The sequence below is a fragment of the Podarcis tiliguerta genome (assembly GCF_965153285.1).
Source record: "Podarcis tiliguerta genome assembly, chromosome: 2".
NCBI classification, from domain to species: Eukaryota; Metazoa; Chordata; class Lepidosauria; order Squamata; family Lacertidae; genus Podarcis; species Podarcis tiliguerta.
This window is the reverse complement of record NC_139535.1, coordinates 33,804,815-33,876,903: the sequence shown is the minus strand read 5'-3', so window position 1 is coordinate 33,876,903 and position 72,089 is coordinate 33,804,815. Positions and strand designations below refer to the sequence as shown.

Sequence of the window (72,089 nt, the reverse complement as noted above, 5' to 3'; positions counted from 1 at the left end):
TTCCTTTTGCATGCTTGGCCATCTGTTCCAGGAAGGCATCATCTATGTCCTCCGTTTGGCTTGGGGATCTATAGTAAACTCCCACAATGAGGTCACTATTATTCTTCTCTCCCTTAATTTTGACCCAAATGCTCTCACTTTGGCTTTGAGGTTCTAAATCTTGGATCTCTTCACAGGTATACACATCCCTGACATATAACGCCACTCCTCCTCCTTTCTTGTCTGGTCTGTTTCTCTGAAATAGATTGTATCCCTCCATTTTTACATTCCAATCGTGGGACTTATCCCACCATGTTTCAGTGATGCCTATTATGTCATATTTAGTTTGCTGTACCAAGAGCTCAAGCTCATCTTGTTTATTTCCCATGCTTTGTGCATTAGTGTACAGACATTGAAGTCCATTAGTCATTCCCCCGTGTCTCTTATTTAAGGATTTTTTCCTCCCACCACTAGGTCTGCTTGCTGTTTGCTCCATTTGGTCTATGACATTTGGATGATCATCTTCATCAATTAATAGACTCCTACCTTCAGGAGCACTGTCTCCCTCCCCCACATTAGTCAGTTTAAAGCCCTCCTGATGAGGTTTCTTAGTTTTTTGGCAAAAACATTCCTCCCAACCGTTGTGAGGTGCAGCCCATCGCTTGCCAGAAGTCCATCCTCAAGAAACTGCAGTCCGTGATCTAAGAATCCAAACCGTTCCTGTTTACACCATTTGCGAAGCCAGCTGTTTACTTCCACTATTTTCCTCTCTCTCCCTGGGCCACGTCGTTCAACTGGGAGGACAGATGAGATGACGATTTGTGCATTTAATTGCTTCAATTTCCTGCCCAGAGCCTCGTAGTCTCTTTTGATCTTCTGGAGGCTATTGCTTGCAGTGTCATTGGTTCCCACATGAACCAAGAGGAAGGGGTATTTGTCAGTGGGTTTTATGATTCCTTGCAGTCGTTCAGTTACATCTTGGATCTTAGCCCCGGGGAGACAGCACACTTCCCGAGACATCTTGTCAGGCCCACAGATCACTGCTTCTGTTCCCCTCAGTAGGGAATCCCCTATCACCACTACACGCCTTCTCTTAGGTTTGGTCAGGGTTCTTCCGTGAGCGGTCCGTTCCAAGGTCGCCTGCACATTCCCTGAGGACTGACTTTGCTGCTCATCTTCATATACGTGATCGACTGTAATGAGGGAGAGATCCTCAAATGGAGTCTGCTCTTCGTCTTCCATGCTAGGGGAGAGGACCTCAAAGCGATTGTGTATTTCTAGACAATCAGAGCGAACCCTGGGCCTCCTACTTCTTTGAGTCACGTTTCTCCACATATCGGGCTCCTGTGTTGGTGAACTAGCCTCCTTCTCAGGGGAGTCCCCTGTCTCCTCCTTGGTGGAGACGGTGTGCTCTGTTGCTTCCAAGAAGAGCTCCAGCTCTCTAATTCTTTGGAGCGTAGCTACACGTTCCTCCAGTTGCTGGACTTTGTCTTTTAGGAGGGCAATCAACATGCAATTGCTGCACGTAAAGCTTTCTTTGACGCAAGCTTCAAATTCACATCTTTCCTTCTTTAATTTATCACGATGTTTGCCTCCCGCTGTTCTTTGCCAAACAAAGCCCCAAGCTGCTAACAACAACATGCCAAAATAATATACACTAATACAAAAACCAAACAAAGTAAACAATATGAAAATTACCTATCAGTAAACACGTTACAATAGCCTATCAGTAACACATTAAAAGGGGTGTGAACTAACACTTTGAATCACCTATTGAACATAATAAGCATTTGATCAGCAAATTGCTACAGTACAAAGATTTCAATGCAGGAGAAAGAGATGACAAAATTCAAGACATAACTTTTGGCAAATATATACACACCTCCTTCTCCACTCTTGCAGTCACTGGGACATCCTACTAGGTCAGATGATTCCACGCTAGAGGTAAAGGCAAAGGTAAAGGACCCCTGACAGCTAAGTCCAGTCGCGAACGACTCTGGGGTTGCAGTGCTTATCTTGCTTTACAGGCCGAGGGAGCCGGCGCTTGTCCGCAGACAGCTTCCGGGTCATGTGGCCAGCATGACTAAGCCGCTTCTGGAGAAACCAGAGCAGTGCATGGAAACACCATTTACCTTCCCACTGTAGCGGTACCTATTTACCTCCTTCACTTTGACGTGCTTTCAAACTGCTAGGTTGGCAGGAGCTGGGACCGAGCAACGGGAGCTCACCCTGTCGCGGGGATTCAAACCGCTGACCTTCTGATTGGCAAGCCCTAGGCTCAGTGGTTTAGACCACAGTGCCACCCGCGTCCCTGCAACCCTAGAGGTAAAGGTACCCCTGCCCGTACGGGCCAGTCTTGACAGACTCTAGGGTTGTGCGCTCATCTCACTCTAGAGGCCGGGAGCCAGCGCTGTCCGCAGACACTTCCAGGTCACATGGCCAGTGTGACGAAGCTGCTCCGGCGAACTGGCACCAGAGCAGCACACGGAAACGCTGTTTACCTTCCCGCTATAAAGCGGTACCTATTTATCTACTTGCACTTAAAGGTGCTTTCGAACTACTAGGTGGGCAGGAGCTGGGACCGAACTATGGGAGCTCACCCCACCGCGGGGATTCGAACCGCCGACCATGCGATCAGCAAGTCCTAGGCGCTGAGGTTTTACCCACAGTGCCACCCACCTCCCTAAAACCCTAGAGGTAGCAGGAACCAAAAGAGCAGGGTCATCCTATCACAAGATTCTCTAGCCAGGCTTGTGCCCATTAGTACTGATGGTTTATAAAACTACCACTAGCAATGAGTCATGATGGCCATACATGATGGCCAGGTATGTCTCTGAATCTCAGGTGTTGGGGATGGTAAGGAGGAGATGGCTTGTTTCCAGTTTGTGGATTTCCAGAGGCACCTAATTGGCCACTGTGAGAACAGAATACTTTTTGGTCTGACCTGGCAAGGTTCTGGCAAGGTTCTTCTGGTGTTCTTATGTTGCTCTTTTTAGTACAGAAACAGCACAGGATACCAAGAACCATCATGCCTCTAAAAACAAATTGAAAAACCCCTCAAGTCAAACCTGCCCTTTTAGCTGGGAAGAGTCCACTCCTCTTAAGAGAGAATAATTAAGCCAAACCCTTGCACCTTAATAAAACCTACATATTTGTAGTGGCCGATTCCTGCATCCTCCACAGAGCATATGCTAGATTGTGTTTTAATTTAAACCATATCCATGGAGCTTGAGGCTTTGGTATCTGCCCACACAGGAAACATTTTGCAAAAGGCCCTTCAGATGATGGACAAGTATGAGTAATAACAGAGTAAGCCTTCACTCCTGCCCATTTCCAAACACTGTTTAGTTATGTGTTTAGTAAGGTCAAATGGTACACAACTGGATCAAGACAGGGCTGTTTTGTGTCGTAATGAGCACATTATTTAGAAGCAGTTATTTAGCTTTGGGAAGCCTTAGGAATAGCCTTAGGAAATGTGTTGAGAAACTTCTCTGTTACGGTGCTTATATGCATCTGAGCAGCAGGCTTTAAATCATTTCTTGCCACTAGGGATAGATAACGCTGTCAATTTTGGTTTCTCTCATTTTCTCATCATTCCAATCTCGAGTTCAGTTTGTCTTATTTCTGCATCACTTTGCAATTATTATTTTTTGTGGGTGGAAATCAGCATAAAATGGTATAAACGTTTTGGTGCACATTTTTCTGTGTGCACTCGAGTTGAAGATCTGCATCACAAAATTCAGAGCGTGTGGATTTCAAAGGCTAGCCGTTTTTCCATTTGTGTATTGGGTCGGGAAGTGTGAATTACCGGTAGGTAGGCTTGTGTCAAAATGTGACGAGAACAAATATTGCTCCCACCCTTACTGTGCTCTTCTAGGTAGACCATTCACTGGATCTTGGTGTTTCTGTTGGCTGATGCAGAAGGAAAACTAGATGGAATGTAAGATATCTGCAGACTACAGTAGCAGAAATAGATAATCCTGAAAGAGCTCTGACATTAACGGCCAGAAATTCCACCAGCTCATTCAACTTATCTTTTCTTAGCCTTTGAATGTGTGAGAGTCTCACCTCCCATCAAAAGCCCATCAGAACTGTGTATTTTAGTAAAAAAGAAAGAAAGAAAAGAAAAGGTAAAGGTAGGTAAATAAACCCTGTATGGTTAATTCCAGTCAAACATGACTCTGGGGTTGTGGGGCTCATCTCGCTTTCAGGCTGAGGGAGCTGGCGTTTGTCCACAGGCAGCTTTCCGGGTCATATGGCCAGCATAACTAAACCGCTTCTGGCGCAACAGAACACCGTGACGGAAGCCAGAGAGCATGGAAATGCAGTTTACCTTCCCATGTATTTTAGTACATGGATCTGACTCCAAATATCCATGTGAATTGGCTGCAAATGAAAACTAGAGCGAGCAGCCATTTCCAATGCAGTATCTTCTTTCCCATGTTTCTTTGATCAGAGGTTTGTTTAAAACTGTGGCTATATATTACAGGTCTCTCTCTGTTTCGGAAGGATAGTAGAATTAAGCAGTTAAAATGGTCCATTGCTTTTCTATAGATGGAGGCAATCGTTTTGCTGGAGCTGAAGGTAATACCCTTCGAAGGCAAGTCTTCCATTTGGATGGATGGGAAGCATTTAAGCTTTAATGGAGCTCCTGCAATTTTACTTTGCTGTCTGTCCAGATGAGAAAGATATCATAAAATAGGCAATGCAAAAGTCCTGCTTTCTTGCAGAAGGTGTGAGATTGCTGTGCTTCAACATGACGATGATAGGTATGTTCCTTGGCTGTGAGGACCTATTCCCCGTGATCACAGCTCCATCCAGCAGAAAAATGGCTTCAATTTCTCCCTGTAAAGAATGTATTGAGCAATTTTGCCAACCCATATCCTTCTTTGTCAGACATTTCATTTGTTACGCCAGTCCTGCAGAAAGTAGGAAAGTGGGGTCTCTGGCCAGCGTTAACGCTACCGCAGCATTGACCCTTTCTATTTTAAATAGGGAAAGATTTTTCTTCCAGGGAGATTGGTAATGCTTCTGTAAGCTATTCAATCAGAAAATCCAACTCCCACCAAAATACACTGGAAGCCAAAACTGATCTGCCAAACAAGGTTAGATCAATGGTGAATGGGAAAATCAGCCATTAGCCAACTTTGAAGCCCAAGAAATCTTGCAAAGAAAGTGAAGAATAATTTTCTTTTACCAAAGCAAATGAAAGCTTTCAGAAATGTACACTTACTGCTTTAGGGGCCTCTGTGTTTGGATGTAATTTGGGAAGGTTTTTTCTGTTGTTGGCAGATTAAATATTGTGGTCAGTGAATCTGAAAAAAAAAGGAGGGGATAAATGCTGAGCTCATTTGCATCCCTGCTTTTCACTTTGCTGAGAATGTTTTTCAATTTAATTATTAGATAGCCCACAGTAAGCTAGTTATCAATTAATTGCTTGGAAAAATGGCAGCCTGCGTACATGTTACTTCTCACATCTCTAATTGGCTACACAGTTGCCTTCTTATTCAATGCTAATTCAAGTTTTCAAAACAACCACACATTTGTGAGCTTTGAAAACCCTTTGACAAAGCACGGGGGGGGGGGCTAAGCAGGTGTTTACATTGCAAAGTAGTTGTTCCTTATTTCAGCTTAAGGTAATTTCAGAGTTGGAAATGTCTGATTCTTCTCTAATGGGGTGGGGGAATGTTTGTGTTTTGAACTATAGGGGGAAAGCTATAAACCTCCACAAACAAAATCCGGTTAGACCTACGCTATAGTAAGTTTGAAATATTTTCTGATACCACAGTGAATGATGTCTAAATAATTTCATTGGTGTCTGCCATATCAGCCAGTGTGGTGTAGTGGTTAAGAGCGGTAGTCTCCTAATCTGGTGAACCGGGTTCGATTCCCCGCTCCTCCACATGCAGCTGCTGGGTGACCTTGGGCCAGTCACACTTCTCTGAAGTCTCTCAGCCCCACTCACCTCACAGAGTGTTTGTTGTGGGGGAGGAAGGGAAAGGAGAATGTGAGCCGCTTTGAGACTCCTTAAAGGGAGTGAAAGGCGGGATATCAAATCCAAAAAGTGGTTGATCAGGCTTTGCATTAAAAAAATAATGAAAAGACAGAAAAATGCAAAGTGGGTGGAGGAGGGAGAACCCCAAACTGAGAAACTGCCAAATCCCAAGTCCTGTTTGGTTCGTGCCAGTGAGGCGGGGTGCATTATGCTCTCACACTTCTTTTTCATTTTTTAATTCTTCCTAATGGTCCTAATGGAAGGGAAATCAGCACGTCATCTCCAGGGTTTCTGTACTCTTGAAGTCCAGAGACATGTCAGGGAATGGGTAAGCTTCAGATCTAGTGGATTAAAGCTGCCATTGATATCCGCCCCCCAAGGAATGGTTCCATTTCACCCCTGGACCACTGACAGAAGAGAAGCTACAGCTGTGGCTACCTCTGTGGCTGCAGTGAGGAGACTTCCAGCTCTTCCTGCAGAGAAGGAGATCTGCAAGATACTTCATTCCAGACACAGGCCAAAGAAAAGAACATTGGCAGTTTCCACTCCCATCAGTTTCCATCAGACTTCTCTGACATCCCTGTTGCCTATGCATGATGGATGCCTATGCATGCCTATGCATCCCTATGCATGATGGAGCTTCTGAGATCTGGGGCGATGGCCTCCAACTTGGCTTTATGATTAGACAAATTCATGGAGGCATAAAGCTATGAATGGCTCCTGCCCATGATGGCTATACTCTGCCTCCACAGATGGAGCCAGTAATGTTTCTGAATACCAGTTGCTGGAGAGCACAAGAAGGTAGAGTGCACTTGTGCTTATGCCCTCTTTGCAGGTTTCTCACAGCCATCTGGTTGGCCACTGCGAGGACACAATGCTCAATTAGATGGGGCATTGGCCTGATCCAGCAGGCTCTTCTTCTGTTCTTCGGTGTGCTTGCTCCCTACTTCAGGCACCTGTCAAATTCCCAAGAGAGCATATACAGTAGCTTCATTCTCCTCTTAGCAGCAGGATGTGACAAGGGCAGCAGGTTTGGTTTTCTTTCGGGGGAGAAATCACTGGAGACTTCTGCTCTTTTTGTAATATCTGATCTATTTGCAAATATACAAGTTGAGCGTTGGTGGAGACAAACTGCTTTAGCACTCAAACAAGCAGCAAACCCACCACTTCTCATTAAAATCCCCAGAGGCATCTGAACTGAAAATGCCTTCCAGCCTTCAGGTCTCCCCATTGTCCTGTGTCTATCCTTCATTATTCACCTTTTTGTGTCAAACTGCTGTTTCTTTTCTGCCATTCGCACACTGACGCCTACTTTCTATCACTGCCACCCCCTCAATGGAGAGAGTAATCTTCTCAAGCTAATGGTTTTTATATTCCAAGCATCCTGGAGATGATCTCTGTACAATCTCCCATCAAAGACAGAACACTGAGCTATTGCCAGGCTTGATAAAAGGCATTACCAGGCTGGCACTGATATTGTTCTGAAAATGCTAAACACAAACAACCCCTTGAGCACATAAAACCCCCCAACACAGTTTGAATTTTTAACCAACCACTCTGTGGCCACACTCTCACACGCATTCTCTTGCATGAAGAAAATGTATAGGAGCCCACAGGACAAGCCCTCAGGTATCTTTATTTATCAGTAATTTAATCTCCTGTGAACAAGAGACTGAACCTCATACCCCATCATTTTGTGTCCAGTTGAACCACTTTTCCTGTGTTGCCTTATCCATTGTCTTGCACAGAAGTATTCCTTTAAAAAGTGCTCGGGGGCGGGATGTGCTTATTTAAAGCTGCAGCTGAGTCTAGCATGTTCATATGTCCTACTTTACAAAGCACAGTCCTCTATTCAAAGTGTCATCTTGTCCAAGTCCTGTTGAAAGAGAAAGGACCATGAGAAGAAGCCTGGAAGTTGCCCATCAAAGGTCAGCACCCTGGACAGCAGGCAGATCACGCACACAGGTCTTCTCCACTATGGTATTTCTATTGAATGGGTAGTGATTATTTCCAAATTTTCATATTTGTATAAAAAATAGCACATGTAAATTATGTGCCAATCTTCACCCCTGCCTTCTCCCTTTTTTCCTTTTTCTTTTTGGTGATGTGTTGTTGTTAGTTGGTGGTGACCACCCTAGCAGAGACCAATTTCATAGCTTCCCATTTTCATTTCAGAATGTTCACATTCAGGAGCAAAAAATGGTCACTGAACAGTTATGCATTGCTTTGTTTTAATCCTAATTCGCAAGCCCTGCCAGCTTCCCTTTATATACCCTGTGCAAACATGCCTGTGTGACTAGTGACAGCCCTGCTTCTAGCACAACCACATGGGTTGAGGAAGGCATTCCACAGGACAGAGGAAGGGAAGTCTGGGAATGGTCATAGAGCACCTGCTTTGCATGCAGAAGGTCCCAGGTTCAATGCCAGCATCTCCTGGTAGGGCAGTGAGTGTCTGTAGCCTGAAACTCTAGAGAATGTTCAGCTGAGCCAGGGAGGTTTCTTAATTTTGCTAGTTTGAGGACTGTACAGCTGCCTAGAGCCTGGAGGGTTGGTGAAGGGACAGGGGACGAAATCAACCTTTTGAGATTCTGCACCACTTCCAAAGAACAGTAGTTTGTGGGAAGAAGAAGAAGAAGAAGAAGAAGAAGAAGAAGAAGAAGAAGAAGAAGAAGAAGAACAACATTTATAGGTAACTTTTACAAAATAATAATAATGAAACTGAAACTCCATAGACATTTCCACCTCACTTCAATTTAAAACTCTTTAACTTGCAATTGAGTGCCTGCAGGGAGAGGACAAAGAGAGCCATTCTGCTGGTGACTTGATGGGAGGGAGCAGCTGCCACAGAATCTGCTGTGTTGAGCAGGGAGGCACCTTGGAACTCGCTTTCTATAAACACGGCTGATCCACCTTCAGGGGCCTAAAAGCATCATCATCCTTTCATCCCAGTATGCAATAATTTGGCCGTGTGGGCTGTAGGTATCGGAGCTGTGATTTCTGATCCGGGGGATATGAGTCACTGCTGGAGCTTCTTAGAGGGGAAAGGATTATATGGAGCTCGTATAAACAGAATGATATCCAGGCAGTAAGCTTTCCCCCCGCCCGTCCAATCCGTCTAATTTAAAAGTAACAAGACTGTCGCTGACAAAGCTCAACATTCGTTGAAAATGTATATGCCTTAGTCACTTCCCTAACACGCACATTATCAACTGATCAAACTGAGCATGGGGCAATTCATGCAAAAACTATCAAAGTTTACAGAGGCTACAATCATATAAGCAAGCACAAAGAGCAGTAAGCACTTCCGTGGGTGTTATTCAGGAGGTCATGCCTTGTATTGTTTACTATCCATACTTGCTTGCTTTTTACATGGCAGGGGTGCCTTACTAAGAAGGAGGAGGATGTTCTGTGAAATGATCTGGAGATACATGAAGAACCATGGGGTTAGAAGCAATTTGAAGGCCCAGGAGCATCCATTGTGCCATTGGGTGCTAGTCTAGACTCTTTATTTCTATGGAATATGGCATTGAATGGCCGGCATGACTTCAATACAAAATATACCCCTCATCTGTGACCCTGGTAAAGGTAAAGGGACCCCAGACCATTAGGTCCAGTCATGACCGACTCTGGGGTTGCAGCACTCATCTCGCTACATTGGCCGAGGGAGCCAGCGTACAGCTTCTGGGTCATGTGGACAGCATGACCAAGCCACCTCTGGAGAACCAGAGCAGCGCACGGAAACGCCATTTACCTTCCCGCTGGAGTGGTACCTATTTATCTACTTGCACTTTGACGTGCTTTTGAACTGCTAGGTTGGCAGGAGCAGGGACCGAGCAACGGGAGCTCACCCCGTCGTGGGGTTTCAAACCACCAACCTTTCGATTGGCAAGTCCTAGGCTCTGTGGTTTAACCCACAGCGCCACCCGCGTCCCGTGACCCTGGTACAAGCTCCTATATCTCACGTGACTGGAAAGAACAGCTAACATCCTGGCTCTAATAGCTGCTGAAAAGTTCAAGAACACTAATCCTTGTATTTGCCAGAAAAATATAGTTATCAGCCTCCTGGAAGCAGGAACCAGACTCCAAACCGACCGTGAAGAGAGAGCTAGGACTGCTCTCTCCCTTACTACCCATGTGTGTGTATTAACATGCATGTCAAGTAAAGTCAAAATAGTCCCCGCTTGGAGTCAGAGATTGAACAAGCCAGAGGAAATGGCTGAAATCTGAAGAATGACACCTCCAGAGGTTAAGTGAACCACTAACCATTTTTAAAAAGATATATCAAAAGTCTTTTCCAAAAGCAAAATAGGTACAAATGAGGGACCATGTTCAGGTGCAGAGATCTCAGGTTCAATCCCTGGCAATTCATTAAAAGGATATCAAGTAGTAGATGATGCAGAATGCATTTGCCTGAGACCCTGGAAAGTCACTGCCAGTTCTGGATAACATATGGCAGATTCCTAGGGACAATGGCTTTTTTTCCCCTGCTGGGGAAAATACCAAAACACAGGGACTGTCCCAGATCAAGAGTCTGCATATGTCAGCTTGGTTGTGCAATTGTTTGGTGACATGTTTCCTGGCATTTGCAAGATTTGCTTTTGCTATGGCCAATGACTAATGCAGTTTGTAAGTTCAACTGAATGCCGACATTGCTAAATGTGTGCTTTTGATTTACTAATTTTCTCCCCAGGAGGTGTGTGGCCTGACAGGACGAGAGTCGAAGCAAGCGGCAAATACTGCAGGATCAAATGTGCTCAAAACTGCAACTGCCAGGCTGCTCTACATCTGTATCAATTATTGAAGAGCAACTCTTGCCCTGCTCATTAAATAGCCAATGCTACAAAGGATGTAGTCTATACTGATTGAAATAGCATGCTGTGCATCTGCTAATGTTTCAAATAATGAGTGGGTAAAATAATCAACAAACACTGAGTCAGTTAACAGCCCTATAATATAGTTACATGCTACCACAATCTCCGCCAAGCAGCTGCCCGAGATTCCAGAGATTCCAGGTGGGAAATCAAAGCACAACGGAATCTGCAGTATCTTAGAAATATGGTTTATTCACGCATTTTTCACCTGAGTTTTATGAAGACACAGTTTAGAGCATTTACATCCCAAGAGGGGTTTGTCCTTCCCAACAGTGCAGTACAGTGGTACCTCGGGTTACAGACGCTTCAGGTTACAGACTCTGCTAACCCAGAAATAGTACCTCAGATTAAGAACTTTGCTTCAGGATGAGAACAGAAATCGTGCGGCGGTGGGGCGGCAGTAGTGGGAGGCCCCATTAGCTAAACTGGTGCTTCAGGTTAAGAACAGTTTCAGGTTAAGAATGGACCTCCAGAACGAATTAAGTCCTTAACCTGAGGTACCACTGTAATAGATTCAGATGCATCCTAACGACCACCCCTCTATATGCCTGCTCTAGCCATCCAGCATGGCTGTTGCACCTTAGGGCCCCACATGGAGTTCTGCCCACTTCCTCCTTCATCCCAGAAACCCCTGCTCCCCAAACCTCTGTTGTAAAAAGATGCCCTCTCTTCCTGTGGTGACAACTATGAAAACATATGTGTACAGATTTAGACCCTGTCATCCTCAGGTGTGGCTGGGAGAGGTGCATGCTTGACATCATTGGGAGACGCTGCCGGCGAGTGTAAGCAATGCTCTGCTTCATGGACGAATGGTCTGACTCATTATAAGGTTGTCTTCTAGGCTCCTACCTCATCAGCATCTTTTTATTTATATGCCACCTTTCCACTCAAAGTGGTGAAATAGGAAGACATCTCAAATCCGACCAGTTTCATAATAACATAACAAAGCAACAACAGCAAATACATACAGTAACAGCAGCGAATACAACAATGCACACAAAAATACAGCAATGCAGTACTATAAATGCAATAGGGTTGCATGATGAACTACAGAGCAACTCCTGGCAGCAGCAGCAGCAACTACTACTACTACTACTACTACTACTACTACTACTACTTCAGCAACAACAGAGCTCACTTTGGTCCCGGCAACACACCCCTCTCATACCTCCTCTCATTTGTCCACTCTCTTGGCCACAAGTGCAGATTTCAATTGCTTCCTCATCCTCAGCTGGCTGGCCTGCTTCAGCCACAGGTAAAACACATGGAAAATAATTGGTTCCACTGCTGGAGAGCTACATGGTTTATTCTGCTTGGAGCAGGAGAGCCAAGACTAACATCCTCACATATTAGGGGTAGTCACTCCCATATGAGTTGGTCTTGCCACAGCCACAGCTAGATGTCACACATACACACACTGGTCCTTAGTATAGTTCTTTTCTCTCTCTTTTTCCAGCCAAGCAGGCTTTGCCTCCTTCCCCACATTTTAGCCTTCGGAGCCATCTGTCACACCTGGCTCAGGCATGTGGATGGGAGAGCCCAAGGCTACCGAAATTCCGAAGTGCCAGATGGCTGTCTGTGAAGACAATCAAACTGCCAGGTTGAAAGCAAATAAAGAATCTAATGTGTTGCTCCCTGGGAAGAGAGAGGCAGTTAATTCAACAGGAGAAGGATATGTGCCCACAGAAGCTTAGAATGGGGTGGGGGAATGGCAGCCATTTAGCGAAAAGGAACCAAAAGAAGCCTACCTTTACACAACAGTTTCTTCATTACAGAAACACTCGGAGGAGGACAAGACAGTGCTTGTGAGAATCTTTTCTCCAGGATGTTCTTGGTGTTGACTCTCCAATGGTTTTGGGTGCTCCTGGACAGGAATGAAGAACTCTGGTGCAGAGGAGCTGCACACTAGTTTCTGCTCAATAAGCTTCTCTTTGGAGATATTTTGGAGATGCCTGTCATGGTTGCCACTCAGTTGAGGTAACCATATTATTTTCATGTGTGGCTTCTGGGGCCATTTCCAGAAAACAAGAGGGAAGGCCATTTCCTGCAGCACCCTTGTTAGCCATCTTTAGATGTTTTTATCATGCATTCTGATCAGATGCAAATTTACTTGGAAGTAACCCCACTGATTTCAGTGGAACTTGTCGGCATCCGGGGGTCGAAAGGCTAGCCGGCTAGCCCCCAGCTGGATCATCTTCTTCCAGCTGTGCTGCTGTGAAGATCCATCGACCACTGGCTCCGACATAAATCAGTGACCCAAGCCTCCCAGACTTGAGCACACTATACTTAGCAGTGTAAACTGCACAACAGAACAGGCTGAGGCTTGTGAATACATACTATGGACTACGAATTTATTAAACATAAATCAAGACAAAGAAACTTGTTGTCTCCTCAGAGAGAGAGTCCCTAGTAGGGTGTTTGAGCATTGCTAGCTCAGACTAATAAACAATGTTTAGGCTTGACCTAGCTGGGTTTTGTCTTGGCTTTGCACCTCTTACTCCCTTGCCTGATCCAGAGGGCATAGGTTTTCTATTTCTTAATATAGTTAGTTCAGATTCTAGCCCATGCCAACTTACGCAGCAATAAAATTTCTGAAGGCGCCAAAAGAATCTGTTATTTATGCAACAAAAGACTAACTTGGCTACCCTTCTGGAATTAATCTCAGAAAAGCAATGCAGTAACTCAACCTTCAGAAACATTCCGCAGATGAGGGATGAGGAGAGCAGCTTTTGTATTCTCCTTTCATGGAAGTATAATCTCTAAAACAGATTCCCACAAATAACCCAATTGCAAATTGGGAATTACCATTTATGACTTTGAAAACCAGCCTTGTGGTAGGCCATGCATATTATAATTATTAGACGCATATAATTATGCTTATAAAGAACGCATAATTTACTCTTTTGCAGCCAAGAGATCCGGGATGAAGAAGCTGGGATATGCAGCATCTTTTCCTTTGATCAAAAATAGCAGGAGCAAAAACTGCCTTGCAGCTTATATAAAAGGTGTTTTTTTTTCTTAAGAGAAACAAAGGCAAGCAAGAAAACACCTACTTTTGTGGCCAGTGGCAATAAAACCCAGCAAGAAAACTGGTGACAAAGATAGAATTTAATGCAGCTTTGCATGCTGAATACAATGCTTGTGTTGCATTGAATGGTGATCTTATGTTCCATGACCTTCTTTGCCTATACACAGCATAGTCGGCAGCAGGGGGTAGCCAATATGGTTTCTCCAGTGCTATTTTCCTAGAAAAAGAGGTGCCAGAACTCACCATGAAGCCTCCCTTGTTCTCTTATAATGGCAATGGCACCCACCTAAGAGGTGCCAGAACTGAGTTCCTGTGAGTTGCAGCTGAAGAAAAGCCCTGGGTTTCTCTGCAGATATTGTTGGACTCCAGTTCCCACCAGCCCCAGCCAGCATGGCCAATGGTCAGGGAATATGGGAGTTGTAGTTCAACATCACCCAGAAGGCCTCATGTGGGCTGCTTCTTGCCTATGAGATTAGTGAAGCCTCTGGAGCTTTGGGAATCACCCATCCTCAAGATTCCACAGAGGTTAGGGGCATAACTGGATATCCAGAATCTAACATCGGTATTAGAGAAGTGGTGTCCAGACATTATGCCTGAAAAGGTTATGTAAACACAAGTTGGGGGCACATATGCTGACCTGTCCAAAACATCTTCTTGTGCATGGTGCCCCCATGTGTTCCATGGCCACCAACATTCCTCAGATGAAAACAGGGACATTCTAATCTACATTAGTATCACTGCTTGAGCATTTCCTAATGGTCAAGTATAAAAATTATTAGAGGAAAAACACAAAACTACAATATTTTAAGCACAGAAGTCTTTGAATTTATACACAGTGGTACCTCTGGTTAAGAACTTAATTCGTTCTGGAGGTACATTCTTAACCTGAAACTGTTCTTAACCTGAGGTACCACTTTAGCTAATGGGGCCTCCCACTGCACGATTTCTGTTCTCATCCTGAAGCAAAGTTCTTAACCTGAGGTACTATTTCTAGGTTAGCGGAGTTTGTAACTAGAAGCGTCTGTACCCTGAAGCATCTGTAACCCGAGGTACCACTGTATTGCATTTACTGAAGCCTGAGGGGGAAAGAACAACAACAAACAACAACAAAAACTTTTATTTGTATCCCGCTCTCCCAGGCTCAGGGCAGCTAACATCAAATATAAACATGGATATAAAATCAAACAATAATTAAATCACCTCTTAAAAACAAGTCAGGATAAAATTGAAATCTGAATTAGATGGCTTTCCGCAGGATTTGGGTTGGGAACAGTAAACGCTCATCAGGCCCAACTGTTTGTGCTGATCTTATATGGGCCTGTGAGAATGCTGGGAGGCCTCTTTCATACTACAGTAGCGCCCCGCAAGATGAATGCCTCGCAAGATGGAAAACCCGCTAGACGAAAGGTGCTTCACAAAACGAATTTGCTATGGGCTTGCTTCGCAAGACGAAAATGTCTTGCGAGTTCCTGTGGGGTTTTTTTCCCTCCCCCCCTTTTTCCCCAGCCCCTAAGCCGCTTAACAGCTGATGCTAAGCCGCTTAACAGCTGATCTAAGCTGCTTAACAGCTGATCCACTAAGCCGCTAATAGCCTTTTAGCAGCTAATCCGCTAATCCCTTAATAGCCGCTAATCCCTTAATAGCCGCTAATCCCTTAATAGCCGCTAATAGCCGCTAAATGGCTAATAGCGCTAATAGCGCTAATCCGCTAATGGGCTTGCTTCATAAGAGGAAAAAAAACACATGACAAAGAGACTCACGGAACGGATTCTTTTCGTCTTGCGAGGCACCACTGTAGTTCTTATACAAAAAGGGAAGGGGAGTCAGACTGAGCCCCAACCAAAGGCCTGGCAGAGCAACTCTGTCTTATAGGCCCTGCGGAAAGATGTTAAATCCCGCAGGGCCCTGATCTCTTGTGGCAGAGCGTTCCACCAGGCCGGGGCCCTGGTTGAGGCAAGTCTAGTCTCCCTGAGGCCCAGGATCTCCAGGATGTTATAATTTGCAGACCGTAAGGAAACCCACATCAATAAATACAACTCAATATATGTGCATACCACTCAACTGTCCCAATTTTTCCCGGAACTCCCTGGGTTTACAGAAGCCACCCTGGCTTCTGAAAGTAATCCTGGATGTCCCATTTTGGCCAACACTGCCACCGCCGTGCCATGGCCCTCACCTGCGGCCCAGGTCAAGCCCACTGGCTTTTCTGAAAGTGCACTGACAATGCACTTCTGGTGCGCCGTGTTCTGACTCTATTGCCTCTACCACTGTCTCTACTGTGTCACATCCTTCAACTGTGGTCTCTGCCCTGCTGCAGGCACCGCATGCAGGTGGCAGGAGTGGCACAGCCCAGGACGCAGGCCTCAGGTGGTGGCGCAGCCCATACTTAGGATGTTGGCTTTTCCAACAGCAAACCGACAATGCACTTCCTGTGGGCGGCAGTGGTGGCGCAGCCCAGGCCGAAGCCACCAGTTTTCCCAGGAGCCTGATGGTGCACTTCCAGCACATCATGGCCTCCGCCTCTGCCACTCTTAAATAAATTGTGTGTGTGTGATAGAAGGCAAGACGCGAGCATGTACAAAATGCAAGCATGAGCACCACTACGTCCACCCTGCCAAGTGAAAGGAGCCATGATGGACAGGAACTGAACAATGAACTCCAACTTCTACCCTACAGTTCTTAGTCAGTAGGACTCAGCTATACACCTGCGAATAAAACGTTTTAAGTACAATATACCATATGGCCCTAGATGGTGAGCCTTATGAAAAATTCAACGTACTTTTAAAAATGCTTTTAAAGAAAGCATTTTCAGAACGGTTTTTATATGTGTGTAGATTCTACCAGTCCTGCAATAATACACATGCATCAAAACATTTCACACACATACACACAAACACTCATTGTTCACAGGTGTTTAGAATAAGTGGCCCAAACATAAGGTGACTGGAAGAGGGCTTACTCATAGCTAGAACCTTTCATTGGGATCTGGATGAAAAATCGAGTTTTGTCAAACCATTTCATCAAACATCATTATAATGTATTGTTTAGAATCAATGCACATTTAATAGCTGTTTTTATAGCGATGGTTTGCATCAAAAAGTTGTATCTGCACAGCAGAGTCTGAGTGTATTCCCACTTCCAATACACACAGAGACACACACACATAGCAAAACATTTGGCAAAACGCTGTAAATAAAATCTAATTCAATTTAGGAACACAAAAAGCAAATGGTTGTTGTGCACAGGCTAATAGTTATGCATGGACTAATAATAGCTACAGGAGCAACAGACAAGAAGAGAATACAAACAAAAATCCATACATATCCCTGCAGATTTGGAGTGGAAATGACTCTGCATTTGTTACGTGCAGTTCCACACAGGAGCAAAATGAGCATATATCACGGGGAAAGCAATTTTGATTCAGTGGCTCTTCTTGTAGCTCTTCCTCTGAAGCTTCAGTTAAATGACAGGGCTGTTAGGAGATGTAGCAAAGTAAATATACTCCCAATCATGTCCCAACTAGCAAATATATTGATTTGATTTAAATCAACACCGCCGAGAATAAAGCTTTGCTTGAATGTGATTCCATCTGACACTCACCAATATTCCAGGTGTAGGAAGCAATTTAGTTAGCAGCTCCCTCTAGCAGTCTCATTGCATAAACTGCAGGGAGATGGAAGGCGGGAAATCACTTGCAGCTATAAGCAGGCCACAAACAAGCTGTGACAAGTGCCTGCCACAGAACCTCCTTCCTCTACCAGGACCAACATGAAATCGGTGCAAATAGCAAATACACCTCCTACAAACTGCATTCTTCAAGCTTCTTTCTCTCACATCTGCTGAAGTATTTTTGAAGGTAGCTTTCTCTTCATTCCTTTGTGAATGAAAAGAAGGAGCAGAGAGGGTTTAAGAAAGAGAGTGGGAAAGAAGACAGAGAAAGAGAAGGGTGAAGTATCTCATTGTCTAGAAAGGATATTTCCTGGTTCACACTATGAAGGCATTTTCAACTGTCCCCTCGGATTGAAATGAGAGCTGCCCGTAGAGCTCAGTGATTAATCTGTTTAATTATTGCCTTCCTGCTTAAGTCTGTGGAAAGGTATGGCAACTCCAAGGCCATTGATTCAGGGTTTGTTAGGCTCTTCATTTGGGGGGGGGGGAATCCTGGAGACCGCATATTCAGAATGTCATGCGATGCCTGCAAGAACTTAGGTCCATCAGGAGCCACAAATAGGCTCTGTCCCACCAGGTAAGCCTCTCCTTGGGGCCATTGCTTTGTTAAGTAGAAAGCTACATGTGTGGCTGCATGCTCTTGCATTTGGCTTTTGGAAGCGGCTCGGTTTAAAAGGCTATCAGTGGCTCCTAGCCATGATGGCTATGTTCTACCTTCACTCACAGATAGTATGTCCCAGCTGCTGGGAATCACAAGCGGGTACCGGGTTGTTGCACTCAGGTCCTGTTTTGGGACTTTTCATGGGCAATTGGTTGGTCACTGTGAGAACAGGATGTTGGACTAGATGGGTGCAGCAGGCTCTTCTTATGTTCTTTTTGTGGGAGAAGGGAGATATGGACATGGAGGAGCAGGTGGAAGAGGAGGAGGGGAAGAAGGTGGGAGAGAAGTCAGGGACTGGACATAGGAGGAATGGTGGAGACCGCCTCCCCAGCCAGACAAGAAGGAGACAGTTCAGAATTACAACAGGGTTTTGAGGGAAGTAACAGCTCAGAGGCAGATGAGGGGGAAAGCTGGGAAATAATGGGAGAGGAGGAAGAAGAAGAAGAAGCACCAGGGGAGAAACAGCTGACAGACTCAGTGTCTTTAGAAAGCTCTCCCAAAACATGGCAGGCATTGAAAATAGGAGAGCAAAGAGCTCAAAGGCAAGAGACACTTTTCAGCACCTGAAGCAGTGACTCATGAGGAAGTGGGAGGAGACAGAGCAGGTGGGGTTTCACTGGGAGTGACACCATTACTCCAAGAGGCTGCATTTCTCAGACTCTCTCTGTGAATATTGAATAAATAGCATTGGTAAGAAATTTCCTTGACTTATCTGTTCCTGGCAACCTACCATGGGGGGGGGGGGGAGAGTGTGGATCCTCTGACGCCTGACAGCAGGAGAGAAAGAACTGATAAAGTGTCTTAAAAAGTTCAAAGAGATAAGTATTATCCCAGCAAACCTTACAACAGCCTTGAATATAGCAAATATGTACCATTGACCCTGACTTCCTGACAACCAGAATTTGAAAGTGTAAGTTGGGATGCAAGAAAATGGAACCAGCCAAAACATCATGTGGAAAACTGAAGGTTTTCAAATGAGTTAGGTTTCCCTGAGCAATGCTGCATGTGTTCCACAGGATGGATTTCCCCACACTGCCCCCAAATTAATTGTGGAGAACAGGATGCGTTTTTGTTTTCTTTCTGTTTTGGTAAGACAAGAATAGAAGAGCCCCACTGGAGCAGACTGAGGGAGCATCTAGTCCAGCATCCTGTTTTAACAGTGGGCAGCCAGATTCCTATGATGCCAGTGTGGTGTAGTGGTTAAGAGCGGTGGTCTCATAATCTGGCAAACCGAGTTCGCATCCCCGCTCCTCCACATGCAGCAGCTGGGTGACCTTGGGCTAGTCACACTTCTCTGAAGTCTCTCAGCCTCACGCACCTCACAGAGTGTTTGTTGTGGGGGAGGAAGGGAAAGGAGGTTGTTAGCCACTTTGAGACTCCTTAAGGGGAGTGAAAGGCGGGATATCAAGTCCAAACTGTTCTTCTTCTTCTATGGGAAGCCCACAAGCTACCTCTGGGGTCCATCTGGATCCAAAGCTTAGCTAGAAATCTTATATAAAAAAATTAAAACCCTATTGTAGGTGGGGAAGTGAGGCTGTAGGGAGAAGACCATCTGCACATTGTTGTTTTAAACTGGCTTTTTCCAATATTTGCAATATAGCATAAATTATGAGCCATCGTCTGAAACTAATGTATTTTAAATGTGAGTTTCTGTTTCAGATTTTTCCCCAAGGAAGAATTCCAGCCTCTTAGTTTATGGTTCCAATTCCTCATTAGCCTGTTACACTGAATTACAGGTACATTCCAGCCAGAATCCAAGTAGATCAACAGGACTACTGCACAGTGACACCAGTGAAGAATCTGGGCCCAATTTTCTGCCCTTCCCCCTTTTTAGGCTGGAAAATAAAACACAAATAGGACCGCCCTGTGACTGGGTGTTCATTCAGTTCTCATGTGCATACAGCCATGCATTGAGGAGAGTACAGGCACTGTGGAATTAAATAAAACCCATCACAGACTTAGCAATGTAGGAACTAGGCTAAAGTGTGCATTATCAAGTGCAGAGATGCATCATGTGATACATCCACGTGTGAACCAAGCAAAAGTCTCATTTCAAAGATGAAAATTTGGGAACATTGGAACCTAGGAAGCTGCCTTATATCGTTGATCCATGGCTGACACCAACTATAGGAGATGAACAGCTGCAAGAAAAAGAAAATGTTCTATCTGGAAATGCCAGGGATTCAACCTTGGAATGGAAAGCAGGTGCTTTTCCACTGAGCTCTGCAAAATGTTCAACCTTCAAAAAGCCCAAGTCAAATTGTGAACCTCCTGACTTTCCAATTTTGGGGTGGGGTGTGGGGGACTTCATTCAGCTCCAGTTGATTCCCTCTTAAGTGATAAACAATCTAGGCAGGTATGTGGACATACAGCACACTTGATGCCCCGAAAATAGGGGGGGGGGTGAGAATGAGTAGCTCATTTCTGTGGCGTGAGGGGAGGGGGATCTTCCAAAGTATGAGCTTTTCTCTGAATCTATCCAAATTAAATCTTTATACCTCCATCCGTTTCCATGGAGACATGCCAATTTCTGCTAGCATGACAACAGAAAAGTTCAAATAAAAATGCATAGACCATTTGTCAGTTTCTAGTATATACTTTGGAATATGTTCTGTTCCCAGTGTGGCTACGGTATAATTGTCCTCATTAACACGGTGTATTTTAGTAATGGGAATATAATTGCTAATGTTTATAAGACATATAATCTCATTACCTCCAACCTTATTGGTATTCCTTAGCATTAGCCTCTATGCTATGTATTCATTGTACCTCTCCTTGAAATACATAAACATTTCTCTGTTCCTCGGCATGCAGACATTAAGACATGTTGCTAGCTTTCTGGCAGATATCATGGCTCATCAGGGAGACAAGGCTGCCGGCCTTGTTTTTAATACATTTAATTTACCGTTTTTGAAACAGAGCCAATATGCAGAAGGATGACGCCACAGTGTAATTATCTTGTAGTGCTCCCGACACTCCAGTTAAGAAGGAGAGAAATGACAAGGTCATAGATTGCCTAGAAAACACATTTGTCCACTAGAGGGAAGAAATGAAATCCAAAGCGGTCTCACACTTATACCAAACCAGTGGCATTCCAGGGTCTCAGGTGGAAATCTTTCACAACACATTCACTTGCTCCTCTTTTAATTGAAGTTGCCAGGGATTCACCCTGAGATCTTCCATGTATACATTGTGTTTCCACTTAGCTTTTCAGATGAAAAACTGAGGAGGAACTGAAACAAATTCAGGAAGTACTCAGGAACCGTTGAACATAAAAAACATATAAAGCAGGGCCTGCTGGATTAGGCCAGTTGTCATGGACTGGGCAGAGGAGGAATGGTGGAGACCACCTTCCCATCCTGACACTTCAAGGAAGGGGGAAGAGGAAGACAGTATAGAGTTACAACAAGGGTTTGAGGGAGGTAGCAGCTCAGACACAGATGAGGGGAAAAGCTGGGCAATCATGGGATAGCCAGAACAACACCCAGCTGATATGTTGTCATTAGAAAGCATTCCAGACCCTCCATCTCCCAGAAGCCAGTGAGCCTTAAAAGTAGGAGATCAAAGAGCTTAAAGACAGGGGGCACATAGCAGCAACCGTAGAAGTGATGAATGGAGAAGTGGGGGAGACAGGGAGTGGAGATTCACTCAGGACAACGCCATTATCCAAGAGGCTGGGTTCTATAACCTCTCTCTGTAAAGATTGAAATTAAAAAGGAGGGTAAGAAGCTTTCCTGGTCTTTATATTTTCCTGGGAGCCAGTGACAGCATCCTGTCACCAGTGGACCATCTAGTCCAGGATCCTGTTTCTCACAGTGGCCATCCACTGTGGGAAGCCCACAAGCAGAACCAGAGCACAACAACACTCTCGCAATACTGCCTCCAGCTGTGGTGGAACATATCCATCAGACTTAATAGATAATAGTAGCTTCTCCTCCATGAATTTGTCTACTCATCTTTTCAAGCCATCCAAGTTGGTGGCCATCAGTGCCTCTTGCCATGTGGAAGTGAATTCCATAGTTTAACCATACACTGTGAAGAAATACTTTCTTTTGTGTGCCCCAAATCTCCCAACATTCCACTTCATTGGATGTCCCAGAGTTCTATGTGTCAGGGGGGTACATTTCTCTCTTCACTGCAATCACCACTTCACACCCGTTGACGTTTTTATGGTCTTTATTTACAAGTATTTACAAAAGGCACCACAAGCTAATCACCATCAGTCTGAGTCTGATTCAGATACCGCCAATGGCTTTCGCCCCCACCTACAGCACCTAAAGTGTGGGAACTTTATGACTCTCCTTTGACCCTGCCTCTTTTCCTCACGTGAGCAGATGTAAATCTCCCTCTGACTCTGAGCTTAACCCAAGTTTCCCGGTTCATCAGCCACTTCTTCCTGGTTTCTTGCGTTTACAGACTCTAACACTTCACTGCTGGGCCCTGCTCCCCCCTCCTCTCCAGACACACATTCCTCTGCTGCTTCTGATCCTGGCCCAATGCTCTTTCCCATATCAGGGAACTCTGAGCATTCTGACTCTGCCCTGACACTATGAGAGAAATTTCTTCCTATCCACTTTATCTATATAAAGGTAAAGGTAAAGGGAACCCTGACCATTAGGTCCAGTCGTGACCGACTCTGGGGTTGTGGCACTCATCTCGCTTTACTGGCCAAGGGAGCCGGTGTACAGCTTCCGGGTCATGTGGCCAGCATGACTAAGCCACTTCTGGCGAACCAGAGCAGCGCACGGAAACGACGTTTACCTTCCCGCCAGAGTGGTGCCTATTTATCTACTTGCACTTTGAGGTGCTTTTGAACTGCTAGGTTGGCAGGAGCAGGGACTGAGCAACGGGAGCTCACCCTGTTGCAAGGATTCAAACCGCTGACCTTCTGATCAGCAAGTCCTAGGCTATGTGTTTTAACCCACAGCACCACCTGCATCCCAACTTTATCTATATATCATGCGTAATTTTAGACAATTTTGTCATATCACCTCTTACTCACTACTAAACTATAATGCCTCAGGTGTTCTGACCTTTCCTCATTGCTCCATCCCCTTATCAACAGGTTTCTTCATTAGTCAGCATATTGAAAATAAGCAACTGAACCTGAAACTTTGCTAAGCTTTTATCTGCTATTTGAGACAAACAACACCCCCATGTGGTAGAAGGGTTGGGTCCCTTCTAGAAAGTGCTGTAAACAAAAGTGATGCTTCTTTCACATGTGACTCAGAGCAGCACAACAAATGTCAGTGACTCTGTAGACCTCTTTGCAATGAGCAAAGGGTGACTTCTTATGATTAGTTAGTTCCCAAAGATGGAGACACGCCAAGGGGTGGGTGGAATTTAAGTGACTTTGCAGCATCAGAAGGATGGAGCAGGAATAATTGTCTGCTTAATGGGAAATTTAGCCCTTTGGGCTTCTAATATAAGCCCAAATATGTCACTGCAGCTTAAACATATGGAGATGGCAAATCAAACAAAGGGAAATGGGTGTGATTCATACTTATAAAGAACTTCCTGCAATTTTATTGCCCAGTTGGTACATAAATTCATATAATCGAGTGTTGGGTTATAGTTCCAAGAAATAATGCTCTCTTGAGGGGAGATTTTAATGGAGAAAAGATTTCAAAAACTCATGTTGAGGAGATATGGATAGTCTATTTCCATTTGAAAATGACTTTTTGGGTTCCTTTGAACAGGTGTCAGGCTTCAGGGAATCGGCTTCCTTCCCCATGGCCGTGAATGAGCAGATCAAATGAAACAGAATTCTTACCAGTCAGTTTTTTAAATAAACACAGCGAAGGATAAAAGAAAGCATCTAACCAGAATGGCGGTACCCCCAATTAAGGTCACCCCCCTGCCCCTCCAACCATCCCTATTAATCTGTGTCACACCTACGTCTTGTTATGTGAGCTTGGAGCTGCTGTGTTTTCTGTTCTGACACTTTCTGAGCTCCCCGGGGTGGATGGGGAAGGGGGGGTGGATACTATCCAGAGGCTGTGAATCTATTCTACTCTCTAGAGTACTCTCTAGAATCTACAATCTCTCATCCAGTGTTTCTTCTACTAGCTGTTCCCCATTCAGTATTTCCCAGCTTCTGCCTTCTGAACTATGCCCCTCTGCAAACCACTGTTCCAAATCTATACTGTCCTCCTGCTTCTGGGAAGATTCAGGACCAGGAGGGGAGGGGTGGCTCCCACCATTCTTCCTCAGTGCAGCCCTCCTCAGCACGGTCCCTGACAACAGGCCTCCAATGACAGGGGAACTCTTCTTCCATGGTGCAATGCCATACTAATGAGCAGTGTGGTGAACTATTTCACCCATGTGGGAAGGACAGTCAGATGGGTCTTTCCCACACAACTGGCATTCCAAAGGAAGGTTGGATGTCAACCAAGTGGGGAAATTGCAGGTGTGATGTTCACAGATTAATTCACTCCGCATGGAGATTTATCATGCACCCTTGAAAAGGTGCAAAAGATGCTTGCAATGCAACAAAAGCAGGCCGGGGAGAGGGAGGAGAGGAAACATACCTGCCATGAAGAAGTAACTGCAGCAATATTCCCTTGCCCACATCCAGTTTGTGATACATAATTGACTGTTAGCCACAGAAGGTGGAGAACATGAACATACTCATTCACAACCCTCTGTAAACAATGTTGTGCAGTCAGATGACGTCACATTTATAACATGATTTATAACATGCACTTAAGGAAAAAGTCATAGAAAATGGTGCTGAAGGAACAGTATATTGGGGCTGTAAACAGCTGCAAAGATGTGAAATAGAGCTAAGAGTGTTCAGGGGTCTTTTTTGAACTGTTGCCTCTAAAAGGTTTACATGTGAAAATTCAGTGTAGCACTAGTTGGAGTTGCAATGTCGTTCATAGGAACATAGGAAGCTACCAAGTTTGACCACTAGTCTCATCTACCCCAGTTATGTAGTTATGTAAGTAACTATATAAAATATTATATATAAATTTTATATAAATTATATTATATATAAATATATAATATTGTAACTATATAAAATGACACTGACTGTAAATGGCTTTCTGGAGTTTTAGGCAGGAGTTCTTCCCTGCCTTACCTAGGATGCATTTTTAAGTAGTAGAATTTGATTTTTTATCAGGCTAAGTAGACTGTTGGTACTAGTAGTACTAGTAATATAGAAAATGAATATTTGGGATGAAATGCTGGTCAAGAGAGTCAGTCAAGTCTGTTGCAGATATTGTGAAGGCTCCCTGTCCTCATTTGGAACATTAATATAATTCACGTAGGTCATTAGAATGAAAGTTTATTTAGCTTTCACAACCTTCCTTTAAGAGTATGTTTTAGTGTGGGTGTCCGTGCAATGCTGCCATAGTTCACATCAAACTGCAAAGCAATTTGCTAAAATATACGATCAAGCATACCTCACTTTATTTTCACACAAACAGGTGCATTTAAAAATATATTTTATTTGTTTGAAATTATGGGAGGTGCAGTGAATTGCCCCTCTAGAAAAGACAGTTAAAGAAGCTAAATAGGGAAAGGGAAAGCTTTCACCAAGTTTTGGAATGTGCCAAACAGACACCAAGTCTCCACACAAAATGGCCACCTCCTGAAGTTGTTCTTCTTTTTAAAAAAATAAACAAATAAACAACAAAGTGGCCCACAAACCTTGAAGATGCTTTCATGTTTTGATGTTTTTGCTACAACAGATGTAGCAGAAGGCAGAAACTTTTTTTGTCAGACAAAGCAAGAAAAATTCTGATACATTAGCTATTGAATACTATATATATTTCAAAAAGAGAGAGAAAAATCTTTTTGGGTTATGACCACTTTGTGACTACTCCAGTGATGTACAGAGAAACTGTGCATCATTTGCATCTTAGGCTTTTTGCAAAATGATGTCCATTTCCAAGCAGAATAAAATGAACATCAAAATTCTGCCGCTCAAATGACCCTGTGATAGTGTCATTCGTACAGTATTTGTATGTTGTTGATACATAATTCATAATGTATATAGAAAGTTGAGGATTTTATGCAGATGATACACAGCAAACCGCTACTTTGGTGATGAAGGAAGTGTCAAAAATGTGATGGCATTTAGATTATAGTTTTAGACATTACAGTGCAATGCCATTTGCTTCATGAAATATACAAGCAATGCCTATTTGTGATTGCTGCCAAAATAGCCATTTTCCTCCTAAGAGCTCAGTGTGGCCTGCCTGTTTATATAACCAAATAATCTTCAACCATAGATGCTTAAATGTCAGTTTTAGATTTTTATATGCAATTCTTACCCCAGAATAATCATTGTTTTAAGCTTCTTTTCAACAATATTCAAAAATGAACTTGTCAACAGCTAACAAACTTCCCTTTCATTTTGTGAATTGCAATGATCTGGGGAATAGCACCTTTAGGGAAATTATGCCACCCATTCTCAGGGATGCTGGGGCAGGTTTGTATTCACTGAAAAAACATCCTTTCTTCCATACTACTGCATAAACTAAAACATTGTGGTGGTATTCTCCTTGTTCCAGGTTCCATATCTGCTTTTACCTGCCTAGCTCTGCCTAGCTCTGTTCTTGGGTATGCCTCTTGGTCACACTAAACTGTGACAGAATGTTGGGACCTGGCTTTTAAATACTTAGGTAAGTGTTTTAAACCTCAGATAAAATAAGCGAAAACAACCAGGCTCACGGATCCTTATGGTATTTTATGGATAACCTTTACAACATACTGGCCCCAATATACCATGATTAATTGTGAACTGCAACTCAATCCGGTTCAGATATGAGTCTCAATTCGTTTCAGTGAAATTTACCACCAGGTAAGCAAGAACCTGATTGCTTTTTGGATGTAACTATCATTGAGCACATTAAGATTTAGAATAAGACATGCATAGGATTGTTCTTTAAGACTCACTGAAATCAGTGGAGCAAGTTTGTTGTGATGGACTTAACTCTCATTGCTTTCAGCTAGTTACAGGATCAAACTAGATATTAAACCCCATTGAGGGCAATTTACTCCCAACAGCCACTTTCCCTTCCTTTAGATAAAGCATTCTAAGTCCTAAGGTCCCACCAGGCAGTCTCTGAAGGGAAGAGTCAATCTGAGGTCCTGAGGATCCGTGAGACCTGAAAAGGGGGATTTCTGACATCACCATCACTTTCCATCTCTATGCTGTTATTTGGGGGGGTGCACCCCAAAGAACCATAACACTTCAATAGAAAGATGTTACCTACTCCCCGATAAATATACCATTACAATAAAGGGTCTAGCAGTATTTTGTTTCAAAACATAGTATCAAAACCAAACGAGCAATTCATTTTGATAATACTAACATTCTAATGTTTACATTCATTATAAAATAGGCAATATGAATCATTAAAACACATCTCAGTCACTTTTATTTATCGGTGGAAGTGCTATCATGAAGAGCTTCCATGGGTTGTGTTGAAAGACTCTGCCGACAGAAGGAGTTTCCTCCAGTGCAAGGTGTCTTCCACTGATAAAAGGACTTCTTCCATAATATGAAGGGCAGGGAAAACCTTTGGCTCCATCCCTTGATGTCCTCCTAGGTAGCCAGACCAAGACATTTCTACTAATATCAAAATGGTTCTTTGGGACTAGGATTCAGCACATCCTTAACACTGGCTGTCTTTTCCAAACCTGCCCTTCTTCCCTCCCTGGAGTAAATCTCCCACACATTCCCCTCGCTTGCTTTAACCAGTATTTTTTTTTTTTTGGGGGGGGGGGGACACAGGAGTACACATACCCCTAAACATTTTGTGAATCTAAGTTTGGCCACATTGTGTGCCAGTTTTTCAATATGAGTAGGAAAATGAGAGTATCCCTAAACATTTTTTAGACAAAAACACTGGCTTTAACCATGGATAATAATAATAATAATAATAATAATAATAATAATAATAATAATAATAATAATTTATTTATACCTCATCCATCTGGCTGGGCTTCCCCAGCCACTCTGGGCGGCTTCCAACAAAATATTAATATACAGTAATGCATCAAACATTAAAAGCTTCCCTTTAACCTTACTTGTGATACTAACTATGGTCAATGTTAACCAGGGTTCCATCTTAATTATTATTTGAATCCAGGGTTTGAAGTGGGATTTATACAATCAAGCTAAGAGATAAAACGATAAAACAACAGCATCCAAGTATATTTAACAAGAACTACAATGGCAGCAATAGAAATCCTTCCATTTTCTCTGCCCATTGAAATGGCATGTGCACTGCATTCTTTGAGGCTTCACAGACAGGAGCGCAGTGGTAGTAAATGTTCAGCCTTTCTGTCTGCGTGGTGTGTGGCTGTGAGAGTTTGAGAACAGAATCTGGAGCTTCTCTTCATCTCTTCTGAATTGTCTTTCTTTCATGTTTATGAGCTGACCTCATAAAGAGTGAGGAATGGAAAGGATTATACAGCATGACAATGAACAGCAAGGCAAGTCCACTGCAAATAAAAGCACAGTGAATATTTTGTACATGATACAAATAGACCCTGACACTTTTGGAATATTTTAAGTTCCATCTATCATTCAGACTGTTGGCTTGTCTACTCGCTCTTGTAAATAAGAAAGCCAGTGATCTAGCCACATCTTTGCCTTGCGGTTTCCTTCTGATTCTGGAATGGCATATTAGGATGAGTGCAGATGGGGTGGGAGGGGAAACAATAAATTCATTCTTTTGTATTTGATAAGCTTCAGAAGATTAACTCTTCTGCAGGTTATTTCAGTAGATATTACCACAATCAAAACACAATTTTCTTTTGTGATGGTTATGACATTTCTGTGTCCCAAACAAAAATATCTTGCCATGGCATATCATTTTAATTTCCTCTTGTATTCATAAATCAAGTTTTTTGTTTTCAAAAGCCTGTTATTTGCTATCTGAGCGTATTTTTTTTAATGTCCAATGTGACTAATTTTTCACAGAGAGCGATGCGATATTCTAACCCTCATGTAATAGTAAAATGAACTGAACGATTTCTGTGCAATTACAGTCAAAGTTGTGGACTGTAAATAAGTTGTTGCTGAAACTTCTGGGCCAAAACAAAGTTGGAGTAGGGTGTCCTGCGCTGATTTTGCTTTTACATAAAAGCAGCAGTTGGGTGGATCCACTTTGATTCAGTGTTACAGCCTGTTTAACCCTTGGCTTCCCTCTGTTTTACCAGTTCCCACTGAAGCCACAATTAGCCTTGTTGCAGGGTGAAAATGTATAGGCAATTATATACATTGGATGAACATACATGGATGAACACACCTGTGACGAATGCAGCTCGTGATTGGAGGAGGAATGTGTAGAGACCAAGGCAGTGGTACCAGTTTTAAGAAGTATTTATTAATGCCATTTATTCAAGACATCTCATCCATATAGCACATGCACACATCCTTGGCAGGAATATAGTTTGATTGTTGCTCTGTCTAACAAAGTGTCCAGCTTAGCAGTACAGAGAAGTGGTGGAAAGGAGCAGGTAGGATCTACATTCTGCCCCATGGGGGTGCTGCAGAGGTCACAACCCAAAGGTGAATGGTCTGCAGATTTCTTACACTCTCAGCTGAGTCTTCTGATTATGTGGCACAGTAGTCTCTGGATTGCAAGACCCTTGCATAATCTTTCCAACCTCCATCTGAATGCCTCTTGGTCTCAGGACTGAAAGACCTTTCCTGGCTACATGTCTCAGAGGTCTTTAGGATCTAGCCACATGGGCACTGCTGTCCTGAAATGTGCAAGTTCCTTTCCCAATGAAGGTTGCTTTCCCTTAGTCTGATGTTTCCTTGAAATGTATTCCTGTTTGCAGCCACTGGTCCCTCGACCTTGCTTTTCCTGTTCTGCCAACCACCTTTCCAAAGGTCCACTCACTGTTCTCTCATTCATGCAAGTTATAATTGATTACATTGCACATGCTGAGAATAAGAGTATACGAGAGTATATTCACAAAATCTTCAGATGCATTTTGCAAAATAATACCTGACTTAATTTTGGTGCGTGATGCCCTGCCACAGTGCCACTGCTCCCGTCCAATTAGGATCCCTCTGAGCCTGCCTTTAGAAATGAAAATGTTGGAAAGGTTTGTAAAAGTCATTTAAAAAACCTCAGGAAATAAAGCTTTGCTTTGTTGTGCAAGCTCAGGCAAATATTCCAACAATAAAAGCCAATGTTATTTGCTTTCAGAATGCACAGCAGCTAACTCAAGTTAATTTATTGCCCAATGATGGGTGTAAGCAATGATCTTGTCCTCTCTACAAGAGGTATAAACTGACTTTATTAGATTAATAGAGTCTTGAGGAATTTATATTCACTTTCCCCAACAGCATTTCTGTCACGATGACTGGCCTATGTATCCCTTATCTGAGATCAGCTCCTCTAATGTATAACTGAAGAGCATGCTGCGGAATCTTCTAAGTGGCTTTTCTGTAAATGCGTTATACTTCCAAAGGTAATGATTTCCACACCACTGCAGAATACATTTATAAAACTAATCTGTTGAAGGACTGGAAGCTAGTGAATTGAATACCAAGAAGAGTGGTTAGTCTCCTAGTTATTCCTGTGGCTCGGCGCTATGTATTATTAATGCCAAAGTTGTCATGCCTGTAAAAAAATTAAAAAATGAAATATACTTCCATCTGAACCACTCATTTGAACCAGAAGGCATTTATTTGTTCCACTGATGGTGAATAGCAAGCAGATCTCTGTGATGTTGATCAAGTACAATGTGATCTGCATCTGGCATAATCCTAGAGATTCTTTATCTTGTCTATCTCCAGAGGAAACAACAATACTCTGTATCATAATGTTAATTTATTTTAGCTCGACCGTGACTGCACTGCATACAAAACACCTCATGAAGTAGGCTCCTTCCTCCTTGTATCTGATGAAGGCAGCTCTTTCTTCTTAGGATGAAGTAGTCTCTTGTTTATGAACATTCATGCGACAATCAGTTTGTTAGTCTCTAAGATGTCACAAGACTGGTACTTTTTGGTGCATTCATAACAAGAGCAACTCTATGATGAGAAACTGTACTTCGTGGACTACTCTTGAAGACAAGAAAAGACAAATATGACATACTAGCACAAATACACCTATTCTCTCTCTCTCTCTCACCTGACAAATGTTGCCTTTCATTTTTGCACCAATGATTTATTTATCTTTTGCTATCATAATGATAAGTGATATCTAATTGGTGTTCCTCCAGTGGCAGAAGACATGTGTCTGTAGAATGAAGAGGGCGTTAATTTTTGGTGAGTCTCCCTCATACCTGCAACCACCAGTAATAATAATAATAATAATAATAATAATAATAATAATAATAATAATAATTTATTTATACCCCAACAAAAGATTAAAAATACATTAAAACAACAGTCATTAAAAACTTCCCTAAACAGAGCTGCCTTCAGATGTCTTCTAAAAGTCAGATAGTTGTTTATTTCCTTGACATCTGATGGGAGGGCGTTCCGCAGGGCAGCTGCCACTACTGATAAGCCCCTCTGCCTGGTTCCCTGTAACTTCACATCTCTCAGTGAGGGAATTGCCAGAAGGTCCTCAGAGATGGACCTCAGTGTCCAGGTTGAACAATGAGGGTGGAGATACCCCTTCAGGTATACTGGACCGAGGCCATTTAGGGCTTTAAAGGTCAGCACCAACACTTTGAATTGTGCTCGGAAATGTACTGGGTGCCAATGAAGAGGACCGGTGTTATGTGGTCTCGACAGCCATTCCCAGTCACTACCCCAAAACTGCTGCAGATGGCTGGGAAACCCTCAGCACATATGGGGAGAGGGATGCAGCAGGAGGATGATTCACCCAAAAATTATCTACTTCACCAACATGCTGGTGGATGCCTACAGTTAGCAGAAGGTCATATGAGCCTTATCCCAAGTTAGACTATTGGTCCATTAAGAGAGGGGACTTTTCCAGCTCCACCTGGTGAAGCCAGAGGTTGGGCCTAGGACCTTCTATATACAGAGCAGATGAGCAACAGCCCTTCCCAACTGAATACTATACAGTTCCATTTGGTTTTTGAAAAACCACAGTCTCTGTCCAACAAGGCAGGTGCTGATTCAATATGATATTGTGGTTAATGTATACTAGATTGTGTATATTCGCTGTAATTTGGGGTGGGGGGAGCAGCTTCGTTTCAAAACTGGAGTGGATGTTCTTTCAGAAAATCTTAGTGTTGTGCCAAATTGAATTGAACTGATATTTGTTGCAAGTTTTCATAATTCAGGTAACTGAAAAGGCCAGCAACAATCCTTTGAATGGGTGGCTCTTCCTAGCTTTGGACATCTGTTGTATGCCAGCTCTGTGTGAAAGAAGCTGTATTCAAATGAGAGAATGTACATTTAAAGGTGCTTGCAAACTGAAATATGGCCAAATTCAATAAATCAAAATGGAAAAAAAGGATAATAAGCCATAACTATCAACACTGGCTTCATACCTTCCATCCAATATGAAAAACATTAGCAATAGTTTTGTTAAAATCATTTGGCAAATGCTTGCTTGTAGCAGTCAGCATTTCAAATCAGAAAAGGCTCATCAGCCAGAGCTGAGCCAAAAGTTCAGAAACTCAGTGGTGGATGTTGGCGGGGCCAGATTTCACAAAATCACAGCCTGTCACTGCCTTTTATGGCTACTGCCTTTTTCATGGTCCCAGCTGGCAGAGATCATGTTCCTGGGAGGCTCAGCTGCTCTTGGGCACCATCTTACCCAACAGACTCTTTAGGAGGGTGCCACATCATTGTGTGGCATTGTCATGAAGTTGGGGGGCATCTTTGTGGAGTGGATTTAGGGGGAGCATTCTAAGTGGAAAGTCACTGAAAACTGCCTCCTTGAAAACTGATGGATTCTGATGGACAGGAGTCGGCACCCCCTCATATAACTGACAGCCCCCAAAGAAAATGGTGGTAATGATGGCAGATGAAGGTGATGGACTATATGGAATTGGCGGAAATGACCGGCAGAATCCGAGACCAGGGAGAAGAGTCAGTGGAAGAAGATTGGAAGAAATTTAAAGACTATCTACAGAAATATTGTAAAATTAATGAATGTTCGAATGATGCTGGATTGAAGCTAAGTGGGATTTTTTAGCAGCAATGTTAAGGGATATGTAAAAATGGATTGTTAACAGGTGATAATTCAAAGTTATAATATATTAAGATAAAAGATTAAGATAAAATTAAAGAGGGAAAGGATTTGCTGAATTAATCAACTGAACTGGAATACAAGAAAGGGAGGTGTGAGGAGGTCAGGGAAACAAGTAAATGAAAGATAAGACATGGAAAGACTGATTTGTTTTTAACTGTTTCTATTCTGTATTTTTTATTTCTCTTTATTCTTTCTAATTCTTGTAATATATTGAAAACTTTAATAAATATCTTTTAAAAAAAAGAAGAAAGAAAATGGTTGTAATGGCATGTAGCTTGTGGTTGACCTCAAGCTCCCCCTTCATATTCACTGGCTCTGGAAACTGTTTGATCAAGGGAAGGGGCATTTGCTTAATGTTCAGGGGAAATGATGCAGTGCAGGAGATGACAAGAGCTCCAGCAAATAAAAGTGAAAAATGCAAAAGTAATATGAGAAATATCAATCATGTACTTTACAGCAGCACTTTACAGCTCTTGCTATTGATATTGCATGAAAACTCACAGGAAACCAAAGCCAGGAAGAAGGAACACAGGAAATGGAGGAAAGCTGCAGAATCCCTGCTATGGATTCTGAGACAATGCCACATAAAGCAAAGAATCTAATAACTGGAGATATTAAATGTATGTGGATCTATCGATATACATTTCATATTAATCTATGAAAGCTGGTCTCTCTTTTTTCCTAAATTAAATATGAAATAAAATAAATGAAGGCTAGAAGAAAACTTCTATTACCAAGACAGCAGAAACTTTCATGGCTTAGCATGAATGAGCAAACATGGCAATGAAGAATTTTTAACCCTGTCTGGGTGAGGAAAGACTACTATATGGGAAATAAACAGATACAGATAAATTTATTACACAGTGAAACAGTATGGGGGCCCCTGCATTACTTCTGTCTTGCATCAGAAAGTGTGTCTCTGACATAGGAAAAAGAAAGGAAAAAAACTCTATCACACATTGAGCCTGGATTTAAAACCATGTTCTTGTGAGTCTTCTTGTCCCCTTAACAAATGTGAACTTTGAAGAACCTTTTGGATTCAGTCTTCACCAGTAATAAGACTGGACACTATTTTTCGGTGGCATGTTTTTTTAATAAAATCCATTGACACACAACAGAGCATTGCAGTACTGAAGCAAGAGAGAACCACATTTAGCATCCCAAGTTGAAGGACATTAGGCAACAATTATGGTAGTATAAGCACATTAGCATTATTGAACTAGAGGGACCAGGGACCTGTGTCATCATAAAATAGCTTCCTGTGTGTCTCCAGAAAATGGTAGTGTTTCTGGTAGCTGCATGGTTATTTATGTCAACATTCCATCTACCAACCAGTAAACGTTTTTACCAGTAATCACCAATCCTTCACGTAGACAAATGTCATTTCCCTTAATCTTAGATGCATGTGGAGTGCCTATAACCAGCCATTAAATTCACCCAAGAAACATTTGAACCAGAGACATTTCCTGGTTTGCAACTGAAATCTGATCAACTCATGCAGGAGAATGAGATGAGAGAATCATGAAATGAAAGACTTTAGCAACTCTGGGTGCTGGTGTAGGACACCATTTCTGAATAGTACAGTGGTACCGCAAGTTACAAATGCCTCAGGTTACAAACGCTTCAGGTTACAAACTCCGCTAACCTGGAAGAGTTACCTCGAGTTGAGAACTTTGTCCCAGGATGAGAACGGAAATTGTGTGCTGGCGGCGCAGCAGCAGCAAGAGGCCCCATTAGCGAAAGTGTGCCTCTAGTTAAGAACAGTTTCAGGTTAAGAACAGACCTCCAGAATGAATAAAGTTCGTAACTAGAGGTACCACTGTATAGCAACAACAAAATCTTACCAATAAACACATTTGTATTTATGAGTACAATGTATAACCTGCAGAAATGTATACACATTGTATTATTTCTTCTTGTGAGCATCTTCTTGCTACAAAAGGCATTACAGTGGTACCTCGGGTTAAGAACTTAATTCGTTCTGGAGATCCGTTCTTAACCTGAAACTGTTCTTAACCTGAGGCGCACTTTCACTAATGGGGCCTCCTGTTGCTGCTGCGCCACCGGCACGCAATTTCTGTTCTCATCCTGGTGCAAAGTTCTTAGCCCAAGGTACTACTTCCGGGTTAGTGGAGTTTGTAACCCGAAGTGTGTGTAACCTGAGGTGTTTGTAACCCGAGGTACCACTGTACTCTGGGGAAGAGGGAAGGGGTCCCCCACTATCACCTTCAAACTGAAGGGCCTTGGAAAGAAGCCCTCACCCTTAATCTTCAAAGCCTTGGGACATTCAGGAACTAACTAGGAACAGTCCTTAATGTAGTGATTTATTCTCAGTCTCTCGGGCTTCTAGTCCAGCTATTCAGTACTAGCTTCCTAGTTCAATTATTTTTTTTTTTCTATAGCATAATATTAGGAATAGTAAATACACCCATCCTGCTACAGTGGACACACTACCTCAAGGGTAGCCAATCTGGTGTCATACAGCTGCTAATGGACTACAATTCCCATCACCTCTGACCATCGAGGTGGGGCTGATGGGAACTGGCTACCCCTGCACAACCTCATTCCCAATTCATTCTGCTGTGAGTTTCAGCTGTATCCTGGTCGATTGGCCACTATGCCGTGTGAGTGTTCCCCTTTTACAGACCCGTTACCCTCATACTAGGTCAAAGTTTGAAGCATACAAGCCAGCTCTACTGTGGTTGGAAGACATGCTAATTGAACATTTCCTGCATCAGTACCAGTTGTTTCAGACTGGCACTGGAATACAGAGAGTTTTGTTTCTTTCTTTCCTACGGCTCTAAGCTGCTTAGTTCTTTCTCATGTTGGAATTGTATCCTCTCTGGAGAAATTGAGTAATCTCTCTTTTTATTGTTGTTCTACAGTGCAAATCCTATTTGTGGGTTGACTGTTGTTGATGTTTTTATTCTGCCCACCACCCTTTTTTTCATTCACCAGACCTAACATTTGAGGTTACAAACCCTGAGACATTTGGCTTCTGATCAGTGAATACCGGCTTCATTTTTAAAGAGCTCTGCATCAATTGTTCTTTCTCTAGCTATTTCCCAAGAAGCTAGATCTATTGGGTGTTTATTTTATCCTTGGTAATTCACTTTCTTTCCTTGTGATTAGGAGATGAATGGATTTTTTTTCCCAACCTGTTAAGGAAATCCATAAAGAACAATCTGACTTCTGTTGGGAAATGGCCAAAGTGACATTTTGTGAGTGATTAAGGGAAGACAGAATGTTATTCGGTTGCCAACATGGAGAAAGCCAATTCTAACAAAGCCTAAAAGAGCTAGAAGGGAAATTGTAATGAATGAGTTGGTTCTCTGTGAAGCATATTAGTGTCAGAATATCTTGCATTCTTTTAAATATCGACAAGACAGTACACCATTTGCTGCTTTATATTACAGTGTAGTGTTCAGAAAGAAAGAGGCACACAAACCCAAGGGATGACTAATTTTATATATGAAATGGAAGCAAGCTATGAAAACCATTTCTGCCCCGAGAGAAGAGATTAGAAACAATGTCATGTGAAACTAATACTTTCATTGGGATTTCATGAAGTACAAACCATCTGTCTTCCTCAATTTGTTTTCTTTATTTCAGATGGTAACCTATACCAAGCCAAGGGCTTGGCGCATTAAGAATTCAGCACGATGGGGTGGGGTAAATCAACAAGACACAATGCCCCAATTAAGAAACAAAATGCCAACTTTAGAAATGGACTTTTAACCCCAACCATTAAAACTCAGCAAAATGTATGATGGCCTTACTTTGTGAGTATTCTCCAGGTGGCCTGCATGATACATCTCTCTAATTACTTTTCTGATGGCTGTGAAGCTTTGCTGTGTAAGTTAAGTCTCTCTTTGTCTCAGAAATCAGATGTTTGCCTGGAATTAGAAAGATTTCCCTTTTCTTCAAAAAGAAGAGCTATATTTGATAAAAATGATGATCGCTGCTATTGGAATTCATAATTTTCATTTTGTTTTCATCATATGACAGTGGAGATTCAGATTAGAATACACTGCTTGATTTAGATCAGGAGATATTCTAAGACAGAAAATTTGATCAGAATTATAGCGTTGGATTGAAGCTCTTCCTTGAGTTGAACCCAGTGCAGGATGATAACAGAATTCTTTAGCTCAGACTTCCCAAACTGGTGGCCTCCAAGTGTTTTGGACTAACATTCCCATCAGCCTCACTCAACAGGGCCATTATCTCACTGCATTTCATGAGAACATAAGAGCATAAGAAGAGACTACTGAATCAGGCCAATGTCCCATCTAGACCAACATGCTGTACTCACAGTGGGCAGCCAATGCCTGCGAAAAGCCTGCAAGCAGAACCTGAGTGCAGCAGCACTCTCCTGGCTTGCAACTCCTATTCAGAGGCAAACTGCCTCCAACAGTGGAGGTAGGACAGAGCCATCATGGCTAGTAGCCACTGATAGCCATGTTCTCATTTATTGTACACCACTTAGAGGTGCTTTTAACAAACAAAGAAACAAACAAACACCTTTATGTACATCATAAAAAAATATATAACTTCCTTTTTTAAAAAAATAATGCTTTTTCTTGGTTTTCAAAAACATAACAAATAAAACTTACACTTTTACATTCAGCATTTTGTTTCTTCTTATTTACTCTGCGCAATTTCGCGCCCAGACTTACTTCCTTCCCTGCTTCGGTTTTCCCATTTTACATCCTCTCTTACAGATTCTTATTTACACCTATCCACATCACAAGTTTTATGTTAGCCCTACTACAGTTTTTAAACTTCTACAATTATTTCGTATATACACAACAAATTTACTCCACTTTTTGGTCTCAAATTTTATAAGTCATTTTCACCAATTCTACATACTCAAATAATTTCATCTGCCACTCCATTAAAGTTGGAATCTCCTGGATTTTCCACTTTTGGGCCACAAGAATCCTAGCAGCAGTTGTTGCATACAGAAATAACTTGCAATCTTCTTTTCTCACTTCCTCTCCTATTATCCGTAGTAAAAAAGCCTCTGGTTTCTTTAGGAAGGTGTCTTTAAAGAGTTTTTTCATTTCGTTATATATCATGTCCCAAAACTTTTTCATTTCAATATAACTTCCAGAGGACACCAGGTTGTGAAGGGCTGCTACAAATCAAAACTGTTTCTGAATGGTTCTGTGGGGAAGAAGCTAAGTCCTTTCCCACTTATTTGAGCACATAGAACTCTGGCTATGCAGCAAAGCCTGTAAGGGGGGTGGGGGAGCAGAGACCTGGCAAATCTCTCCCTGCCACAGAGCTGTTAAAAAGACCTGTTAAAATTCCCTGCCGTTCAGGAGTTACAAACCCCACTATCTGTCACATTTAATGGAAAGCTTCCTTGAGGGTGGTTCCTCTCCAGGAAGGCAATTACAGTTACGAAATCCAGATACATAAAAGCTTCTTTATGGGAGACAACCAGAGATGGGAGACCTGCAAGTGTTTGGGCCTGTGGTGAGTGGATCTCATCCTACCCCTAATTGACAAGCTAGACATCAGATCCCCTTTCTGGTACAGAGGTTCTGATCTTCCACTGTATGTATCTAAGGTGCCTTCCTTTAATTCTTGCAGGTGCACAATGTATGAAATGAAAGAGAAGCTACAACAGTAGAATGTAGATAGTTACCTGAGGACTATAAGAAAATACAATAGATATTCAGAAACTTGAAGCGGGAGGCACTGTGAGTGAGTAGCTCCTGTGTATGAAAAATTGGCCAGTTGCCTACCCTAATGGAGTTTTACTCCCCCTGAAGGAGCAAGTTCACGGTTTGCAAGTGCCGGATCCAGCTCTGTCATTGGGGGCCCAGGTAGCCTCAGTGGCTAGCAGTACCTTTTACCAACTGTGATTGGTTTGACAGCTATGGCCATTCCTGGACCTGGAAAGCCTTGCCACAGTAGGTTGCGCACTGATTACTTCAAGACTGGAATACCGCTTCCCTCACACTCGACCTGGAAGCTGCAGTTAGTGCATAATGCTGCAGTACAATTGCTGACAGGAGTGAGGCCTTATTGGCATTTAAGACCTGTTGCTGATCTGCTATCAGGCCAGATTCCAAGTGTTGCTATTAGTACAGTGGTACCTCGGGTTACATACGTTTCAGGTTACATATGCTTCAGATTACAGACTCTGCTAACCCAGAAATAGTGCTTCAGGTTAAGAACTTTGCTTCAGAATGAGAACAGAAATCATGCTCCGGTGGCGTGGCAGCAGCAGGAAGGCCCCATTAGCTAAAGTGGTGCTTCAGGTTAAGAACAGTTTCAGGTTAAGTACGGACCTCTGGAACAAATTAAGTACTTAACCCAAGCTACCACTGTATACAACTTGAAACCAGTTCAACTACATTTTTCCCCACATGTGCCCACTCATCTGCTTCGATTGGCGGAATTGGCACTTCTACAGGTGCCACGTAATACCTGTTCGGCATTTGTAAGAACTTGATTGCTTAGTGTCTAAACTTTTGAACTCCCTGCCTATAGAGATCAAGCAGGTGCCTTCACTGTACTCTCTGTGGTGCCTGCTAAAAACGTTGTTTAGACAAGCCCACCCAGATGCTTAGAAAGGGTCTCTACAGCCGCAGAAGGTTCTGCAACCCCCCAACAGTTTGATTTTGACTTCACCCCCGAAAGCACACTCTTCCATTATCTCCTGAGACAGGCAGATGCCAATAACTATTTTAACTTTTGTTATGTTTTGAAGTGTGGTTGTGAATTTTTCTTTTTTATCTTATTTATAATAATAATAATTTTATTATTTAAACTCTGCCCATCTGGCTGGGTTACCCCAGCCACTCAGGACAGCTTCCAACATATATAAAAGCATAATAACTTTTTACCTGTTTAATCTTTTGTAAACCGCTTGGAGGTTTCATTTACGATGACGTGGTGTCTTTTATGAAATAAATAAATAAAGGGGGAGGTTCACATTACTGCAGTACTATTTAGGTCGTTCCTTTGTAGGAGGAATGACGAGGTATCCAATGAGAAATTCGATATCTGAAATTAATGATAGCAGAATAACTCTATAAAGCTTAGGCTTTAAATAACAACATCAAAGTCATATCATTAGGCCTTCCCATTTCAACTAAGCCTTTTCAGTCGGGTACCTTGGGATAAACGGTATTTGCCGCATGAACCAGCGCTTGGAACAAAACGTTACCTGTGCTTTGCACAATAAAAGACTAACTTGTGCTGTGCCAAGGAATTTAATGAGCTATGACTCCAAATCCCCCATAGGGAATAGTTCTGGTTTATTGTTTATCCACAGCGCTGCCTAAGGTTCTGTATGAGTGCTTTACACAAATACTGTCATTCACGTGGAAGAGAAATCTATGCAGCTGAAATGCCAACTGTGCCTCTTTTTGCAAAATAGCAGGCTCTTCGCCAAATCTAATATTTGTTCTGCTTTAGGTTTGTGTGTGTGTGATAGTAGTCAACGAAGTCTTCCTCAAGAGTAGACCCGCTGAAATTAACAAGCCTTTCTAATTTAGACCCATTAGTTTCAATAGGCCTATTCTGAGCAAAACTTAAGTCATTGAGACTAAGTCGCTGTTGAAAAATTTCTGCCTTTCAGTTGGCATGGGAGTTTTATTTGTACTGTTTGATCTAAGACAGATCATCCCCTCATTCACATCACCACCTGGTGCCACTGCAACCATCAGGACAGTGGCAAAAAGGTATGTGTGAATCAGTCCTTGCAGGCAGGATGGGGGACCTTTTTTAAAAAAAAAAAAACACAACCACTGTTTTTATTTATTTTCATGGTAAAGGTAAAGGGACCCCTGACCCTTAGGTCCAGTCATGACCGACTCTGGGGTTGCGGCGCTCATCTCGCTTTATTGGCTGAGGGAGCTGGTGTACAGCTTCCGGGTCATGTGGCCAGCATGATTAAGCCACTTCTGGCGAACCAGAGCAGCGCACAGAAATGCCGTTTACCTTCCCGACGGTGCGGTACCTATTTATCTACTTGCACTTTGACGTGCTTTCAAACTGCTAGGTTGGCAGGAGCAGGGACCGAGCAACGGAAACTCACCCCATCACGGGGATTCAAACCACCGACCTTCTGATCAGCAAGTCCTAGGCTCTGTGGTTTAACCCACAGCACCACCCTTGTCCCCATTTTCATGGTATAGAAGATAAATTTTGAGAAAACAATGCTTTTTTCAGCTCACAGGCTACATTCCCTCATTGGCAACCATTCGGGAGTTGCCAGTGGTGGGTGGGGCCAGTAGCAAGAGTGGGTGGAGCATCTGGTTTGACTCATACCTTTGCAGAGTAAAACTCAGAGGTAAAACACCCACCCACATCTCTTTATCCTTAAGCCAGGAAGAAGCATTATCCTGGCTCAAGGATACAGTTCAGGCATTTAAGGGTGGGGACTGGGCATAGGAGAACTCCATTGCTCCAAAGTATAATTCAACAAAATCTCACCCTCACCCCCCAAATTTCACCTCCCACAAATAACATGGGGAATTTGCGAGGCTATTTTAGCTCAACTCCAGCGACTACCACTTTTCTCAGTACAGTGGTACCTTGGGTTACATATGCTTCAGGTTACATACTCCACTAACCCAGAAATAGTACCTCGGGTTAAGAACTTTGCTTCAGGATGAGAACAGAAATCGTGCTCCGGTGGCACAGCAGCAGCAGGAGGCCCCATTAGCCTCCTGCTCCAGCGGTGCAGCAGCAGCGGGAGGCCCCATTAGCTAAAGTGGTGCTTCAGGTTAAGAACAGTTTCAGGTTAAGAATGGACCTCCAAAATGAATTAAGTACGTAACCAGAGGTACCACTGTATAGCAAAAGGCAGTAGAAACCAAAGTCTCTCTCTGCCTCCCTGGCAGAAGCTGGTGTTTAGTTGAACATAACTTCTACTAATTCCAGGCTGAAGATCCCTAGAAAAAAAGATTTGCCTTGATATATAGGAAGCTTCGCAGTCAAATTGACCCAAGGACATAAGAAGGGCATAACCTGGCTCCCTATAAAGAAAAAATGGCCTTGTCCGAACTGATGCACATTTAGTGTCTGGAGTGAGACAAATATCGTCAGATATACCTGTGTGCAACCTTGCTCTTTACAAATGGAGGCAGTATGGCCCATTTACAGAGAACTATGTGCAATTTCTATAATTTAACATGTTATATTTCCAACTCTCTGTGACACCATATTTATTCAGTTATGTTCTTAGTTCATGTCCTGAGATGGATTCCTTTTCCTTTTATATGCAAAATAACAATGAAGATTTGTCACAGATGAAAAGTCCAGATTCTTTTCTTCAGTAGCAATTCATCAGATACATAATTAATGAAAACAAGAGGTCGTTTAAATTATACATGGGCTTCCTCTTGGGAGAAGCGAACAAGAAATTGAGGGGTTTGTACAAAGCTACCTTTGCTTCTCATCGACCAAAATAATGACCTTGTGGGCCCCCACTGGTGATGTTCCAACAGGGTTGTAAGTGTGAAAACCATAAGAAATAAAGAATAAAAGAAAGGAAGGGATGAGCTTATTCGTTTTAAGAATTCAGGCAAAAAAACTCCTTTAACATAGAACTAATATTGCAATTTTTCAAGAAACTTATTTAAAAAGTAGGCCAAAGTTCCTGCTTAAATTAATACAAGAGACCTAAATGCAAGGTGTCTGATTTCAATCAAAGATTCAATCAAAGATATGTGAATGACTGGCTGCACTACTACCAAATTAATGAAATGTTTAGAAAAGAGCTAAAACTAAACGGTTTTGCAGAGAAAGAGTCGAAATTCCAGAAAGAAATAATAAATAGTGATTTTAAAATTTTGGCTAAAATGTATAAAATACTGTTAGAATGGCACACAAAAGATGAAGAGATAAAATAAGTTATGATTGACTGGGCTAAAGATTTTGGATATAACATATATATGGAGGATTGGGAGAAATTGTGGAAAGAAGGTTTAAGATTTACTGCATGTACAACTATAAAAGAAAATGTGATGAAAATGATGTATCAATGGTACTTAACACCTGTGAAATTAGCAAACATGCACAAGGGATGTAACAAATGTTGGAAATGCAAAGATAAAGAAGGTACATTTTACCATATGTGGTGGGAATGCAAAAAAGTTAAAAACTATTGGGAAATGATATATAATGAATTGAAAAAAAATGTTTAAATATATTTTTGTTAAGAAACCAGAAGCATTTCTGCTTGGTATTGTAGGGAATGAGATAAATAAGAAAGATAGGAAACTATTTTTTTTACGCAGTAACAGCAGCGAGAATATTGATAGCCCAGAAATGGAAGCAAGAAGAACTACCAACACTGGAAGAATGGAGAATGAAGATGATGGACTTTGCGGAACTGGATAGAATGACAGGAAGAATTAGAAATCGACGAGATCAGAGATTTACTGAAGAATGGGAAAAATTTTCAGAATATATGCATAATTTAAGTGAAAAACAAATAACGCTTGTAACGTTTAATGAAGCTTTGTAAAAATGAAAGATTAAAATTGGAGTGAAATTAGATTTAATTTACAAAGTAGATGAGAATTAAGAAATGTGCGGAAAATTGAAAAGGGAAGGAGTACCAGCCAAGTTGAGGGAAGTCAAAAAATGAGAATGGTTTTAAAAATTGCATGAATTGTATTAATTTGTTTCATTTGTAAACTGAATAAAAATTATATTTTTTTAAAAAAATACCAGCTCAGAATATTTCTCCATCTTGCACAATATTGTCTAACTGGCAGCAATCTTTCCCATCACCTGCTTGAGCTGGAGATCCTGCTTGAGCTGGACTTTAGACTCAAATGATCTGTGCAGCCACCTTGCTAAAGCTGTGCAGGCCTGGTCAGCATCTAAATGGGAGTCCATCTGAAAGAGAGACCACCTGAGAACCCTATTCTTTTAGTTCTATCATGGCGTCCATGGACTGGCTGGATGCAGAGGAGTGATGGAAGGCACCAGCCGGGGAGCCCCCTAGGGAATTCCCAAGGGAAGAATGCTCTGAGCCAGGGGATTGGTGGGTGGGTGACAATGAGCAGTCAAATGGAGAAGAGGGAGCAGACTGGGAGGAGGAGGTTAGGGAGCAACAGGGTTTAGTGAGCAGGAAGAGGCTGTGGCAGAGAGGTGTGCAGACTCTGAAGCTGAGTGTAGGCAAGCTGTGGAAGAAGTCAGGAAGTCTTCCCCTCCTTCTGCGACCAGCTCCCCTCCCCAAATGCAGAGGGCAAAGCAACAAGAGGCAAGCAGGTGAAGGCTTAGGTTACTGGGGAAGGAATCAAGGGAGGAACCTTAGAGAGCTTAGAGAGCTGAGGGAAGGTGGGGACCTTTAGTCCTCACAGCTGCTTCATTAGGCAAGACCTCCTGGAAAGAGTTGCTGTGGCCACTAGGCCTGAGCTGTGGCTTGTTTCCTTGAATAAAGAGTAAACTTCACTGGCTTCGGGTAATTTATTGTTTTATTGCTGACTTACACCTGACTCCAAGCCCGACACAGGGGCCGGGCTGTAGCTCAGTGGTAGAATGTCTGCTTTGCATGCAGAAGGTTCTAGGTTCAATCCCCACATCTCTGGATAGGGCTGGGAATGCCCCCTGCCTGAATTCTTTGGGAGATCTATTTCCATTCAATGCGCACAGTAAGGAGCTAGATGAACCAATGGTCTGGCTCAATACAAGGCAGCTTCCTACGCTCTTTGATACAAGGGATTGAACTTTGGACCTTCTGAATGCATGCCTATGCTCTACCCTGGGGATATGTTCCATTCCCAAGATGGGGGAGTTGAAACAGGGAGTGTAAAAGAAGATGCAAAATAACTCCTTTTGCTGCACATCTTGTCAAGAACATGCATACTTCTCTGTCTGAATGTTAAAGCACTGTGGGTTTTGTCTCAGGTTGGGAACAGGGGACTTCTATGTTTATTTATGAGAGTGGTTCTATGTAAATATTTCACAAGGCCATGCCCATTGTGGCCCCTGGGATCAGTCAGCCCCTTCAGCATGGATTATGTCCCTTTGCCATGCAAACAGCTGGAGTTCTTCAGTTAACTCAGATTTGTGGATGAGCACTAGAAGGGCAAATGCCTCCTGTAGGTTCTCTCTGTGTGTGCTTTTCTTTTTTAAGCTTTCAAAATGCATCTGTTGACAAGATATAAAAGGCACCTTTCTCCTCCTTTGATGCGCAGATTTCTGAGGAAGAATGTATTCAACTTGGAATCACAAGAGACAAGATTTCTGTGATTTCCCCAAACGGAGGAGGAGCAGGTGTTAGATTAACAGCACATATCACACCGAGATGAGAGGATTCGCATCCACTCATGGATCCTGCATCGTAGAACTGTGAGCACCACTGAATAACAATGAGAAAATTAGATTCTGAAAAGCACCACTAAGAGTGCTAGATGCCCTCTCAATAGGCATAAAACTGGAGGTGTTCTGCAGCAAGGTTAAATTTAGAAAGAAAGTGATTAGCACTGAACTATCCCCCCCCCCCCAATAATGGGCACAGAGGATTCGTAATTAGTTTCAGTTCAAGACAGAATACACATTAGTGCAGTCCATGTTTTGGCTGCTAATCTCCATATTTCTGATCAGAGAACCTGGGCTCAGCAGATCTGCAGCTGTAGCACAAACCAGTGAGCTGCATAGGAATACCACCTCTCGCTTTCCCCTGTAATAAATTTTAGACTCTTGTTCAAAATCAAGTTTCTAGCCCTCGTTGCTATAAGCTCAGTGGCAGAGCACATGCTCTGCATCCCAAAGGTTCCAGGTTAAATCCCGGCAGGGCTGGGAAAGTCTCCTGGCTACAACCCTGAAAAGCTTCTACCAGTTGTAGATATTAATAAGCTAAAGGAGGCAAGGGACTGACAAAGAACAAGGCAATGATTCCTCCCAAAAAAATGTAAGTCCCCTTGAGTTAGTACCCCTACACACATAAGTGCATGCCATCCATTCCAATGTCTTGCCCACATTTAGTGCATAACATAGCTTTAACATTTCCCTCCCAACAGCTTCTCAATCAGTGCAAGAGGATGGCACCATTTATGCCATTTTCCTAATGCTTCACCAACCTACCTCTGCTAAAGTAATGGATCAGCAATTGCTCTTCAAGTTAATACACTGTGTTTTGTTTCTCTCACTGGTTGGTTGGCCCTAGATCACTACATTCTGGCTACCAGACCAGAGCACTCCTTCTGGATTATGGGAGCCCCACTTTTTAATCTTCCGCAGTTATTTTGATCAGCCACAGCCCTGCCATCATGCCTGCTACAAGTGAACAGTTTCCTAGACAAATTACATCATTTGGGTCACTTCTAGAGGACCTGTTCATTGTGATTTGTTTGCACAAAGTTTGTGGGGCTGTGAAAGTGTCTCCTCTTTCTTGAACATTCGTTCTGATTTATTTCTGGAGAGGTTATATGATGTGGCATCAAATGAGTTCTATCCCACACTTTCCCATTCATTTCCTCTCTCTTTTTTCCCTTTGTGTAAAAAATCCAATTCTGGAGATGGAGTGGGTTTGTTACACAAAAGTGTCAAATCAGCTTTAATTGCTTAGCCTGGTTTTCCCAGGATGTGATTGAATCCCACCTGAAAATAGTGATAGTCCGGAAGCACCCATAGCTCCTGGTTCAGGCCATCATTTGGACCATCACCAAGACTTCAGATGAGAAGTCTATCTAATCCAGCATCCTGTTCTCACGGCGGCCAACCAGATGCCCATAGGAAGTCTGCAACCAGGACATGAGCTCTCACTTGCAGTTCCCAGCAACTGGTATTTTTAGAGGCCTGTTGTCTCTGTTACTGGAGACATATAGCTGTGCTGACTAGTCGTTATTAATAACCTAATCTGCCATGACTTTCTTTAATCCCCTTTTCAAGCCATCCAAGCAGTGTCATAGTTTAACCGTCTGCTGTGTGAAGTACTTTTGCTGGTCTGCCCAGGATCTTCCACCACTGAGCTTCACCGGATGACTCCAGGTTCTAGTGTTAAAGCGAACAAAGGGAGAAAAACCTCTCTCTATCCACTGTCTCCTAGCCATGCATAATTATATACACCTCTATTGTGTCCTACATTACTTGTCTTTTTTCCTCTTCTTTTTGTCTTAGTGGAAAAGCTTATTAAAGGAGAATTGGGCGGGGTGCTCTCTGTGCTCTATAATTACATATTCTGCCTGTTTCCTCTGCGCCGATTACCATTATTCATCCAACAGGCTATAGTGCATAATCATTGTGAACAAAACACACAAATCCAACTGCAAGCAAGTTTCTACCGCTGATGAAATACAAATGTTGATTTTGTGGAATGAGAAACAGTAGCAGGATGGAAGCTAAAAGCAATTTCAGACTCTTCTATTACAGGAGCATCAAAATTGAAAGTAATCTGTTTTTATGTATCTGGAAATACCTTCCACTTTGGTCTGTGCACATTCTAGATATATGACAACTAATGCGTTTCATCGACTACTAGGTTAATATTCTCATTTAACGGCTACTTCCTAGGCAGGAAATGTACCTGCCATTAGGTTCTTTGGAAGAACTGGGTTTTCAAGATACAGAGCACTTTCTGCAAACTTTTGTGGCGCATCTCTTACATTGAGATTAATGGCAAAAACCTGAATGGGCTTCAGGACCTTAACATCAATATAGTAGAGCAAAGTTCAGTGTAGGTTCACAGGACCATGATTAATAAGCCATATGTATGTATTCCATATGGATTTTTCTGACATGGTTGTACATTTACAGGTTTTCACTCTAATCTGTTTACCCCCATAGTGTCATTCCCTTTCCTCTTTTCTTGTCGGAAATATATTCCACATTATATCTGACATAGGGCTCATCCACACCTCCATTTGCCCCACCGCTTTCACTCTAGAAAACCTGCAGTTTAGCGCTGAATCAGAACAATTGGCAATTGGGTTTTCCACAGATTCCCATTTGTTCTGATTTAGTGCTACGGAGTAGTTTTCCAAGGGAAAGCAGAGGGGCAAAAGCAAAACCACTCAGACCCATGCATAGGAAGCACAGGATGCATAAAAAAAAAAACCCCTTCTCAGATTCATGATTTCTAGTTATGGGTCAAGAAGACGTGAGGATGAGTTCTGGCACCTCTTTTTCTAGCAAAACAGCACTGACTGTACTCAAATCATAACTCAACAGGCCATATTCAGAAAGGGTTGGGAAGCAAACACAAACCAGGGGGGTGGAAGAGACTAGTCAAATGTGTCACGAGTTTTCAAGCTGAGCATGGCAGTAGATGTCAGAGTCTTCTTCCCAGTGTGGCTCATCAGTAATAGGCAGGAAGCAGTCTCTGCATAAGAGGAGCTGTGGGAGTTCTCAAAAGTTAACAAATTGGCAAATCACTGAACCAGTCAGTCATGGAATTATTGTATCATTCTTAAAGCAAGCACCTCAGGGTGCAAAGCATAAAAAGGTTATGAGAAGTCAGTTCAAACCAATATGCATCAAATTGGAGCTAATGTTGAGCCTGAGAGCTTAATGTATCCAATACTGCCAGTTTCCGTAGCTGGGAAGCATAATACACAAAAGGTGGTGAACCAAAAAAGATGTCTGTGGAGGCAGAGGCAAAAATTCTTTAGGAGAACATCAGGCAAAGTGAAGCCAGAAATGTCAGGGAAAATGAAGGCACCATAGGCCATGCAAAGCCTTGTAATTTATTTAACACCAGAAGTATAGAAAATCAATTTATACCTTACTCCAAGTTAGCTGAGCGCTCCCTCTCTCTCTCTCTCTCTCTCTCTCTCTCTCTCTCTCTCAATGAGGGGGCTTTGCTGTTGGAAAGGCTTCAGCTTCTAAGTACTGTAATTTAGCTCCTGAAATGTGTGCTAATGGCAGGTGAATGGCTAGATATCCCATTCAAAGAGAATTGAAGACCCACACACATGCACACATGGGGTAGGGGGAGAGCTCTATGCTTTCAGGCATCAAGCTGAGAAGTTTCCCTGAGGCACAAGTCTTCAGATCTAATAGCAAGACAGATTGATCCCCTGATTTATAAGTGCTTCAGGAGAAAGTTTCAGATCTAAAAATCAATGCTTTGAGGCGAAAGAGTTCTTGTGTGGTCGGAATAAGAAATACTATTAGGTAGGCATAGTGTAAATCTAGATAACCTTCTCCAACTCATAGCTCAAATAAAGGCATTTATGAACCAAGGACTGGGTATGAAACTTACATTCATAACTACAGGTCGTCAGCCTAACCAAAAGAAAGGGGAATCTAACACAGGGGGAGTCTTGGTTTCTCTTCCCCAGCCCCAGTAGTTTAGGACTAGAAAAGTAGCCCCACTGCCCACTGAATACTAAGGGAGCTGTCCAAGGTCCTGACAAGGAGGGTGGGAAGGGGCAATACAGAATACAGCTTGGCTGGGCTGGTGAGGGGCCCTTCTGAGCTGCTGAGGCCAGTGACTGATCCCTACCATCAAATAATAATAATAATAATAATAATAATAATAATAATAATAATTTTATTATTTATACTCCAGCCACTCTGGGCAGCTTACAGCACATATAAAAATATAGTGTGCTGCCAGCCCTGACCTTCCAGATTCCAACATGAAATGTGAATATTCCATGCCCATGGGAAGATGGTGGTGCTGATGCTCTTGCAGGAGAGGCACAAAGTGGCCAAACTACCATCTGTGCACAAGGACCACAGTCTGTGAAACCTCCAGGTGGCACCTCAAGCCCAAGAGCATGGAAAAGAGCCAGCTTGGTGCTGCTGGAGCTTAAGCGCCCGGGGTGACACTGGGAGAGGACCGCCACTGGGTCTCCCCCCACTCACCCCCTGAAGCCAAATGCTCCCTGCTCATGCATTGCTTCTTGACAGCTAGTTAAAGGGACAGTGACACCTCCCACAACCAGGCAGGCTGTTGTAAATTTGGGTGGAGCCAGGCAAGAAGAGGCAGAAATAAATGGAAATAAAGTGAGTGTGGATGAGTCAGCAAGCCAAGCTTTAAGCCTTGCCCAGTTGCTAGGCTACCCAGTGCACATGGCATTCTATCTCTAAACAAGAAAACAAGGGCCAAATTGGGGGGGGGGGGGGCGGTGCTAGCTCAATGCATGGACCAAGCAATTATTTGGTGACAAAAAAGGAAAAGGCAGGCAACGTGAGATTTTGATGTGCCTGAAACTGAAACTTTGAACAAACTTGAATTTTAACATCCCAGTTCACAAGATTATCCAAAATGATTTGTGTGCTAAAACATTTTCTTTTGTATTTGAAAAAGATAATCAAAGATTGCTGCATTATTCATTTTTGCAATTTAAAATAAATTTATCAGTTTCAAGTTTTGTGCTTTTCATAGGGCAGGCACGGGGGGTAGGGGGCAGTCATACAAGGAGTTAGTTTTGCCTAAGGTGCCTGGCACCAGCACTGACTACAGTTACCATCAGCCCCAGCCAGCATGGTCAATGGTCAGGGATGATGGGAGATGTAGTCCACAAAATAGTTGGCTGCCCTGACCTAGCTCATGTTTTGCATTGTGTGAGGTGGTGCAGAGGTCAGGGTGGTGCAAATGCTCCTGTGGAGCCAATCTGGTCTCCTGAACATACTCCCTTGCTATTTGTTTTGCCTTCTCCGTTAAGGCAGAGAAAGGGATCAAGAGAGCAGAGCTCCTGGGCCCTGCTGCCAGAAGTATACAAAAGGAAAGCGTTTGGCAGCACAGAAAGCCGAGGAGGTCGTAATGGACATTTTCTCCACTGCTGAAAGGCTGATCAATCCTTTCAGTGAGTTTCAAGATGATTCAGTGTGTTCAGGTGTTTGCACAAGTGAGGTTACAATTCATTTGCTATAGGCTGGACAGAAAGGTGAGAAGTACTGATGGAATTCTTCGACAACCATTTGCTTTCCCCTGCCCGGAAAATTTATTCTCCCATCAAAAGGCATAACCTGAAAACATACAGTGATCAAACCCAAAGAAAAGCTGTGCTTTCTGCAAAGATGTCATGTTGCAGTGTGTCGAGAAATTCATTGCAAGAGGAGGGCAACAAAGATGGTCAGTGATACAGAAAGTAAATCCTATTTTTAAAAGCTGAAGGAACCGGTTATGTTTAACATGAAGAAGTATAGGCTAAGAGGTGACATGAGAGCATTCAGGTATTTGAAGGGTTGTCACATAGAAGAGGGCAAAAATTCAGTCCCTGCAAGTGTCCCCATTTTTCAGGGACAGTTGTAGATTTACAGAAGCTGTCCCAGTTTCTGATTTGATCCCAGAATGTCCCACTTTTCCTTAGGATGTCCCTATTTACACCAGAGAAATGTTGTGGGGTATGTAGTTATGTGACCCATGAGCCAAGGAGTTAAGTAACTATACAACTATATAACTATACAACCTCAGAAGACATCTGAAGGCAGCCCTGTATAGGGAATTATTTTTGTAATGTTTAATGTTATATCATGTTTTTATATACAGTGGTACCTTGGGTTAAGAACTTAATTCGTTCTGGAGGTCCGTTCTTAACCTGAAACTGTTCTTAACCTGAGGTACCACTTTAGCTAATGGGGCCTCCCATGGCCACCACGCAATTTCTATTCTCATCCTGAAGCAAAGTTCTTAACCCGTGGTACTATTTCTGGGTTAGTGGAGTCTGTAACCTGAAGTGTCTGTAACCCAAGGTACCACTGTATGTTGCAAGCTGCCTAGAGTGGCTAGGGCAGCCCAGTCAGATGGGTGGGGTATTATTATTATTATTATTATTATTATTATTATTTCCTATTTTCACTGGAGAAATGTTGGAGGGTATGAAGACTTATTTTCTGCTGGCCCAGAAAGCAGAATCCAATGTACTTTAGTTGTAGCAGGGTAGATTGCAGATGCACATGGGGAGAAATAATGTAACAGCAAGAGTAGTTTGACAATGGAAACTTGGATGACCAGTGAGCTCTCCCTCACTGTAGATCAGAGGCTAGACATCTATCTTTTGGGGCTGCTATAGCTCTGGATTCCCTGCACTGAGCAGGAAGTTGGAATAGATAACCTAGAATTCCCCTCCAACTCTATGGTCTTATAACTTCTAGTAGGGCATGGCAAATGAAAATGAAAACTTGTATTGACTCTTTGGGATCTGTTCCATAACTCCTCCATAACTTATTAACTATCTTTAATCTAGAAGGCTATCTTGCTAATATCCTTGCATTCCACCCCAGTCCCCCAGACTGTTGCAACACACTATGATCACATTGCTATTATCAACAAACAACATAATGTCCTTCCAGCCGCTGGTGATCTTGGAGAAAGTTTTTCTGAACTGGTCCAAACTTCCCTGCAAAGTACAAATGGATGCCTTTGGACTTTGGCACAGATCAGTACAACTTCAAATGAGACAGAATAGCTGCAGCTGAACAGCTGGTGGTTCCCAATCCATTAAGAGATCTGCAAAGGAACAGCAACTGCAACCTACAATTCAGTTAGAAAAAGCTTCTTCCCAGTGGAGGAAGGAAGGAAGGAATGATTTCAGAAATGTGCCTTGCATATTATATGGAAAGATGTAGGACACTACTTAATAGAGAATGTTTTGTTCAGGGAACTGAGAGTAAGAACTAAGATGTGGCCATGAAGGATGGCTAAGGATATTCTTCATGTGCTGTTAAAGAACTTCTGAAGATCAGTTGTGGACAGAATGAAGGGGCAGCATTGCTTACTTGACCTCCAGCCAAGCCACCACTGCATACTGGGAAGAAGAAAGAGGCAAGGCAAGGCAGTGGCGAGGTCAGCACAGTGCAAATGCACCAGTGGAGCATTTGCATCACAGCAACCTTGCCACCACTTTGCCCCTTCCCCCTCTCCATCTTGGTGTGCAGCAGCTACCTGGCCAGGGGGAGGTCAGGTAAGTGATGCAACCCCACTGCACCATATGCTACTGCTCAATATTATATTCTGCACTTCAGATGCTGATGCTGCAGTCCTTTGCATCAGCCAGAAGCAACAATGACCTATTGCTCTCAGTTGGCCATAGTTGCAAAACTGGGTTGCTGTTTTTAAGTCTGGGTGCCAAAAATCACCAGCGCTATTGGTCCCCAAACATCCACTAGATCAGGGATGTCCAACCAGTAGATCGCGATCTACCGGTAGGTCCCCGGTTGATCCTGGTAGATCGTGGGATCCTTGTCGTGTACAAAAAGTTATGGGGGGGAAAGCTAAAAAAACTCTGTGCAATCCTCCCCCAAAACAGCTCAACAACTCTGAGCAATCCACCCACCTCATGCAGGCTCCTCCTCCCTCCAATAACAATGGGTAGATCACTGCCATTTTTTTTCATACTTGGAGTAGATCACAGTCTCTTGGGAGTTGGACATGCCTGCACTAGATGTGATACAGTGAAGACTTGGCGTGGCGAGTTCCCGCCTCCCCCCAGTGGCAATAAAGACACATGGCACAGATATTTAAGGATAATGGGCTAAATATGGCCACAACGTTATTGGTTTTATGTGTGATGGGCTGCTTACTGTAGTGTTTCAACACGAAGAATTCTCTGATCTTGGAAAAGACATAACATTTCCAGAATCAATATATGGTGATTTTTTTTTATGCTACCTACATGGGGAAAAAAATAATGGAGGATGTCAGTCTTTCCTGATGCAGCCTGCTCTACCTAGCAATGTCTTTATTTCCTGACAAGGTTGTGCATGCCACCGGCCAATAATGCGATATATCAACATCTCAAAGTGGTGAATTGCCATGTGCTGCAGTGGAGACCTCTCCGGTAAAGATCATTTACTCCTTTTCCTCACCACGGCTAGTATTTAGGAGAAAACACGCTTGGTGTCACTTGGGTACTGGATAGTACAGCACTCTGAGGCAACAAGCAAGAAACAGCTGTACAAGGAGGGGCCCTGCCTTGTTGTTCAGCTACCCTGTGAGGCAGTTGTGTTTTTTGTGTTTTTATGCTGAAAACCAGCCTGTGATCCTCGGATAAAGGGTGGTATAGAAATGTAATAAATAATAATAATAAATAGTAGTGTCTCTGGTCCCATGCTGCAGAATACTCTTACAGCAGAAATTCAGAGATTCACTTTTGACTTTCAGGATGTTTTTAGATTCAGGTAGGTAGCCATGTTGGTCTGACGCAGTCGAAATATATATATATAATTGTCCAGTAAGCACCTTAGAGACCAACTAACTTTTTTCTTGGTATAAGCTTTCGTGTGCATGCAAAAACCTTGAAGACCTTTTTCTACTAACAGAGCTATGCAGCTGTTTAAATCATTTTTTATTTTTCAGTTGTTTTAATGATCATTTTGTTTTATATGTATAAAACATACACACAAATAGATGAATAAAATACTGTGGTGATCAATATAGACACATATTCATATTTCTTTATGTTCTATCCCATCTTTTGCTCTGGAAGAATCCATAACAAACTAAAGTGGGTGGTGGTGTACAATAATATGCAGTAGATTGTTCAAATCTATGAGTTTCCTTTAAAAACAAATAAACAAACCAAGGTGCAAACTTTGAAATTACAGAGAATCATTAAGCTGAATGACCAATCAAACATTAAGCAGCTGCAGTGGCCTTTGGTGGGTCAGGGAGAAGCCCAGAACATTAATGTCATTAATATATTTATAAAATCATTAATATATTTGGCCTTTCCATTTCAACAACCCCATCCTGAGTTGTGACTACAAGCCTGAGATTGGGAAAGTGAAAAAAATGTGCACGTCTCTCTCTTTCTCTTTCTTTCTTTCTTTCTTTCGGGGAGGTTAGGCTATGGGAGCAGCTACTACTGATTATCTTCTGGGTTTTAGGAGCATACTTTGGATAACATGAGGATTACAACCAAATGGGAACTGTTGATTTTCCTGGCTTTAGGAGAGGACTTTCACAGATCTTAATGGGAAACAAGCAGAAAGGAAAGGAGTTGCTTATCCATCATAAAACAGCTGACTTAATCCATAGGCATAGCCAGTAGGAACCCAAGGAATGAGCTAACAAAAGGGTTTGGGGGTTGTTTTTCTATCATCTCTTTGGAGGTTATACAGCAGATCGGGAGAAAGGCTTCTATTTCCACAGAGATGAGAAGAAGTGGCAGCAGGGGGTCCAGCGTACAAAAGGAATGTATTTTAGACGGACGAAATGTGGCCTCATTCCATTTCTGAAAATTGGTCACACGCCAGTAACTTGAGAGAGATGATTCATTTCAGTGACCTGATTGCATTATTGACCAAGATTCCACAATGACCTAGAGAACTAAGTGCATGGGTTTTTCCTCCCTTGTAAAAATGATTTGTGTGTGCCACTTTGTCAGTCTTGCTTTTAAAGCTGTGAAGGCCCGGTAATGGAGGTGCCAACAGCAATCTGACACCTTGGGATGTAGAAGTAAAAGAAAGAGTTTAAAAACTCCCAAAATTCACCTCTCCCCTTGTTTTCTCCTCCGGTGAGCATGAATTATGGTTTTTTTAAAAAAAATGTGTGTGTGTGTGTGTGTGTGTGTGAAAAATAAACATAAATGTTGCAGGTTCCTTACCTTTAAACCAGGAGTGAACCTGTGGCTCTGCAGATGCTGTTGGACTTCCAACTGCCATAATTCCTGACCTTTGGCCATGTTGACTGAGGCTGATGGGAGTTGGAATTCAGCAACTGGGGGGCTCTTCGTTAAACTAGATTCATCCACCTCCAGGGATATCATTGCCAAACTCAGCACAGGGGTTCCTGAGTCGGGGAGACAGTCTTTGTCAATGTTTGAGACCATTTTGAATCACCTTGGTGAACCCAAATGTGACTTTGGGATGACTCCACCCAATTTCTAGCAAACACACAAATTACGCTATCCATTCAAAACTCACAACATTTTTTTTCCCCTCAGCGAAACCCTGGGCAGTGCTAATAATAAATAAATGCAGTTCTCTATCTAGATACCACAAAGAAATCGCCAGATTGACATATAGCCTAACAGCTGATAATCAATCAAAAACTCTCTCCAAAGAAGATTTCATTTCTAGCTCTTACGGGTATAGTAGTCAATAAGCCTAGCCAGGTTTAATTTGCCTTAAACCTTTAAAGGAGGTATCAGCTGCCATCTCTAGATTCTCTGCATTTGTGCTAATGCATCCTGCAATAATGAATTCCATAGGTTCGTTGTATCTTGTTCATTTGGGTAAGACTTGGCACCACCTTGACTGCACTTTCTAACCACATTGGCATCCTGTTTGTACTTCTGGAGCCAGCTAACTGTGGATTTTATCCAAACCCTGCTCTCTCTCCCTTGCCTCTCCCTCCTCTCCATTTGACAGTTAAACTGAGAAGTTAAGAGACTTTCTCAATACACGATGTATTTCATTGTGTGTTGCCAATAGGCGAGCCCTCTCCCTCTTACCAGATCTTGAACAAGATTTGTATCTCAACATTGCTTCTCTTGATCGTGATCTCTGCCCTTGACCATGGGCGCTGTGTGCCAAAGGCTGCAGGGTATGAATTAAGCAAATAAACAAATACAAGATCCAAACTGAAATCTGGCCAATATATCTCAAAGAGTAACTGAATTCATAATTATTTTATTCTACAATCTGGCTGCTTCATCTATTATATTTGGCCTTGATCCAACTATATTTGTCAGCAGCTTGTCATACAAAACACCTAGCACAAGTGGTCCTTTGCAACAGGTGGTGGCCTGATAGCAGCACTATTCATATGTTCTTATTGGCAACATTGGCATATAGGTAGGCATAGCTGGTGTTGTTACAAGCAAGCACATTCCTGTATTTATCCATCTCACAGCACATACAGTACAAAGCAAGATGCACGGTGCTTTTTCATGACCTATTTTGTTTCATCTCACAAATATTTCCTCCCCCTTGTCAGGACGAGAAGTGACAGGACTACAACAAAATTGCCAGAGTGAACAGGACTGAATTAAGCCCAAATAAAATGAAGGGGACATGCTGACACATTGATCACCGTATTCTAACAGCAATTAACTCTGAGCAGCTAGGAGCTATAAAACCCATAATGAGGGGAAAGGATATACCTTAAAACAACTAAATTATGCCTATATTTTAAAGAGTGCAGTTCAGAGCTTAAATAGCAGTGAACAATTAAAAAGACCGGGCCCCACATGCAGAATAGGAGGCTATCAGGTTATCTATCACCTCTTGCCACCCTAGCAGAATGGCTGACATAAGACAAGGGAATTCGGTTGCACAATTGATGATTTATATAAACAAATAAATCATACTAAAGGTTGGCAGCTAATGCATTGGTGGTTGATGCTGAAAATGACTCTCTGCTCCTCTTAGCCAAGCTGCCACATTAGATCCCCAGCCCAGTGGCGTAGCGTGGGTTGCCAGCATACAGGGCTACACTGAGTGAGGGAGTGGGCAGGAGGAAAATCATAGAATCATAGAATCATAGAATCATAGAGTTGGAAGAGACCACAAGGGCCATCGAGTCCAACCCCCTGCCAAGCAGGAAACACCATCAGAGCACTCCTGACATATGGTTGTCAAGCCTCTGCTTAAAGACCTCCAAAGAAGGAGACTCCACCACACTCCTTGGCAGCAAATTCCACTGTCGAACAGCTCTTACTGTCAGGAAGTTCTTCCTAATGTTTAGGTGGAATATTCTTTCTTGTAGTTTGGATCCATTGCTCCGTGTCCGCTTCTCTGGAGCAGCAGAAAACAACCTTTCTCCCTCCTCTATGTGACATCCTTTTATATATTTGAACATGGCTATCATATCCCCCCTTAACCTCCTCTTCTCCAGGCTAAACACGCCCAACTCCCTTAGCCGTTCCTCATAAGGCATCGTTTCCAGGCCTTTGACCATTTTGGTTGCCCTCCTCTGGACACGTTCCAGTTTGTCAGTGTCCTTCTTGAACTGTGGTGCCCAGAACTGGACACAGTACTCCAGGTGAGGTCTGACCAGAGCAGAATACAGTGGCACTATTACTTCCCTTGATCTAGATGCTATACTCCTATTGATGCAGCCCAGAATTGCATTGGCTTTTTTAGCTGCCGCGTCACACTGTTGGCTCATGTCAAGTTTGTGGTCAACCAAGACTCCTAGATCCTTTTCACATGTACTGCTCTCAAGCCAGGTGTCACCCATCTTGTATTTGTGCCTCTCATTTTTTTTGCCCAAGTGCAATACTTTACATTTCTCCCTGTTAAAATTCATCTTGTTTGTTTTGGCCCAGTTCTCTAATCTGTCAAGGTCGTTTTGAAGTGTGATCCTGTCCTCTGGGGTGTTAGCCCCCCCTCCCAGTTTGGTGTCATCTGCAAATTTGATCAGGATGCCCTTGAGTCCATCATCCAAGTCGTTGATAAAGATGTTGAATAAGACCGGGCCCAAGACAGAACCCTGTGGCACCCCACTAGTCACTCTTCTCCAGGATGAAGAGGAACCATTGATGAGCACCCTTTGGGTCCGGTCAGTGGACAGTGTCTGCATGTACATTCAACTGCCTAAGGGCATCCGCGTCACCCAGGAGAGATAAGAAAAGAAGAGTCATTCTGTTGTTGTAGAGGTCACTTCCTGGTTCGCATGGAGAAACCATTTTCCATGAAGCCCAGTGATGGAAACGCACAGCTGTCTTGAGGCAGCAGGTTGTTGACATTTTACACCCCTAATCATTTTGTGGTTGGACAGATGGTTGGACAGTGTTGATTGTTGGACAGTGTTCTCAAAGCTACTAACATGAGTTTGACCAAACTGCGGGAGGCAGTGGAAGACAGGAGTGCCTGGCGTGCTCTGGTCCATGGGGTCAAGAAGAGTCGGACACGGCTAAACGACTAAACAACAACAACAACAACAACAACCATTTTTGTCCCATAGCTTCTCTTTCCCAGCTCCTGACTTACCTCAGACTGTGGCTTAAGCCCGACAGGATGAGACAGGCAGCTAGTATACTCCTGCCAAAGACGTCTGGGGAAACTGGGCAGGGTATAAATAATAAATTATTATTACTATTAATAATAATTATATTTCACACGCAAGCTGTTTTGATTGAGACTTGTATGTGTGCCCTATTTCTGTGCCTCTGCAATAATTGCTCTAAACGGCTGAGAGAAAAAAGGACAAAATGCAGCACCATTTCACATGCCTCACATGGTTCCTCTCAATGGCCACTCAAAAAAATGGCAGCATGGCCAAAACATTACTGAGATGACATTTCCCTTTACCCTGCAACAGTTTACAGATATCCAATTTGACTCCCCCCCCCCCCATGCCTTCATAATCCTTGTGGGGGGATGGGGACTGAATGCTACTTAGATGTATTCATCAACAACTTTAACTGTTACAAAAACTGCTGCTGCTGCTGCTGCTGCTGCTTGTTCTTTTATTAATTATTCTACTTATTTCAGCCTATTTTCCCTGAGAGACCAGAGGGATTTCAAAGCATTATTATCTTCTGATAGGAGCATAATTACTCCTTTCATTGCAAATGAAGGACAAAGCTTTGTAATAGAGGTGTGAATTGCACTGAATGTAATCTTAGTTATCTTTAAATTGTAATTGCAGTTCAGAATGGTACAAGTCCTACAGCTCTGGTTGGTTGGCATTAAGGTATCCAGTTCTGGATCTGGCCTTCAGGCTGCTCTGCCAAGGCAAACGAGACTTGCTTAAATGAGACTGGTGAATGGCTTAAGAGGATTCAGCTGTTCATATGGTGACACCAGCATTCCTGGTGGGGGAAAGTGTTCCATTTAAACGTTTGCAGCACAGTTTGTCCAGTCAGCTATTTCTGCTTTCTATGATGATGAATGGATCGACCAATTTATCCTAATGACAGCTGTGGAAACTATGATATTCCACAAGGCTGAATAGTGACATTATACATTACATCTTAGTTTTATCAATTCCATAGATTTACAATGAGGCAAGCATGGTGGCCTTTCCTCCTTTGTCTAATTATTGCTTTTATTTAATTAGTTAATAAGATTTATATACTCCTTAATCAGCAAAAACCTTCTAAATTGTTCACATAAAGCAATAATAAAAAATCATTAAAAACACCAATAACATCAAATAAGTTGGTATCAAACTTATCAAATAAATAAATACAATCTTAGAATGTGCAGAGGTCGCAAAATTGACGGCAAAGATACAAATTTATAATCTTTTAAAGAAGACTGGAAACCCGTTATGTAAAAAGTTACTTCCCATATGCAAAGATCACAGCGGGAGTTGAAGTGTAAGAAAATAGCAGAACATATTAAGAAACATGTTAGAGATGATGAAATTAGATAAGACAGAACCTTAAAATGCAATGGTATGTAGTATGAGTTATAGACATTGATGTTGGGTGAGTGGGAAGTCACTAGTTTTGTTGAATTGGAATATAATTGTTGAGTAACTTTCTGTATAGGAAAAAGAATAAAATATTTCAAGAATAGATAAATAAGTACTATATCATAAAATTTCATGTCTAGTTAGGCTATTAAATTTATTTAACTTTATATACTACTTAATCCACAAAAACCTCTAAGCAGTTTACGTGTATTTATTTCAATTGTTAATTTATTATTAACATGCATTTATTTATATCCAACCTTTCCTTTAAGGAGCTAAAGGAAGTGTACATGGTTCTCCCTACTCCCATGTTATCCTTACAACAACTCTGAGGTAGATTAAACTCACAGATGGTGATTGGCCCAAGGCTGCCCAGTGAGTTGTGTTGGCTGAGTAGAATTTGAGTCTAGTTCTCCAAGCCTTAATCTGGCACTTAACTACTGTTCAGCACTGGCTCTTAGGGATGGTTGATGGTATCAAAAGGAGGCTCCGCAGAACCAACAGAGATGCATTCCACTGGCCTCATTCTCAGTATAGGTCATCTATGACCAAGGCTGTCCATTAACAGAACCCAATGCATTTTGTCCCTCTGCACATGTTATATTAAGAGCATTGTCAACTGGAAGGGACACATCCAGCTGCTGCTCCACTGTTGGAAAAGGCAACAGTCTGAACCACGGTGGGGGTGGGGGGGTATCACAGTATCTTCTTATATTTTACATAGTTCAAATTAACTATCCTAAAACAGCAAAAGGGTTTTACAGAAATTTGCAGTAAAATAACAATAGAAATAGAGAGAAATAGTTGTTTTTTTGTAGAAACAGCAATCTGCCTATTTTTTATTCAGTGCCCAATCTATCCAGAGGGTTGCAAATTTAATCGGACTAAAACACATGCAAGCCATAATATGGTGTGACGGCGAATCTATTGGGTGTGGAGAGGGGAATGAGAGAATGCAAAGCATGTCTTACAAAGCCTTTCGGTATGTTTAGTCCCTTTCAGTTATTTATTTATGTTCCATTTGCTGCCACGGGGAATAACTTTTGTTTTAATTGAAGACATTTTATTGCTGGAGTGGCAATATAAATCTATGAACTCTCTAGCAGAACTCCAACAATAATTACTGGGAAAGGCAGAAACATAACTTTTCTATGTTTGCTTGGCCCTATCAAAGGTCAGTCTTCAATATGTTTCCTCATAGGTTTCACAGAGTCCAGTTATAGGTAAAGGTAAAGGTAAAGGACCCCTGGACGGTTAAGTTCGGTCAAAGGCGACTTTAGAGTTGCGGCACTCATCTCTCTTTCAGGCTGAGGGAGTCCTCAGAAAGCTTTCCGGGTCATGTGGCCAGCATGACAAAACAGCTTCTGGTGTAACGGAACACCGTGATGGAAACCAGAGCGCATGAAACGTCATTTGCCTTCCCACTGCAGAGGTACCTATTTATCTACTTGCACTGGCATGTTTTCAAACTGCTAGTGTGTGGTGCTGTGGTGTAACCACTAAGCCTCTTGGGCTTGCCAATCAGAAGGTCGGTGGTTTGAATCCCCATGATGGGGTGAGTTCCCGTTGCTCTGTCCCAGCTCCTGCCAACCTAGCAGTTCGAAAACACACCAGTCCAGTGATATTTGCATCTTGGTTGGATATGCTTACTGCTGCAGCCTCCAAATAAAAACAGATTTTACCTATGGAGGATTATTCCAGAAATTATGCAAACATTTTATTAATTTCATTTTCAATATATGTCAGCTACCCTTTGTGCTATTAATTTTTTTTTTAATCCCAGAAGGTATTTACAATTATCAGAGAAAGCAAATTAATAGCACAATCCTAGACATGTCTAGAAAGAAGTAAACCACATAGAGTTTGGTGGGACTTACTCCCAGGTAAGTAGACACAGAATTGCAATCTGAGGCTGCAGTTCAATATTCATTTACATGAGAGTAAGTCTTGCTGAACTCCATGGGATTTACCTGTGAGTAGAGAACGGAGAACTACATTGTAACAGTGTGATAATATGCATGTTTACTCAGAAGAAAATCCCACTAGTAAAGGTACGATGTGTTGGAAATCTGCTACTGTAACCTGATGCCTCTAATATTGGGATATATATTTATCCAAGGACATATGAAGTTGGAAAACAGATATCTATAGACCTAAGAGTACATTTTCTAAACATTACAGAGGAATAAGGGGATGATTATTACGGAACACGTTACAATTTGGGTAGCTTGATTCTAGGAAATGGTCTTACACAAGAAGCTGCCTCATAACAAGTCAGACCATTGGCCAATCTAGCTTAGTATTGTCTACACTGGCCTGGCAGCAGCTCTCCGGGACTTCAGAGAGGAGTGTTTCCCCAGTCCTAGCAGGGCCTGAGTCTGAAATCTTCTGCATACAAAACATGCATACTATCACTTAGCTGTATCCCACTCCCATTAGGTTCCACAGTGCAAAGTGTCAGGCGGCCTGGTGGTTGCTCACGAGTAGGCAGGCAGGACTCCAACCTGTCTTTGGCAGGTTTTTATTTGTGCAAACTATTTACAGTGCAGGACCAGAGAGTTCATGTCCGTCTCAATCACTTGCAGATTCCGGGAGTGGCCCCTTCCGGTTTCCCCTCCAGCATAAGAACATAGACACCCCAAATCTCCACCTTCCCTCCTTGTGTTTCACACCTCTGCGTAAACTGGGTGACGGAAACTGGGTGCCTGTTTCCTGGCTGGCCAGGGTAGGTATAGTGCTTGGGCTCTCAGTAGTATCTTTGAGCCCTCCCCTCGCTCAGCTTTCCCATTCCGCCTCTGCTCCACTGGAGGTGTGGCCTTCCCCATCGTTGGACAAGGAGCTGCTTCTCAGGAGTGTGGGCGGCTCCCTGTATTCCCATGCCTCCCTCCCCTGTTGCAATGGCAACTCCCTGACACAAAGGTTTTGTTCTGAAAACACACACATCTTAACACTGTCAAGAGAGACAGTTCCCAAGTTGCCTTAAATATCCCACTACTAATATGGAACACTGATGCAATTTTGCATTTTGGTTCTTGATTCATGGCCAGATAACAGTCTTTTAGGCTTCTGCCAAAGTAGTCCATCTGTGGTTCCTCTCTATTTCCATTTAAGTTCCACGAAGACTGAGGACTTGCCCACACTTCCATTTTTCCTATGCCTAGAAATCCTGGGCCTGAGATGTTTTCCACTTGCCCTGCTCCTTTCCCAGTGTAAACCTACTGTTTAGCACTCGGAGCAAAAGTCAATCTGGAGAAAACTTGAATTGCCATCTGCTCTGATTGAGTGCTAAAGAGTGGCTTTCCCCCGGGGAAAACAGTGGGAAAAAGGGAAATGTGGATGAGCCCGGACTTATATTCAGAGTTACATGATTTGTTCAAAGTGCAAAGAGTGATACAATTGCAAGAAGTAAATAATAATAATAATAATAATATAAGGTAAAGGTAAAGGGACCCCTGACCATTAGGTCCAGTCGTGGCCGACTCTGGGATTGCGGCGCTCATCTCACTTTATTGGCCGAGGGAGCCGGTGTACAACTTCCGGGTCATGTGGCCAGCATGACTAAGCCACTTCTGGCGAACCAGAGCAGCACACGGAAATGCCATTTACCTTCCCGCCGAAGCGGTACCTATTTATCTACTTGCACTTTGACGTGCTTTCGAACTGCTAGGTTGGCAGGAGCAGGGACCGAGCAACGGGAGCTCACCCTGTTGCTGGGATTCGAACCACTGACCTTCTCATCAGCAAGTCCTAGGCTCTGTGGTTTAACCCACAGCGCCACCCGCATCCCTAATAATAATATAGGAATACACATATCAGTTTTTTTTACACCAGCAAAAGATTGTGTGATATGTGGTGATGAATCAGCACAGAATGCTTGTTGGCCACTGGACCAATGCCTTTAGATAGGTTCCCGTGTATCAGCTTTTAACTAGGGTTGCCATATTTCAAAAAGTGAAAATTCAGACAGAAAAGGAGTTAAGCTTTTCTTAGTTTTGCCCAAAGTTGTCCAGGAAATTCCAGACATATGGCAACCCTATTTTAATCGCGTTTCAAATTAGACTTTGCAAACCCAACTTGAAAGCTCTCAAATGCAGTTCATTTTCATTTATGTTGCAGGGAAATGAGGCATTAATGGGTTCTTTAAAATGTGTCACTAGCTTAGATAAACATGGCAAATAAGCAAAGGAATTGTTCTGCAATATTTCTGCAAGGCGAACTTTAACAGTCTGGCAGCACTGATGTTCCAGGTTCCTCTGTGATTAGATTCTAAATATATAGATACGTAGTTATACTTTGTGCAGCATCTGGAGATAGCTCTGTCCTAGTTCAATTCCTTTTAAGAAGCTTCACTTCTGGTGTCCTCTCTTCATCCAGATATGCAGGGGCGAGGAGGGTGGGAAAATCATGCTGGCAATTTCCATCCTGCTATCAAAATTAAACTCTCACTGTTGCCTATTTGTGTTTGCAGTGCTACCCGTGGGAGTAATGTTTTATGTAGAAAGCACTCGCACATCTTTCTACATACCAAAGGCATATAAAGCAATGGGTTTGGGTTTGGGTGGGGTGAAACTTAATCTATCTTCAATTGTGTACTGTCTCAGGCATGGCAAATAAGACCAACTGTTCCCTATGGGAGGGGAATGAATATCTACAGTCCTCTGACATTGCCAACAAATAAATAAATTCATTTCAATAAGGTTCATGTCATATTCTGGCACAAACATACTGTGCAGAGCTGCATCCAGTACTCTGATTTTTCCTGGGCCAGAGTCAAATCTAGCCAAGCTGTCTCCAAAAAGCCACTTGTATTAGCCTCACACAATTGTGGTACAATCTCAATAATCTTCCAAGAGTTCATAAAAACCGTATCATGGCTATTTTAGCACATTAAAGGATAACATCTTAATCTAGCCTTGTATCCTTTTTGCTGTTTTGTTAAGTGTGCTCACTACATGGGGAATGAGCTACAGCAGAAAGTGAAGAGAAGGCGCCCAGGGCATATTGTCTGTTCTATAACTCAGTTGACCTTCTTTCCACAATGAGTGGCACATGTGGAGGATGCCCAGAACGTTCCACAAACCCTTGATTTCATATAGAATCTATATCTTTGGAAACAAACCATTGATATCACAATGGAGTTATGACATTGTAGTATTGAAAATAATCCATTTTGATTATTTTGTACAGTTCAAAATAGAAAATATGTTTCGACTGAACTGTTTTAGAGTGCTAGAGAACATATCCTCATTAGGCATTCCATGGGTGGACCACAAATCTCCATAAGATCCTGAAATGCTGTTGATCACCATGGACTGCAGTGATCTGTTTGGCTATAGATCAGATGAAAATTAAGGGCTCATTATAACCTCTTGTTTCAGTCCACCCAAGATTTCACTTACAGATTGCCATTTGAATATGATAGGTGTTCTTCATTTGAACTGGGCAAAACAGAATGAGGAGCAGGACGAAATTGGATATTTGGCTTTTATTGTTTTAAAAAATCTGATAGCAGTGGGATTTGGAAAAGCCTTTGTATGCCTTAAAATACTGTAAGTTATCCTGACCCTTTTAGTGAGAGCAGACTAGAACTAGAACTCAAAGAAGCAAATGTAATCATTGTATGAAATTATTGGCGTTCCACAGGTTAATAATTGCAAACTTGATACACATTTCAAAGCTACCCAGATATAAGGTTCTAATCAGGGCTCACTATGAGAGCATTTGGAAAAGGTGTAGGAGTTTAGTCCCAAGTGAAACTTTGCCTGAATATAGGATCCAGGAATAGGTCCTTAATAGCTTCTGAAAAGCTATTAAGTGATTGAGTGAGCTCATCAATACGTGAGAGCCATCATGGATAAACTAACAGCCTTGAAATATACTGTATGATATTTTTGTTTTATTCACTAATGCACAGGCCTACTATTACTGAAATGTTAGAGGGCTGGCTTGTGTACATAATTCTTGTTTTTACTTCCTTAGTTAAATTAAAAAGAATAAAATTCTCATAAAGCGTATGGTATAGAACTCCCTAGAGTGCCGCTTTAGGAGTCAATATAGCTTTTATCTAATGCATCATAACTGTTTCTTATGCTCTGATACATGTGCATTTAGGGAATGTTGAAAATGCATGTGGTTTATCCAACAAAGCCAGTGCTACTAAATTTTGCCACATAAATATGTATTCAGACTTTTTACAAAATAAAAATAAAAATTGATACGACAATATTTTCCTAGCATTCCATTACGAATCCAAAGAACCCATTACAGTCTATTGCATAATTCCATATCTGTCCTCCAGAGTCATTATAAGACTCAGCCTGTGCAATAGATTTGCTGTAATGGTAATACAAAATTGACACAGAAGAAATATCAGCAGCTTGAAACAGCATTAGCAATGCTAGCCCAAAATCATTCAGAAAGGAGATTCTGGAAAGCCCAGTATAGAAAAGCTTCCATTTGTCTATGCTGTTCAAATAGTTTCAGGAAGAATATTGCAAAAATGATAGAAACCGTGTGCCATCACTCCAAATAGGCTTTTTCATTTAGCCTTCTAGGCCATGGGTAGGCAAACTAAGGCCCGGGGGCCGGATCCGGCCCAATTGCCTTCTAAATCCAGCCCACGGACAGTCCGGGAATCAGCGTGTTTTTAGATGAGTAGAATGTGTCCTTTTATTTAAAATGCATCTCTGGGTTATTTGTGGGGCATAGGAATTCGTTCGTTTATTTATTTTTTCAAAATATAGTCCAGCTCCCCACAAGGTCTGAGGGACAGTGGACCGGCCCCTTGCTGAAAAAGTTTGCTGACCCCTGTTCTAGGCTTTTGAAAATGGCTCAGCTTCTTATTAAAAAAAGCAATTAATCCATTATCCAGTAGTATATACTCAGCTCAGGGATGGGGAACCTCCAGCCCTTGTCCTGCTAGGCCTGGTACTAGTTCCAATCTGGCTCACAAGGCCAATTCCCTCAAACTATAGCCATCTTCCCCATACCTGATGTCATCTGTGACATCATGTATAGGCTAGGTAGAGCTGTGGTAGAGCCTTAAAGGTAACTCCCAATTGTTGCTTGGCAAGGGAAGTTAACTGTTGCTGCTGATCAGAGGTTTTTGGAAGCTTGCTGGGATCATCTGTCCTTTGGAATTTCCTCTTGGCATCTCCATAGTTCAGCCGACCCCTGTTGAAAAGAAGGCTTCATGTCAGCTCCGATCAGACTTCAAGCCTGCTGGGATCAGTGGCACTTTGGAATTCAGGGTGCCAGTCATCAAGATCTCTTTGAATTGTGGGCATGAAAAACAGGGCCTTCTTAGTAATGGCCCTAATATAATGAACTTCCTCTTCAGGGAAGTAAGTATGATTCTTACTTTACTGGCTTTTAAATGTTTTGTAAAGTGACAGTTAAAACAATCACAAACACACACATATAAATTCAAATCCAATACAGATATTGCAGGATGACATTTCCTGCAAAATGCAGTGGTCAGTAATTTAGTCATTTGTGTGGCTAAATGAAGAAGGGTGAGCTTCTTCATGAATCATCACCATTTCTAAGATGGCTGGGACCATTTTTCCCCACAAGGATTCAATGTGCATTAACCTTGGAACTCCTTTATTGAAACAAACAAACAAAAAAACTTAACAAGAGTTAATGTGCTGGAAATTCTTATCCAGCTTCAGGTCTAGAGTCACCTTTTTAAAGGTGGACTTTACCTGGGAGTAAATCTCATTAAATTTAGGCTGGCTTGTTTCCAAATAGGCATGCAAATGATAATACTGTAAGCAATGGTTGCATGGAGAACACATAATGTTTATCTATCCAGGCCAGTCTGGCCAGAAGCTGTTGGAGCACTTCAGGGTACAAACCTAGCTGGGTGGTGTTAACGGAGAAATCCGAAGGCTCCCTTGGACAAAAACAAAGACACCAACCAGGATAACTTGGAGCAAAACAGCAGCCTGTAGGCTTGGCCTTTATTGGATACTGTCACGACAGGACTCCCACCCGCAACAAGATGAAGCAAAATGGAAGACCAGAACAAAAGAAGACCCCAACTTTTATTAGTTACTAATCCCCCAAACCACACCCCTAAGACTACATCACAACCACATCACAAAAAGGAGAGGTTGAGGGAGGAGTTGTGGAGGTAACCTGAGTATCTTGTCACCTGGCTGGTTCCTCCTTTCCCCCCTCCCCATGAGTACTTTCCAGGTGAAAAGGGGAGCTTGCAGTTTCCTGCCCCCAGAGGGAAGAGCTGATCATTGTCCTTTGTTCCAGTCCTATATGCAAGTTCTTTGTGACCTTGATGGTCTTCTGTCTAGGACCATCAGGGTTGGCATAGCAACTGGGCAGGGCCTCCTGTCTATGTGCTGGTATGCTCAAGGGATTATGGCTGCCCTGTATCAAACCTTCCCCATTTTGTAGTCCTACCTTCATGGAGTAAAATAAAAGTGGAACGGTGCAGATCCGATGTATGGTTGATTTTCTATTAATTTATAACAGAAGCGTAGCGTATGTAGTGTGTGTGCGTGTGTGTGTCAAGTTTGTACAAACTGAATGATTGAGGGGGGGTTTCCTGCGACAGTAGCCACAATCCAGGCTAAAAAGAGGGGAGAGCTAGGCTTTACCATCAAGGTGATGAAGAAATACACATAACCTTTGGGACTGACCAATATGGCAGTGCAGTTCTGCCAGTGACCGTAGCAGTTGTGTCCAGTACAAGTCTGCTCTCACAGAAAGTATTTCTGCTATCAGCATAAAGAATGCATGAGCAATTACTTTGCAGAGTCATTGAGTATTATGGAATTATAGTATTGAGAAATAACACATTACGATGAAAGTTCTGAAAAATGTAATGAGAGGAACTATGAACAGCAGACTATTCAAGTCACTTAACTGTCACCAACCAATATTCAGACTCTTATAAGGGGGCTGGGGTGAAATCAAACGTGGTTGGTGTAATTTTAAATTCATACAAAGTAACATATTATAAATACATATATTCAATTTTATGGAACTATTACTGTTCAAAGTAGGATTAACAGTTCCCCCCCCCCTATATTCCTAGACAATCACATAACAACATCCATCTCCTTGTTCCTCTGCATTAACTGTTTTCTTAATTAGATTCAAGTCCCTTGGCCCTTCACTGTAACATTCTTATTGCTCTGAGAAAATTACAATTCTCTTTAATTATAGGGAATTCCTTTGAATTGCCTTTGCTTAGGAAATGGTAGCAGCTGTTTATAGCTGCTAAACCAAACAGCTTTTTCTTATTGGGGCAAGTTTGCTCTGTGGGTTCTTTAATTCATGCCCCATCTGCTCTATAAAAGTAGTAACGTACTTGGTCATGACTTCCTCCAAAGAATGCTGGGAAATGTGGTTTGTTAAAGTGCTGAGAGTTGTTAGGAAACTCCTGTTTCACTCAGAGTCCTGCTATGCCCATGCCCTGCTTGCAGGCTTCCCACAGGCATGTAATTGGCCGCTAAGAGAACAGGATACTGAACTAGTTGGACCATTGGCCTGACCTAATAGGCTTTTCTTATGTTCTGAGTTCCCAAAGTTCCCTGGGAAGATGGGTTGTTGTGAAACTACTCTGAAAAGCGCAGCTCTGAGAGGGAAATAGCAACTCTCAGCCCTTAACAAACCACAACTCCCAATATGCTTTGAAGGAAATCAGGGCTGTTAAAAGTGGTGTGATACAGCTTTAAGTGCATAGTGCAGACAGGGTCCCAGTCTTCTAAAACTTAGCGCCTTCCAAAAGTTTTGGATTACAATTCTTATCCTCCCTGACCATTGGTCATGCCGGCCAGGGTTTAAGAGGTAGTAATCCAAAAATATGGAGGATACTTGGTTTGGAAAGGCTGTTTAAATCCATGTTAAATCCTGTGCTTTTTTCTGGGGGTACGCAGGGGCACGCATACCCCTAAACATTTTGTGAATCTTTGTACTTTTGTCCATTTACTGTATTTATTTTTCCCAATTTGAACTATAAAATGGTGATTTTCTTCAGTCAAAATGAGTGTACCCCTAAACATTTTTTAAAAGAAAAAAAAGCACGGGTTATAAATGCTTCTCTTGATATTATGGAATGTGAACAAACACTCTGCTTTTTAGGCTTTCCTATGGCCTGGTCATTGATTGACTATAGAGACAAAGAAAGAGGACATTGGTTAGTGAATCTCAATACCCGCAATGAATCATCTATGTCAAGCCATGGGGGTGAAACTGGTTTCCCAACATCAAATTTAAGGAGTAGGTGTATAGAAAACTATAAAGTATTGGTGCAGCTGTTGGTTTGGGAAGACTAGACTGTTATTAATAACATCCAGGCACTGCCTCTGTAATACCTGCTCAATCTCTACACTAAACCTCCCATTATACTGGGACAGACCACAACATGGGAATGGAGGAAATATTTTATTTATGGTCTCAAATGCAAACAAATCAACACAATGGTATCAATATTCCCTGTAGTTCTTTTGCAAAGTATTGAAATATGCTAGAATTCCTATGGAACTAGAACATTTAATTGGATACCTGAAATTGTAGGAATGTCATGTGCATTTAAACACCTCAATTCAAGTGCTTTTTATTTAAAGTTTGCTTCTGTTGAATGCCAACCAAACAGAATGGGCAGGCTGGACAGAGCTGCTAACCCTATGAACCATGGAGATGTGGTACAACTTATCCTTTGTCTTCTGGTGCAAAAAGAATCTGCAGGTACATAAAACCTCACAGAGGCTGCCTCTGGAATAAATTGGATTTGTCAAATTTTATTAGAACTAAATGTATTGTTAATTGGCAAAAAATATATTTTGCCTGACCTATCAAATTAGCAGAATACTTTAATGTACTTTTTTCTTAATTCAGAGCGCAATTCTAATTCAAACATCATTTATTCCACTTCATTAAGTCAACAGCTCTGGTTAAAAAGTTGATCTTACACTCTTTCCTCCATCTAACAATAGCTATGATGATGTATATTAGCATCAAACATTTGCTCTCTAAATGAAGCAGCCAAACAGCAGTGAATGTCAGAATGTCATTGAGTTTGGAAAAGGGGCGGGGGGCATAATTGGTTTGGCTAATAAAATGTTCTTCTGATCATCAGAATCTAATGGATTGGGGACATAGCATGAAGGGAAGGGAAGGGAAGGGAAAGGAGGGGGATCTAATCATTTCCCCCCTACACATTTGCCTCAACACCACCCTTGAATCTATTAGCCACTGGTTGCAATATGTACCAGAACAATAACATGGGAATTATTTGGGTTGGGGCCACAACTCTGACCTTAATTGGGAGCCACTGTGCCTGATTACAGAACAAGAAAATTACAGTGGGAGATCTGGGTCATGAATCTCTTCCATGACACATGACTTTGTTCTTCCTATCTTTCACAAAGGTCCATTTTTTCCTTGCTTTATACTTGGGGAATTACTTCATTCCCACACCCACACTTTTGATACCTGATTTTACCCTATGGAGGAAAAATATGAAAT

The 72,089-nt window shown here is 42.4% G+C and overlaps 1 long non-coding RNA gene across 3 annotated transcripts; it reads right to left on the bottom strand.

The window, feature by feature from the left end:
* Positions 1 to 30,970: 30,970 nt before the first annotated feature.
* On the bottom strand, positions 30,971 to 55,929 carry LOC310671105. Of its 3 annotated transcripts, XR_014507788.1 has the most exons (4): positions 55,834 to 55,923; positions 40,219 to 40,378; positions 37,138 to 37,254; positions 30,971 to 31,247 (listed from the first exon to the last, which is right to left on the bottom strand). It is a non-coding gene; the product is annotated as an uncharacterized lncRNA (long non-coding RNA). The 3 variants fall into 3 exon arrangements; XR_014507786.1 differs by lacking the exon at positions 40,219 to 40,378 and having other exon boundaries at positions 55,834 to 55,929; XR_014507787.1 differs by lacking the exons at positions 30,971 to 31,247; positions 40,219 to 40,378 and adding an exon at positions 34,146 to 34,277 and having other exon boundaries at positions 55,834 to 55,929.
* Between the last annotated feature and the right edge of the window lie 16,160 nt (positions 55,930 to 72,089).